This window comes from Conger conger, chromosome 10 (assembly GCF_963514075.1).
Source record: "Conger conger chromosome 10, fConCon1.1, whole genome shotgun sequence".
Lineage (NCBI taxonomy): Eukaryota > Metazoa > Chordata > Actinopteri > Anguilliformes > Congridae > Conger > Conger conger.
The window spans coordinates 49,906,171-49,968,676 of record NC_083769.1 but is presented as its reverse complement, the minus strand read 5'-3'; the positions used below and the strand labels follow the sequence as shown (position 1 = coordinate 49,968,676).

At 47.5% G+C, this 62,506-nt stretch overlaps 2 protein-coding genes across 2 annotated transcripts in view; one reads left to right on the top strand and one right to left on the bottom strand.

Annotated features, from left to right (window-relative positions):
- Positions 1-4,789: 4,789 nt before the first annotated feature.
- Positions 4,790-37,417, bottom strand: LOC133138302 (alkaline phosphatase-like). The gene is made up of 12 exons (XM_061256935.1): positions 37,279-37,417; positions 28,593-28,731; positions 24,264-24,383; positions 19,034-19,149; positions 18,153-18,327; positions 15,557-15,732; positions 14,331-14,471; positions 13,250-13,319; positions 12,956-13,090; positions 9,705-9,896; positions 8,751-8,870; positions 4,790-6,669 (listed from the first exon to the last, which is right to left on the bottom strand). Exons 2-12 carry the CDS (start codon positions 28,663-28,665, stop codon positions 6,401-6,403), a joined length of 1,587 nt encoding a protein of 528 aa, XP_061112919.1. The 5' UTR covers positions 28,666-28,731; positions 37,279-37,417; the 3' UTR covers positions 4,790-6,400.
- A 13,608-nt stretch (positions 37,418-51,025) lies between these two features.
- The window catches only part of eif4g3b (eukaryotic translation initiation factor 4 gamma, 3b), a 57,765-nt gene continuing 46,284 nt past the window's right edge, over positions 51,026-62,506 (top strand). The window contains exon 1 of the mRNA XM_061259164.1: positions 51,026-51,237. The gene's annotated coding sequence lies outside the window, so the exon portion shown is untranslated. The remainder of the gene's footprint in view (positions 51,238-62,506) is intronic.

Genomic DNA, 62,506 nt, shown 5'->3' with positions numbered 1-62,506 from the left:
GCCACAATTATGCAATTAGAGAGCTGTGTGTGACTGGTGGTGATGTGGGTGATTCAGCATTCCAAACAGGGCTGGGAATCAAAGATTGTTTTCAAGGGCTGGATTCCACCCTGCTGGTCTCCGCTGTGTGCAAGGGAGCAAGGGAGACAGGGGAGCCAAAACAGACCCCTCCTCTCATTTTCATTTTTTATTCTCCATGTACAGTTCTGCATTCAGCGGATGCTCTTATTCAGAGCACCTGTTGTTATATACACACAACTCACATTCGTTTATTTGCATTCATAAACAACACCGGAGAAAACCTGACGTCATCTTTTACTTTTTACAAAAAATTACTCCTGGGGTTTTTCTTGTTTTTGAGCATCGGCTGTGTTCAGTTTGCATGTTCTTCCCGTGTCGCGTGGAGTTCGCATGTTCTCTGTTTGGGTGAGTTTCCTCCGGGTACTCCAGTTTCCTCCCACAGTCATGCAGGTTAGGCTAAATGGAGAGTCTAAATTGCCTGTGGGTATGAATGTGTGAGTGAATGGTGTGTGTGCCCTGTGATGGACTGGCGACCTGTCCAGGGCGTATTCCTGCCTTTTGCCCAATGTATGCTGGGATAGGCTCCAGCCCCCCTGTTCAGGATAAGCGGGTTCAGATAATGGATGGATGGATGGATATCTGGTTGACCAGATAGACCAGCTCCACACTCAACATGCTTTGACCAGCTCAATTAGGTTTTGAAACAGCTGGTAGCTGGTTGAACAGATAGAACAGCTCAAGCTATGTTTTGAAACAGTTGGCAGCTGGTATTTCAAGCTGGTCATAGCTGGATTTTACACAAGGGTGAGTCTGCAGCCTGACCATTAATAACTCCTCTGTGCGCCTGTGGGATGCAAAGCTCGCTGGGCCAGAATCAATGGGCCCGTCCAATCACAGCCGTGTTTACTGAGACCACATATCCCCTGCTCACTCTGCCTCTGTCTAATGCCCAAATTACAGCACTGACTGACTGCTGCTGCTGTGTGTGTGTGTGTGTGTGTGTGGGTGGGTGTGTGTGTGTGTGTGTGTGTGTGTGTGTGAGTGTGTGTGTTTGTGATGGGCCAACACCAGCGCCTTCTGCCATCTCTGCATTCCTCTCTGTAGGAGACGCTCAGCTGTCAGGTCCTCTGCGTCCTGGCTTGTTTGTGATCTAACTCCTCCCCCCCACACACACACACACACACACACATCCATACCCCCCCCCACACACACACACACATCCATACCCCCGCCCCACACACACACATCCCCCCTCCTCCCAACCCTCTCTTTGATGAGGGGTCTTTTCTTTTCTGTAGAAGAAATTCCGGGGCAAATGACATCTGGGTCATCAGCACAAAGAGGTCTGCAAGGGTCTCCTTCCTCTCAGAGAGAGAGAAAGGGAGAGGGGAGAGAGGGAGGGAAGGAGGGAGAGAGACAGAGAGAGGGAGGGAGAGAGGGGGAGGGAAGGACAGAGCGAGGGAGGGAAGGAAGGAGATACAGGAGAGAGGGCGAAGTGGTAGTGAGAGAAAGTGATTGGTCATTTCAACGATTCATGTACATTGTCTGTAGGTTTGGTTATTTATTATTTATGTATTGGCAATATTGTTTGAACCCATCTTTATTGTGATTCTACAACAAAAATTACAGGCCAAACAAACACAACAAAAACCCAGAAACTTACAAAAATGATGACCCAGGAAAACATCAACACCCACAAAACACCAGAATCCTCCAACACCCGAAAACCCAAAACGGACTCAGAAAAAAAAGGGCGGGGCTGGGGGGGGGGAGAACATTCCAGAACATGCAGAATGGCATGTATGGTCTGCAGCTGATTCCAAACCGCACGTGTGCTCTGACCCCCATATAGCTGATATCTCTGAGGGCCTGTACACACTCCTCTGCAGGACAGCAGGACCCATGACCTTTCAAATGAAAGAAATAAAGAACCCGGAGAACATGACTGCTTGGCTGTGTCCAGGGTGAGGAAGCCAGTCGCCTTGGTATGTAAACGGTAAATGGTTGCCATTTATATAGCGCCTTTATCCAAAGCGCTGTACAATTGATGCTTCTCCATTCACCCATTCATACACACCAACGGCGATTGGCTGCCGTGCAAAGCACCAACCAGCTCGTCAGGAGCATTTAGGGGTTAGGTGTCTTGCTCAGGGACACTTCGACACAGCCCGGGTGGGGGATCGAACCGGCAACCCTCCGACTGCCAGACGACTGCTCTTACCGCCTGAGCCAATGAGACGACTGCTCTTACCGCCTGAGCCAATGAGACGGCTGCTCTTACCGCCTGAGCCAATGAGACGGCTGCTCTTACCGTCTGAGCCAATGAGACGGCTGCTCTTACCGCCTGAGCCAATGAGATGACTGCTCTTACCGCCTGAGTCAATGAGACGACCGCTCTTACCTCCCGAGCTGATGTCACTATTAAATTAAACGTGTTCGCTTGGACATGGATGTGTGCACATTTCGTCAGAGCAAGGACTTCTCGACAGCCGTGAACTTCGGTTGGATAACACGTGCTAACGTGCTAACGCGCTAACCGAGTTCCTGTCCTGCGCGATGGCCTTGGGAAGCACAGGAGCAGAACATCATCACGTTCTTTTCAGGGGCAGAAGTTATCTGCGTCCGCTCTCATCGCCGCTCACAGAAACACATTCCCTCACTTATTATTTATTATGTCACCGCAGAGCACTGTAATCTCCGTGCAGACATAACTGAGCAGGGAGATCCACAGACAGTCCCGTGTGTGTCATCGTACACATCGTACACACACACATCGTAAGTCATATAGGACAGACAGCTGTGGACAGTGTATTTTCTGCTGGGGGGGTCATATAGGACAGCTGTGGACAGTGTATTTTCTGCTGGGAGGGTCATATAGGACAGACAGCCGTGGACAGTGTATTTTCTGCTGGGGGGGTCATATAGGACAGCTGTGGACAGTCTGTGTATTTTCTGCTGGGAGGGTCATATAGGACAGCTGTGGACAGTGTATTTTCTGCTGGGAGGGTCATATAGGACAGCTGTGGACAGTGTATTTTCTGCTGGGAGGGTCATATAGGACAGACAGCCGTGGACAGTGTATTTTATGCTGGGGGGGTCATATAGGACAGCTGTGGACAGTGTATGGGGGTTATCCCTCATGTGCTGGGCATACTCGGATCGGGCAGAACCAGAACCGTAATCCTCTGTGTGCAGTTGCATCCACCGTGGTGATACTATTTGTTCTTTTGACAAAATAAACTGAATGAAAAAGACACTCAGAGAGAAAGCGTTCATGGACAAAATAAAAACACTCCGTCTTTTAAAAAACAAAACCATGGCAGAAGTCCAAACTTTAATACAAATGTTCTAAGCTTAGGTCTCGTGGAAGGCCTCAATCGCTCAATCGCCATCCGGTCAGATCACCCCGGATACTATACAACAGCAATGTAGCATCAGCGGTGCAGGATCCTGGCTCGATTCTCGGCTGCTCAAATCGCTCGGTAGCCTTTGTTATTGTTACTCTACCTCTGAGGGAGACACCAGAACACCTGACCTGCTGCATCAAAATATCCCACTACATACATTTACAGCATATAATAATGTAAGGGAGCTCTTGTCAAAAGGGCATCTACAAATAACATGTAATTATTTAAAACAAATAATACTTTAAGAAATCCTGGCAAACGGCAAGTGGACTATAGCACAGTCTTCCCCTGATTAAATTGACTTTGCTTTGAACTCAACTTGAAGCCGAGCTTGGAACCTACTCATTTATTAGAAAAATAAAATGTTTTTTTGGTTTGAAAAAGCTCCGTTTGCTTTTTCAAACCATCATTTTCATACTATAAAGGGAGCGGGAATGACGGAACCGCCGTGGGAAATTAATTGAAGAAGTAGACAATAAAAGTTAAACGGTGTTATTAAAAATTAAAAAAGTGTACTGGAACCACATTGAACCTGGACCGGCTTTTCCTGTAATTTAGCCTTTTGGGGATAGATTTCTCGCGCGCTCATTACTGGCAGCGTTGAAAACAGTTTGAGATGAGGCTCGCGGACGAGCTCTGGCTGACAGTGCGAAGGCTGATGGGAATCATAATCGCCATGACAGACGGAACTTTCTTTGTTTCTCTGCCAGTTAGCGGATTCCCGTCTACAACCGAGGGGTACAGAAGCCCAGATATCAGACGCAACTCACACATTCCACGAAAGCACGTTTGGATACACAAAGAACGTTTCATAGCTGGCACACAGGCAGAATACAAATCTGTGTCAACCCTGAAATGTCATTATTTTTAATTACGCAACAGAACTGGTTCTGTTCTGTATTATTATGTCACATATAGCGTAAAGAAAACTTTCCCTCATTTTCATGACGAAATAACTGTCAAACCAATCCATACACGCGAACTGATGAAAAGCTCTACCGACAATACGCGATACGCGTAGCAGTGCCCGTTGCTGCGGAAGCAAGTAAAAACATTTTTAAAGCCTTCTTCCACTCCTATAGCAAGTTTAGTCATGTTTCAGTCTGAGGCGTGTACAATATAACACATAAAATAATTCCACAGGCCTATCCAATTTCAGGAAAACCAAAAACACATAGTGCCGCTTTGTGTTCAGTTACGTTGGCCTCTCCTGTAAGTACATTCATAAATCTTTCATTCCACATTCATACTGATAAAATATTTCTGAATTTGAGTTTGAATTAAGGCATTATTCAACATTATTCAGTTAATGTTCTACATGATATATTATGGACCGAAAGACAATGACACCAATGCAAGGGTTTTAGGTTCTAGGTTTATTAAAAACACAGAATTAGTGCAGAGGAACTGACCCATATTACAAACCTCTACCCAGCCCTTGTGAAATGAACTAAAGGCAGTATCTGACATTAAACAGTAAAGGGAAACATACCGCCACTGACCACGGAGAATTAGGTGATGAACAGGGATTATTCATTACTCATGAATTACACTTCTATGGTGACACTGTCTATACCTCCGACGTGTTCACTTTTGATGCCTTTTGAACACAAACTTTGCTTGCTGCTCAGAATTTGCTTGTTCAAACTTTCTCCCCGCTAAATACAAAATTTCAGGTATGATTTAAGCATTTGTCAAGATGACGTTTGAGAGAAAAATAACAGTCAATCTCTTGAAGTGGTTCTTCGGGCATGTGAGGTAGATCATTCTTTGTTGAAAACCTTTGATAATTAGCAAGGGCAAAACAATACATTTGTGTTTCATTACTAAGGGATCAGAAATACCATTTGAACATCAAAGTGCTCCGTTTCTGTCCAACCGAGGGCCCATAACTCCACTAAATGGCAGACACCAAAATATCAGTAAGGGTGAACATTGCTCACTTTAAAATGATGTGTATGACAGATTACACATTTAAAATTCTAATTTTCAAAAATATTATGTTATGTCGTTCTTACAAATCAATGTGTTTTTTCTCTCTCCAGGAAACGACCTACAAATACACTACACTACTTTGTTTCACCGCCTGAGTGGCCACGTGATTACGCCCGTCAGTGGGGAAATTAAAACATTTAAAATTTAAAAGTAGAATTCCATTTAATGGACAACTCCTTCTGGCGTTCCACACAGCACACGTCCTCTTCCTCTTCCGTGTCACTCTGCGCTCCTCTTCCTCTTCCGTGTCACTCTGCGCTCCTCTTCCTCTTCCGTGTCACTCTGCGCTCCTCTTCCTCTTCCTGTCACCCTGCCCTCCTCCTCCTCCTCTCTCTGTTGCAGTGCCTTCTGATCGCCCCCCTGGCGGATCCCGTACACGGCGCTTGGCGACAGTTCCCTTGGTTTCCTTAGCTGATGATTCCATAGTCTGGTGCATGGTTATGATTATGATTATTATTATTATTATTTTGTAAAAATTATCCAAAAATAAAAAGCCCATTTGTGGTTATAATCTTAGTGGAAAGAGTGTGAAGCCTCCACTGCCCACAGTAACGGGGCAGCCTACAGGCTCGGGGCTAAGGTGCCTGTAGCCTAGTGGCTAAGGTGCCTGTAGCCTAGTGGCTAAGGTGCCTGTAGCCTAGTGGCTAAGGTGCCTGTAGCCTAGTGGCTAAGGTGCCTGTAGCCTAGTGGCTAAGGTGCTTGACTGGGACCTGGAAGGTTGGTGGTTCAAGCCCCAGTGTAGCCACAATAAATAAATAAAAATACATGCAGCTGTTGGGCGGTTGAGCAAGGCCCTTAATCCCACATTGCTCCAGGGGACATTGGCCCCTGCGTGGTCAAATCAATGTAAGTCGCTTTGGATAAAAGCGTCAGCTGAAATAACTAATCTAATGTAACAACAGTCCATACCTGATGGGATCCTCTAAGCAGGTTTTTTATTTATTTATTGTTTTGGGGGCGTGGGGGGGGGGGGGGGGTCAGCAGAGCAGCTGGGTCAGTATCAGGAGTGCCCCCAGACTGGACAGCACTGGGAGGGCGCTGGGGGGGGCACTGTTCGCAGACCGGCAGTGGCGGGTGTTCTGGCCGATGCAGGCAGCGTAGGCCATGGCGTGGGGGATGTAGTTCTGCTCCCGCACCCCGTGCAGCAGGTGGGCCATGGGGCCCTTGGAGAAGACCGCCACGTCCTCCCCCCCGTGAGTCTCCATGCTCAGGGGCACCGCAGCCTGCGCCCGGTAGTTATTCTCACCTGGGGGGGGGGGGGGGGAACAGAAACCGAGAGAGGCAAGAAGCAGAGATGGGGAGAGAGGGTGAGGGAGAGAGAGAAACAGAGGCAAGAAACAGACACAGAGATGGGGAGAGGGAGAGAGAAACAGAAAGTTTATTTGGAGGTTCTACAGTTTCACATGGATATACTGGAAACAAAACTAAAAACTAAAAACAAGACTTGTATGAACAAATTTGTTAAAACACTCAATCACTCCAATTCTTGCGTGATTGAAGACAGCTTGGCACATTCACCAACGCTTTTGTTTTTACAATGTTTTCTTAGTTGGGAACAAAATTCAGTACGACAGGTCCCGACATGCACTAATCATGGAAACAACGCATTCCATTAATCTTCTCTGGAATGGGCTGCATTTCATGACAGGCGTGATTCAGACAACTTGAATCAAACTTTCACACTGGGCGTTGCAGATCAAATATGAGTCAAGATTCAGCAACCACGTTCCAGTGTTCCCCGGTAGACTACGTCCCTGACTCTAGTTAATCCCATTGGCCATCTCACCTACAGTACTGACCAATAAACAGACAGATGCAATTTTTATGAATGAGTATTCCGGAAATGCCTCGCCCAATATGGCATTTCTGGGGCTAATTCAAAATTCTCACAAATACACGCTCGTAGGAGTCCATTATATGAAATAAAGTAAGACAAAATTACTGGACTAACTTCATTGCAAATTATCACGGTCATTTATTAATTACTACTGGTCATTAAATCCAGTTTATAATGCAATATCATTAACTGCAGTCTTGCCATAATTTCTATTATGTGTTTATTTTAATATGTGACATTATTTCGTTTTGTAATGATGGCTGTAGCTGACTGGGTTTTGGAGTAGCGCTGTAACTCTCAGAGAGTAAAGTGATTGGGTTTTGGAGTAGCGTTGTGTGGGTAAAAGCGTTTAAGGACACAGTGGGCGTTGTGTGGGTAAAAGCGTTTAAGGACACAGTGGGCGTTTAAGGACACAGCGGGCGTTGTGTGGGTAAAAGCGTTTAAGGACACAGCGGGCGTTTAAGGACACAGCGGGCGTTGTGTGGGTAAAAGCGTTTAAGGACACAGTGGGCGTTTAAGGACACAGCGGGCGTTGTGTGGGTAAAAGCGTTTAAGGACACAGTGGGCGTTGTGTGGGTAAAAGCGTTTAAGGACACAGCGGGCGTTGTGGTAAAAGCGTTTAAGGACACAGCGGGCGTTGTGTGGGTAAAAGCGTTTAAGGACACAGTGGGCGTTGTGTGGGTAAAAGCGTTTAAGGACACAGCAGGCGTTGTGTGGGTAAAAGCGTTTAAGGACACAGCGGGCGTTGTGTGGGTAAAAGCGTTTAAGGACACAGTGGGCGTTGTGTGGGTAAAAGCGTTTAAGGACACAGCGGGCGTTGTGTGGGTAAAAGCGTTTAAGGACACAGTGGGCGTTGTGTGGGTAAAAGCGTTTAAGGACACAGCGGGCGTTGTGTGGGTAAAAGCGTTTAAGGACACAGTGGGCGTTGTGGTAAAGGCGTTTAAGGACACAGTGGGCGTTGTGTGGGTAAAAGCGTTTAAGGACACAGCGGGCGTTGTGTGGGTAAAAGCGTTTAAGGACACAGCGGGCGTTGTGGTAAAGGCGTTTAAGGACACAGTGGGCGTTGTGTGGGTAAAGGCGTTTAAGGACACAGCGGGCATTGTGGTAAAGGCGTTTAAGGACACAGCGGGCGTTTAAGGACACAGCGGGCGTTGCGGTAAAAGCGTTTAAGGACACAGCGGGCGTTGCGGTAAAGGCGTTTAAGGACACAGCGGGCCTTGCGGTAAAAGCGTTTAAGGACACAGCGGGCCTTGCGGTAAAAGCGTTTAAGGACACAGTGGGCGTTGTGGTAAAGGCGTTTAAGGACACAGCGGGCGTTGTGGTAAAGGCGTTTAAGGACACAGCGGGCGTTTAAGGACACAGTGGGCGTTGCGGTAAAAGCGTTTAAGGACACAGTGGGCGTTTAAGGACACAGCGGGCGTTGTGGTAAAGGCGTTTAAGGACACAGCGGGCCTTGCGGACAGCGTGTGGCAGAGAGCAGCGCTGCTTACTGTAGTCGATGGTGGAGACGTTCTCTCTCACGCCGTTCACCATCTTGAAGCCCGGTCCGTTTCCGTACAGGATGGCGGTGAAGGGCTTCTGGTCCACGTCACTCACCATGGGGGCCAGTCCTGCGGAATTACGGGAACACGCAATTTCAGAACACGCACCCTGGACGCAATCTCACACTACGGGGGAAACCATGGCAACAGCATCCGGTGCGGCATCCCGGCTGAAGGCGGGGATGTGGGACATGGGCTGTGTGCAAAACAGCGCACTCTGCATACTGCCCGCACTACACACCTTTCAATAAAATCAGCCTGAAGTCCATCACGAGTAGCATGGAAGTATGTGGTTTCGAGCACAGCCATACTAAGGACAGGGCATTGGTGTTGTGGGTATGAGCTGGTCAACCAGCATGGCCAAGCTGGTCATAAGCAAGTCTAGCTGGGTATGAGCTGGTCAACTAGCATGACCAAGCTAGTTATAAGCAAGTCTAGCTGGGTATGAGCTGGTCAACCAGCATGGCCAAGCTGGTCATAAGCAAGTCTAGCTGGGTATGAGCTGGTCAACTAGCTAGTGCTGGTAACTTGTCTGAGCTGGTAGCAGCTTGGAAACATAGCTTAAACTGGTTAAACCATGTCGAGCTGGGAGCTGGTCTGAACTGGTCAACCAGCTAAACCATGTCGAGCTGGGAGCTGGTCTGACCTGGTCAACCAGCTGAACCATGTCGAGCTGGGAGCTGGTCTGAACTGGTCAACCAGCTAAACCATGTCAAGCTGGGAGCTGGTCTGAACTGGTCAACCAGCTAAACCATGTCGAGCCGGGAGCTGGTCTGAACTGGTCAACCAGCAACCAGCCATTTCAAAACCTTGCTTGAGCGGTTTTGTTCAGCGGGAGGGGGGGGGGGGGCTCTGAACATGGAACACGGTATGAGGTGATTTTGGCGTTCGGGCCCAACGCACCGAAGATGGAGTTCCCGCGCGTGGTGTAGCCGCCGAAGTTGAAGACGTGGGAGTGGTCGGCGGTGACGACGGTCAGCGTGTCGTGGATGCTGGTCATGAGCCCCGCCCGGCCGATGGCCCGGTCCATCTCCACCGCCTCGTGCAGCGCCTGCTTGGCTTTGCCATCGTGATGGCCGTGGTCGATCCGGCCCCCTGCGAGCAACACACGGGTTACATCACATCACATCACATCACATCACATCACATCACATCACATCACATCACATCACATCACATCACATCACATCACATCACATTATTGGTATTTGGCAGACGCTCTTATCCAGAGCAACGTACACTTGATTAGACTAAGCAGGAGACAGTCCTCCCCTGGAGCAATGCAGGGTTAAGGGCCTTGCTCAAGGGCCCAACGGCTGTGCGGATCTTATTGTGGCTACACCGGGATTAGAACCACCGACCATGCGTGTCCCAGTCATTTACCTTAACCACTACGCTACAGGCTACACACAGACATGAGACACAACGTGCTCGCCACGGTTACTCCCGCCAGCGTGTAGCCTGCTGAAGGGTAGGGGTTTTTTTTTTGGAATGTTCTCTCTGTCAAAATTCCAAGTCAGTGTTCAAGAACTCAATTCACCACCCAGTAGTGATTGTTACATCAGCGGCATTAAAATGACGTTAGTGACCTTGCGCTGTTCTTCATAACCCTATGAACACGTCTTAAAGTACATATTCCTTTAAATTAAGTTGTGATACTTGTTTACATCACATTGTGGAAGCTGGTGCTGCTCTAACATCTGTTCCAGCTCGTCTTTAAGGGGTTAAAGCGCTGGCTTTAATGGAGGCTCCTAATTGGGAGGTTCTGGCTGATTCCCAGCGGGAGTTCTGAACTTGTGTCCTTCAGCATTTCCGTAGTTACAGGGTCTCTCCTCAGCAAACAGCAGGTGTTACTCATTATTATTAAACAGCCTAAGACAACTCCTGACTAACAGCTACACAAAGCCTTCATACGCAAAAGTGCCCAAAAATGTACAAATGCTCGTTGCCAGGGTGGTACCCTTGAGCACATAAAATTGCTCCCCAAGCCAACATATATCATTAATTAGTACTGGTAGTATTGCTTGGAAGACAGTGTTGACAAGAGTGCAGGGTTGGGGTCAGGGTGCAGGGTTGGGGTCAGAGTGCAGGGTTGGGGTCAGGGTTGGGGTCAGGGTGCAGGGTTGGGGTCAGGGGTCAGGGTTGGGGTCAGGGTGCAGGGTGCAGGGTTGGGGTCAGAGTGCAGGGTTGGGGTCAGGGTGCAGGGTTGGGGTCAGGGTGCAGGGTTGGGGTCAGGGTTGGGGTCAGGGTGCAGGGGTCAGGGTGCAGGGTTGGGGTCAGGGTGCAGGGTTGGGGTCAGGGTGCAGGGTTGGGGTCAGAGTGCAGGGTTGGGGTCAGAGTGCAGGGTTGGGGTCAGAGTGCAGGGTTGGGGTCAGGGTGCAGGGTTGGGGTCAGGGTGCAGGGTTGGGGTCAGGGTGCAGGGTTGGGGTCAGAGTGCAGGGTTGGGGTCAGGGTGCAGGGTTGGGGTCAGGGTTGGGGTCAGAGTGCAGGGTTGGGGTCAGGGTTGGGGTCAGAGTGCAGGGTTGGGGTCAGAGTGCAGGGTTGGGGTCAGAGTGCAGGGTTGGGGTCAGGGTGCAGGGTTGGGGTGCAGGGTTGGGGTCAGGGTGCAGGGTTGGGGTCAGGGTTGGGGTCAGAGTGCAGGGTTGGGGTCAGGGTTGGGGTCAGAGTGCAGGGTTGGGGTCAGAGTGCAGGGTTGGGGTCAGGGTGCAGGGTTGGGGTCAGGGTGCAGGGTTGGGGTCAGGGTGCAGGGTTGGGGTCAGGGTGCAGGGTTGGGATCAGGGCCATATGCACATGGCCTTAAATGTTCCAGAAGGAGTGATGTGTGGCACGGACAAATTCAGGATTAACATTTTGCACTGACATTCATTTTCTCGTGGAGCAGTTATGAACCGCAGTCTGGACACAGCCACAGTGTATATCTTTATGGTCACGCAAACCTGCTGAGTTTAGAATCCTGTTCTGGCGGTTTACGGATTACAACACGGGATGGACGTGGATCTCAACGTCACGCCGTGTGTGCGTAATTCTGAGCCCTGCTGTAATGCACTGGATCACCTGCTGAATTTAGACCGGCTGCATCTCAGATCCCGACACAACACTAATTCTGTTTATCCAGCATCGCAGGAGAATGAGCTCAACTGTTTCTCCAGAGCCACTGGGCTCGTGTTATTTCATTTTACTGATGGTGACGCAGCCCACTGTTATGACCCGGTCTAGGGTCAGGCCATAACAGGGTAGATGATGGGGAGATGGTGTAGAATGGTGGGTGGGAAGGAAACGAACCCTGCAGACCGACAAGCAACTCCGGTCCTGTCTGCCTAAACAAATCTAAATATACCTTGGCTGGTCTTCGAAGGCTTACCGGGCTCAAAGTGGCTCGTAGCCAACCCCCAACGGCGATCATAACATGATAACAGATTATAACAGTCTATGTCAGTTGGGCAAATGTACAAATGCTTATGTAGCCCTTATGAGGGATTAAGCCGTGCTTACAGTATTAAGGCATTATGTGTCTCATATGCTGGAATCATCACAGAAAGGCCTACTCAAACCCTGCGACCCTGTACTGGTGCTGTAGTGGAGGGGCTTTAGGTACTTCAGGTTGCTGAAGAATAGGGAAGATATCACGCTGTCAGGTCCTATCGCTGGATAGCGGGGTTGGGGCGGTCTGTTAAAATCCCTGCACGTCAGACCCACAACACCCATCATTACGGCTGCCCGTGACAGATCGAAGACACTCGAACCCGTGTTAAAAACGAAGTATGACACATCCCGCCGCTTAGCGTTTAAAAGACAGCAATCGGTCTGCGCTCAGGGCTAACGAGGCCCTTCAGAACTGCTGTTTCACCGACTCTCAGGCGCTGTCATCCCCCTTAAACGCACATTCGGTTCCGTGTAATGATAGGCTTTTAGCGAGCTCACTGCGCTGCTAACCGGTGTGCGCGGTGCCGGATCTAAATGTGCACCGGGCCAATTACAGTCTGTACGAACGCTCTCGCACACCAAGTGCAGGGGCCTGTCACGTTCGATCGTAAACAGTCTTTAAAATGGGGTTTTAAAGACTCGTCACAGTGAGGGCTGAGGTTTGCCGTTCGGTTCTCGGTCACCCTAACCCCTCCCATGGTCCGCAGACGGGCGGTGACGGGCGTACTCACCCTCCACCAGCAGGTAGAACCCGTTCTTGTTCTTCCGTAGGATCTTGATGGCCACTTCCACCATCTCGGTCAGGGAGGGCTCCGTCTCAGTGTTCCTGTCCAGGTCGTAGGGCAGGTCGCCCGGCTCGAATAGACCTGCCAGGAGGGGGAATGTGTGAATGGTAAATGGTTGCCATTTATATAGCGCCTTTATCAAAAGCGCTGTACAACTGACGCTTCTCATTCACCCATTCATACACACACTCACACACCAACAGCGATTAGCTGATTGGCTGATAACCACTAGATACTCACCCAGTAAGTAGTCCACTTTGTGGGGATTTAGAGCCAAGAGATCTTTCCGGTTCCACACGTAATGGCCTCTCTGAAGCAGGAAGGAAGGACCGTGTAAAATCACTGGGCGGTGACTGATTCAACGATATTAGTTTATTTATTTCTTGAACAGCAACTTGAAGATACTCGCTCTATATTTTATGGGCAACAACACAAAAAAAATCAAGTAGCATGGCCATGTCAAAATGTTTTAAATACAAGGACTTTGGTTTAACTCACTGAACGAATACTTTAACTAGCAGATCACCATCCTCATGACCTGTGCAGCTCAAAGCTAATGTTGGTTAATGTTAATGTTAACTATGTTCTCTGGAAAAAAGTGAATAACTTTTGCAAGTGAAATGCAGGAAGGGCCTCGGTAAGGTCGACTGAAATCCTTCGTGTATCCGACTGATCTCTCTCCTGCTTTTAAGTGCTTCAGAGAGAGGACAGCCTCAGGGGCTCAGACTTTTATCGGGGTGGTTGGAAGACCGCCCAGCCAGATCCAGCCCTCCGGGTTTGGGTGGGATAGGACCCCCCCCCCCCCCCTCTGTATTGGGGGGTCAGTGAGGACACCCAGGGTTTGGCTCAGAGGCTTCTTGGCTGTATTAATGGGGCAGCCTGTAGCCTGGTGGCTAAGCTGCTTGACTGGGACCTGGAAGGTTGGTGGTTTGAGCCCCAGCGTAGCCCAGTGTATGAACAGTCCAGCTGTTGGGCACTAGTAAGTTGTTTCGGATAAAAGGTCAGATTACTGACTGTCACTCATAAATGGAGCTGTAGGTCTCCAAAACGCACTCTGGGGTTTGGTTGCCCCTCCCTGAGTGGCTACTTGTCCCAGTTTATACACCCCCCCCCCCCAAACACAGACTAGACACTGCACAGCACAGCACTTCAATATGCCAATCAGTGTAATGCAATGTAAGACTGTCTGATTATTGGACGTAATGTAAAGAATGATGTAATGAGTGATGTATGATGTGATGTTTGGTGTAATGGGTGATGTAATGGTGTCATTTGTGATGTATGATGTATTGGTGTAATGTGTGATGTAACGGTGTCATACCTGTCCCTTCATTCGCTCTCTCCACTCCTTCACCAGGTTCCTGCCATCCTTGCGGGTGCCCATGTGTTTGCGCTCTCCGGGGTACTCCACGTCCGACGTGTTTTTGGGGTACATGTACTTCCTCCCTCCCCCCATGATTACCTGCGCAGGTGTGGAGGGACAGGTGTGAGCGGGGAGGTGGCAACACCCTCCACGGTCCAACCCTAAATGTGTGGGCAAGCTAACTGGAGGAGGCTAGTCTGGGGTTAACAGTACAGTACAGTCAGGCTGATTGGCTGGGCTGGTGTTAGCATAGCGGTACAGTCCGGCTGATAGGCTGGGCTGGGGTTAGCTTAGCGGTACAGTCCGGCTGATTGGCTGGGCTGGGGTTAGCTTAGCGGTACAGTCCGGCTGATTGGCTGGGCTGGGGTTAGCGTAGCGGTACAGTCAGGCTGATAGGCTGGGCTGGGGTTAGTGTAGCGGTACAGTCAGGCTGATTGGCTGGGCTTGGGTTAGCGTAGCGGTACAGTCAGGCTGATTGGCTGGGCTTGGGTTAGCGTAGTGGTATAGTCAGGCTGATTGGCTGGGCTGGGGTTAGCGTAGCGGTACAGTCAGGCTGATTGGCTGGGCTTGGGTTAGCGTAGCGGTACAGTCAGGCTGATTGGCTGGGCTTGGGTTAGCGTAGTGGTATAGTCAGGCTGATTGGCTGGGCTGGGGTTAGCGGGGGTTAGCGTAGCAAGACCATTAACATTCAGACGATGGAGATCAAACGCGTCAGGACATCATGACGTTGTGATGATGTACCACACTCGTTTAGTTACAGCCTCACTGTCGGACTAAATCAGCCAACGAGCAAACAAAGGCCTGGGATTCAATAACTTCGATTCACACATAAAATCTGCACTCAGAACAAACTGTTTACACTGGAATGAGTCATTCAGACTGTTTGTGAAGAGGGACGCTAACACTTGTGTTTAACTGCTTTGAATGTGTTGCAGAGGGATTCCTAAGAACTTAAAGGGGTTTGACCAAGGGGGCGACATTGCCTCAGGCGGTAAGTGCAGTTGTCTGGCAGTTGGGATGTTTTTTGGGGACTCACGTCTATGTTTGGGATGTTTTTGGGGACTCATGTCTATATTTGGGATGTTTCTGTGTTTTTGGGGACTCACGTCTATGTTTGGGATGTTTCTGTGTTTTTGGGGACTCACGTCTATGTTTGGGATGTTTCTGTGTTTTTGGGGACTCACGTCTATGTTTGGGATGTTCTCCATCAGTTGCCGGGCGATGTCCTTGCAGCCTGCCTCGAGCGCCTCGGTGGGCATCTCGCCGTCGGAGAACCAATCACGATCGACGCAGTGGGCGTAGGCCGCGCTGGGGGTGGCGTGGTTCACACGCGTGGTGGTGACGATGCCCACAGACTTCCCTGTCAGGCAAGAACAGTGGAGATGTCAGTGAGTACTGCAGCACTCAAAGCAGTGATGTCACTGCAGTCACACAGTGAGTTTATCTCCAGAGCTGACAGGACCCAGTGATGTCACTGCAGTCACACAGTGAGTTTATCCACAGAGCTGACAGGACCCAGTGATGTCACTGCAGTCACACAGTGAGTTTATCCACAGAGCTGACAGGACCCAGTGATGTCACTGCAGAGTCACACAGTGAGTTTATCTACAGAGCTGACAGGACCCAGTGATGTCACTGCAGTCACACAGTGAGTTTACCTACAGAGCTGACAGGACCCAGTGATGTCACTGCAGTCACACAGTGAGTTCACCTACAGAGCTGACAGGACCCAGTGATGTCACTGCAGTCACACAGTGAGTTTATCTACAGAGCTGACAGGACCCAGTGATGTCACTGCAGTCACACAGTGAGTTTATCTCCAGAGCTGACAGGACCCAGTGATGTCACTGCAGTCACACAGTGAGTTTACCTACAGAGCTGACAGGACCCAGTGATGTCACTGCAGTCACACAGTGAGTTTATCTACAGAGCTGACAGGACCCAGTGATGTCACTGCAGTCACACAGTGAGTTTATCTACAGAGCTGACAGGACCCAGTGATGTCACTGCAGTCACACAGTGAGTTTACCTACAGAGCTGACAGGACCCAGTGATGTCACTGCAGTCACACAGTGAGTTTACCTACAGAGTGTATGTGTGTGTGTGTGTGTGTGTGTGTGTGTGTATGTGTGTGAGTGTGTGTGTGTGTGTGTATGTGTGTGTGTGTGTGTGTGTGTGTGTGTGTGTGTGTATGTGTGTGAGTGTGTGTGTGTATATGTGTGTGTTAAAACTCAGAACTAGCTGTTCCCCTACAGAGGCCTCTATACACCATTACTACATGTAGGTGTAATTTGTGTACTAGACACATGAGGAAAGGGGTGATTGCCAACTGTGTAATTTATGTTTTGTTAGAATAGTCAGATAGGCTTTTGTTTATTGCTCAATAAGTCAGTCAGCTTATCTTTGGTTCTAGCTTGGTTTGGTTTTGTTTGTTTCAGTTCTTTGCCAACATCCGTTTCCCTTGGCCTTGTGACCTAAATGTGTTTGTTGTACTGTAAATACTTTTGTAAACAGCACTTGCACTTTGTATAATATACACCTTTTTGCACTTTAATTGTTGTCTGGTCCTCATTTACACTAAACGTGCAGATCTTATTGTGGCTACACCATTGAACCACCGGCCTTGCATGTCCCAGTCATGTACCTTAACCACTACACTACAGGCCGCCCTGGACACCTCACACCCAAATGCTCCTGATGAGCTGGTTGGTGCCTTACATGGCATGTGTGTGTGTGAATGAGAAGCATCAATTGTACAGCGCTTTGGATAAAGGCGCAATATAAATGCCAGCCATTTACCATTTACATTTCCCACTGGGTACAGAGTAACTTTGACTGTAATGGTCCTTTGCTTTTAAAAAGGAAAGAATGATGAAAAGTTGAATAATTTGACTGCCTCACATATACATCCTGTTTGCCCAGAATTTAGAGTCAGTTATGTATGATTTATGATAGTCTGTGTGCAATTATCTGAGTGGCTCTGGATAAGATCACCTGATACAGTAAATTGGCTTCAGAAAGACGTGTTGTGGTATTGGCTATAGAAAGAGGTGTTGTGGTATTGGCTGTAGAAAGAGGTGTTGTGGTATTGGCTGTAGAAAGAGGTGTTGGGGTCAGTGGTAAATCAGGGTTTTTCAGGGTGTGTGTATGTGTGTGTGTGTGTGTGTGTGTGTGTGTGTGTGTGTGTGTGTGTGTGTATGTGTGTGTGTGTGTGTGTGTGTGTGTATGTGTGTGTGTGTGTGTATGTGTGTGTGTGTGTATGTGTGTGTATGTGTGTGTGTGTATGTGTGTGTGTGTGTGTATGTGTGTGTGTATGTATGTGTGTGTGTGTGTGTGTGTGTGTGTGTGTGTGTGTATGTGTGTGTGTGTATGTGGGTCTGTGTGTGTGTGTGTGTGTGTGTGTGTGTGTATGTGTGTGTGTGTGTGTGTATGTGTGTGTGTGTGTGTGTGTGTGTGTGTATGTGTGTGTATGTGTGTATGTGCGTGTGTGTGTATGTGTGCGTATGTGTGCGTGTGTGTGCGTGTGTATGTGTGTGTGTGTGTGTGTGTGTATGTGTGTGTGTGTGTGTGAGTGTGTGTGTGTGTGTGTGTGTGTGTGTATGTGTGTGTGTGTGTGTGTGTGTGTGTGTGTGTGTGTGTGTGTGTGTGTGTATGTGTATGTGTGTGTATGTGTGTGTGTGTATGTGTGTATGTGTGTGTATGTGTGTGTGTGTATGTGTGTATGTGTGTGTATGTGTGTGTGTGTGTGTACGTGTGTCGGGGTGGTGGTTTCTCAGTTACCTGCGTCCTTGGCCCACTTGAGGATGGAGGTGACCTCGTTCCCGGCGGTGGTGTTGCACTGGGAGCGCATGGCGGCGGCGCTCACGCCCACGGTGCCCTCGTTGGCCTTCACCCCGCACAGGTACGCCGTGGCGGTGCCAGCGCTGTCTGCCACCTGGGCGTCCGTGTTGTACGTCTGCACAGGAAGTCAGGAGCGCAGGGAACACAGTCTAGTGTCACCAGCCTTCTGGGTCCCAGTCGTGCACCTCAGCCACTCGTAAGACACTCGGGCTCGTGAGTCGAAGGTTAAGAGAGTCATTCGCAGTGAAGCTGCTCTTCTTTTCAGGAAGACACGCAACCTGAATCTACCCAATAATTATTTTTATTCCTGTACATTTGGCTACTAAAGCGTGAAAGGACATTTAATATGGCGGATCTCGCGGCGGAGCTTGGACTGAAATAACCCTGACATTTACCGGCCTGTCCGCTGACGGGGCTGTAAATCTGCGGCTGAACGGCCTCTCGCAAAACACGCCGGCCTCACGCCGCGGGGGAGCGGGTCGCAGAGACGGGAGAAAAATGTGACCCGCGCCTCTACCTGAATGCCAATGCCACCGCAACTCCATTTAACACTTTGAAGAGTCGGTTTTACACGCATTCACACAGTGCTTTTCTTCACCAGCTGGTGACTCACAGCGCTTTACAGTGACGAGGGGGAGAAGCCCACCTCAACCGCCACCAGTGTGCAGCACCCACCTGGGTGATGCAATGGCAGCCATTTTGCACCAGAACGCTCACCACACACACCAGCTGAGGTGACACAGGAGGCACTGCATTCTCACACTGACTGCATAGTGAGCGCTACATAGAGCATACTTTAGAGTGCACTAAATAGGACATACCTTAGAGAGCGCTAGGTAGGGGAACTTGTCCATCTCCAGCTCTGTCTCTTCCCCGCTGTGTCCGCTGAGCTGGCCTTTCAGGATTCGAGCTGCGGTGACAGTGGGAATTCCCATTCCTGTGGGGGGGGGGGGGGGGGGGGGGGTGAAGAAGGACCATCAGCCACTCCTCACTCTGCTCACTGTGTCCTGAATTTAATAAACTTCTGTCCTTAACTGTGTCCTGAATTTAATAAACTTCTGTCCTTAACTGTGGCCTGAATTTAATGAACTTCTGTCCTTAACTGTGTCCTGAATTTAATAACTTCTGTCCTTAACTGTGGCCTGAATTTAATAACTTCTGTCCTTAACTGTGGCCTGAATTTAATGAACTTCTGTCCTTAACTGTGGCCTGAATTGAATAAACTTGTCCTTAACTGTGGCCTGAATTTAATAAACCTCTGTCCTTAAATTTCACTATTAATACTGTAACAACGTAAGGTGCCGGCACTCACCAAACACAACTAGAGGCTGATAGGTGCGTAAGTATTACGCACAATTATCCACAAACAACAGATACTCGCAGAAACTAGAAAAAGTTCCTTAAACTCGAGACGACATGATGCCACCAGTGGAGGTGGGAACAGGCGCACAAAGCCGCCGTCAGCGCGGAGGGAACAGCCAATGAGGCTCACCCAGTCTTTACCGGCAGAATAGTTCATTGGTAACAATAGGCTTCCTATGTCCCGTTAAGTAAATATTAAATGACAGAGCATGCCAGCAGAAAAATTACAAATATGCACATAATAAATAATGAGTAATTGAAGACTGGTAATTGGATGATAGGAGAGTAGTGTGCATGCACAATTGCCATTTATTAACCACACACAGCGAGCCCATTGTTAATAATGAACTCATTGCTAATTGCCCACCCCTGAGTGAAAGAGCACATGGCGATGGGGTCTCATTCCTGCCAGCAGCAGTGTATCGTCTCCAGCTCACGGACCCGTTTCTAGTTGTGCAGAGCAACAAACAATCTCTTCACAACCACAATTTGGTGAGCCCGCAATCACTTAAAGCCAACGTTTTGGGGAAACGGGGTAAACGTCTCCATTTATCTGTAAGTTAAGACAGATGTCGATTGACTCCGGAGGCCTCGTGCACGGAACTGGCGTAGATTCCATCCTGACCAGTTAATTACTTCATTTTTTAAGTCTTTCAAATGGCAGTAAAACTGCAAAATAATGTCATTGTAAAACATGGCAATGGCAGCAGCAAGTACAAAAATTATTCTCTGAACGCGACAGTGAAGTGTTGTTGACGGAGGTGCAGGCCAGAGCAAAACTATTGTTTGGTCCCATCGATAGTATTGTATCCGGCAAAAGGAAATATCTTGCTTTGCGAACTTTGACTTTTGACAGGCTCTGGACAATGGCGTGGACTCGTCCTGATGTGCAAGGAAATGTCTGATTCCTCAAAACGCACAAATCGCTCCTTTTTGCAAAGTCTTATAATGGTGCTATGAATGCAAATAGCTCACACAGGTTTTTTATAGTTATGTGTACAACTGTAAAGCGAGTTAGATAGATCTTTGCATTTATACAGCGCTTTTATAGACACTCAAAGGGCTTTACAGTGTTGAGGGGGAAACTCACCTCAACCACCACCAATGTGCAGCTCCTACCTGGGTGAAGCACAGCAGCCATTTTGAGGCAGAACTCTCACCGCACACACCAGGTGAGGTGGTAGGTTGAAAGAGCCAGGTTTGGGAATGTAGCCAGGACACCAGAGAACCCCCCGCTCTTTGTGAGGAGTGTGATGGGATCTTTAATGACCACAGAGAGTCAGGTCCCTGGTTTAACGTCTCGTCTGAAAGACGGCGTCTCCTACAGCACAGTGTCCCCATCACTGCACTGGGGCGTTGTGGATAATCTGTCCAGAGGGAAGATCGCCCCCTACTGGCCCACCAACATGACTTCCAGCAGCAACTTAGTTTTCCCAGGAGGTCTCCCATCCAAGTACTAACCAAGCCCACACCTGCTTAGCTTCAGCCATTTACTAACCAAGCCCACACCTGCTTAGCTTCAGCCATTTGGCAGGAGCTGGGTGCATGATGGTATGGCTGTTGACTAAAGTTGCATATTATCTCTACTATTTGTTAGTGCCATCACGTAGCAGTTATTTAGAAAATGAATCATGACTTTTATTAGAGGCTATGGACTAGAAATGTGTCATATAGGGAAAAGAGGTTCATAGAGGTACAGAGAGAGTAGTGGTCAACCCAACTGAATCAGTCCACTCCCTTTGCGATTTCTGCCGCACCACTGTTTCAAACACGTTTCTAACTTTGTCGTGCAGTGTAGCTATTCACATTGAGCTTTTTTTCCATCGGTTTAGCACATTGTAACGTCTCGGCTCAGCTGTCTATGTGAACGCCTTTTTTTCAGGACCTTCTTTTGAACTATTGTGCAATATCGCGGATGTTAACACGAACCACACTAAGCGCAGTAGGGAGGCTATTCATGAAATTGTTTCAATATACTTCTCATATTCCTGTCCCTTTTAAACAACAAAACGGATACAGTTACATTTACAAAGGGCCTGTGTCTCTCCAAGCCTTTCCCTGGAAACGCTTCTCCATGGTGTCTGCATCAGTCTCACGTTCTCTTTCGCTCCCAAACTCAACTGTCTCCAGAGCAGAACAAGTTAATTACAGACAAACCCTTAATAAGGACCTTCCTTTTCAAGAAGACGTTCATTTTATCTACAGTTCAACACTGCCTGGAAGGTGAAAGGTGAAAGGTCACAGAGAATTTCTGCGTTAGATGCTCCTCCTAGCATTCATAAGTCGGGCCTGTAAATGCCGTGAGCCTGGGGCTGTCTGATACACACAACTACACTCTTTATAAACTCACTGCACCCACTTTACAGCAGCAACTCATGGCATTTCACTTCTGAAGATTTACACCCGGTCTTAATGAGAAAGGCTTAGTCCAGAGCCCGTCTTTGTGAAAAAACCGTCGTTGAGAGATGCGTTTAATTTCCTCCACAATACAGTATGTCCCTCAATCTTATTAACGAAACACAGATTTGGCGTTGAACTAAATTCTCCACAAATGTTTGAGTAATTTCAACTGTCAAGACATTAATTGAATACATTAAAAATGTAGCCTCCTTCTGAGTGTGGAACCATTAGTTGAACAAATGTTCTTGGATGTTATAATGGAACATTATTTCTAACAAGAGACGTAAGAGACATTTGTCCTTAATGGAGGACGCTTAACGGCGTAATTCAGGGGCTGAAACAGTGGCCGGAATGGAAACCAGCGCCTGTGTCAGGGCAGGGGGGGGGGGGGGGGGCGCTGGACTGGGCCTGAGGAACCGTGACGTTCACACTGGGGTCCCTGCAGATTGCCCCCCGAAATTTACACTGGGGTCCCTGCAGTTTGCCCCCCGAAATTCACACTGGGGTCCCTGCAGTTTGCCCCCCGAAATTCACACTGGGGTCCCTGCAGTTTGCCCCCCGAAATTTACACTGGGGTCCCTGCAGTTTGCCCCCCGAAATTCACACTGGGGTCCCTGCAGTTTGCCCCCCGAAATTCACACTGGGGTCCCTGCAGTTTGCCCCCCGAAATTCACACTGGGGTCCCTACAGATTGCCCCCTGACGTTCACACAGGGGGACCTGCAGTTTGCGTTGTGCCCTTTGAATGAAAGGAGATGCAGGTCTGTGTGCCGTTGGCCTCTTGTGAGCCCATAATAATTGGTGGGGCACAAAGCCTTCCTTTAAACTAATCACTGCTCTCAATTTTTCATTGATTAACAATCCTGCCAGTGATCTGACTAATCAATGGGATTAACATGTGGCTTCTTCACATCGTGTTAAATGATTAATAGAATTGCTAAAAATCTGGTTTAATCACTAAGCAGTGGTGGAGGCCCCTGATTTTCCTTCAGTATCCATACGACAATTAATTCACAGAATACTCAGAAAGTACCATCAGATATAGCCACTTCTCCCCATTTAGGCAGTTTAGTAGCCTGTGCCTTATACATTTATTTTTATTACATTACTAATTTGTGCTAATTTTATCAACGACTTATTGTAGACTTATTTATCTGCACTCACACTCTGAAAATAGCCTGGCGTGCAGGTTTTGTTTTTGCTAGTTATTCTGAGAGCTAAGACGATACATAACAGAGTGGTGTATCTTTTTTGATAAGTGTAGGCTAGGCTACTTACTGATTACAACGGATGAGCACTGTGACAAAGTAAGGTGCCCTTTTTCATTTATTTGTAACGGATAAATGAATGTATGATCTAAGACGAATAAGCTGTGCATTACTTGCCAATTGATTAGTCCTATCATTGGCGCACTTGTTAATCACGAGAAATGAGTGAAAACACCGATTAGTTTAAAGGAAGGTTTTGCGGGCCACCAGTCCTGAGCAGAGGACACGCCGGTGTCCGTTGGGGTTTCTGGAGGCTTCGCTCCCTGCAGGTTTGATACAGACTGGACACCGTCTGTCTGACTGGATTAGAGAAATCTTCCATTTTCCCCACCATCAGAGTTCATCAAGATGGCCGCCTCACAACTGCGGGCATTGTGTGTTCTGGTTATATTTTGGACCGTTGCCATATTTTAATTGAACGAAGACACAGACGGAACTATGGCGCCTACTAAGAGGCCCAGAGACGGTGCTGCCCCCGCCCCCCGTGACCCCTGATGACCTCTGATGACCCCTGATGACCCCTGACACCTCCCCCCCCCCCCCCCCCCCTCCCCTGCACCCCCCTGTCAGCCATCTTCTTTAAAGCCAGGAAAGGGCTGCCTTGTTCGGCCTGCCTTCTTATGCTTCCATTTCTTTCTTTGGTTTATAAACACATTCCCACACGCAACGTACACTAGGGTAGGACACAAAGCCTTCAATTTCTCGCGTACACTGTAGCAGGTCCAGCTTTAGGTTCCGGCTAGGTGATAGGTCAGGGTTGTTTGTTCCTGTAACACACCTTACATGCTTACGGGAGCACAGATGCTAACCGCAGTAACAGAGATTTGAGGATACTCTGGGAGATGAGCAGTTATGATTGGCCCAGGTATGCTCTCAGTCTTACGTGAATCCTGACTGCCAGCCCTGCAGCCTAACTGGGTGCAGCATGAGCAGGTCCAGGATAAAAAACAAATATATAAACAGCTCAAAATATATAAATGAAAACAAACCATGTCTTGGGGGGGGGGTTTTCGTTTACTTACCGTCTCCGAGAAAGAGGATGAGGTTATTGGCGACGTTTCGGTTGAGATGCTCTAGGGCCAGCGCGTTCTTCAGGGTGTTCTGGGCCATGCTGTTCCAGTAGGCCGGATCCATCTCCTGCTCTGTACGGAGAGAAATCAGATTTCAGTTTAAACAGGCTTTCAGAAAACAGGCCGGCTACAGTGAAACAAACACATTACAACGGGAGTCACACGTTATTGCAGGGAGTCACACGTTTATTGCAGAGAGTCACACGTTATTGCAGGGAGTCACACGTTTATTGCAGAGTCTGTTCCACGTGTCAAAACAGAGATGACGCTAAATCCGACTAATTATGATTGACGTGTTATGATGATTGACATGATCCGAAAGTGTAAGCCTCGCAGAGAGGGATTCCTGGTGAGCGTTTGCCGATTACACACGCGCCTGGAAGAAGCAGCCAAAGACAAAAAATAATCTGCTTAAAAAATAAATTACACGGTCCTAAGGAACTATGCATGTGCAATGATGAAAAAGACTTCAAATATGTCGTCTTGGGGTGACATTGGCTCAGGAGATAAGAGCTGTCTTCTGGCAGTTGGAGGGTTACAGGTTCGATCCCACCCTGGGCGTGTCGAAGTGTCCCTGAGCAAGACACCTAACCCCCAAATGCTCCTGATGAGCCGGTCGTTGTCTTGCATGGCAGCCAGTCACAGTTGGTGTGTTGCGTGTGTGTATGAATGGGTGAATGAGAGGCAGCAATTGTGAAGTGCTTTGGATGAAAGCACTATGTAAACACAGTCCATTTACCATTGTCGGACGTATATAATTGGAAAAGGTACAAAACTAAGAGCGGTCAGATGAATGAACAGATTCAGATATCACAAGGTGCCTTCGCATAAGGCACGGTTTTATAGAGTGGATGGGGTCTCAGAAGAGCGGCTCTTTGTGTCCGGGTGTTTGTGAGTGATGTGGAGGCTAGCGGACCGCCTCTTCCGTAGCGGGACGAGAGCAGGGTGCAGATGGCCGCCTCTGGGAAGCAAATGAGATCTAACAAATCTTCTGGCTGGCCGTGCATAAACAAGGAGAGCCCTGTGCCTTTCTCTACGAGGCCGGGGGCTGAATACAAAACTCTGCTGCATCGCACACATGCAGGCCGAGCAGATGGGAGCTCAGGGCCAAAACCTTTTCACACCAGCAGGCAACTCACAGCACTTTACAGTGATGAGGGGGCAACTCACCTCAACCACCACCAACCACCTCAACTCACCTCAACCACAACTCACCTCAACCACCACCAACCACCTCAACTCACCTCAACCACCACCAACTCACCTCAACCACCACCAACCACCTCAACTCACCTCAACCACCACCACCAACCACCTCAACTCACCTCAACCACCACCAACCACCTCAACTCACCTCAACCACCACCACCAACCACCTCAACTCACCTCAACCACCACCACCAACTCACCTCAACTCACCTCAACCACCACCATCATATCACCTCAACTCACCTCAACCACCACCATCATATCACCTCAACTCACCTCAACCACCACCAACCACCTCAACTCACCTCAACTCACCTCAACCACCACCAACTCACCTCAACCACCACCAACCACCACCAACTCACCTCAGCTCACCTCAACCACCACCACCAACCACCTCAACTCACCTCAACCACCACCATCATATCACCTCAACTCACCTCAACCACCACCAACTCACCTCAACTCACCTCAACCACCACCACCATATCACCTCAACTCACCTCAACCACCACCAACCACCTCAACTCACCTCAACCACCACCAACCACCTCAACTCACCTCAACCACCACCACCATATCACCTCAACTCACCTCAACCACCACCAACCACCTCAACTCACCTCAACAACCACAAACAACTCACCTCAACAACCACAAACAACTCACCTCAACCACCACCAACTCACCTCAACCACCACCAACCACCTCAACTCACCTCAACCACCACCACCAACTCACCTCAACTCACCTCAACCACCACCAACTCACCTCAACTCAGCTCAACAACCACCTACAACTCACCTGAACTACCACAAACAACTCACCTCAACTCACCTCAACAACCACAAACAACTCACCTCAACTCACCTCAACCACCACCAACTCACCTCAACTCACCTCAACAACCACAAACAACTCACCTCAACTCACCTCAACAACCACAAACAACTCACCTCAACTCACCTCAACAACCACCAACCACCATCAACAACCACAAACAACTCACCTCAACAACCACCATCTCACCTCAATTCAACTCAACAACCACCAATCACCGCCAACTCACCTCAACAACCACCACCAACAACTTTTCTGGATGATCTTTTTGAAGCAGGGGAGGTTTGTCAGGCTCAGAAATGACTTAAGTGAGCAGTCCATGGCCTTTCCTTTGGCAGTGAGAGTTATTATACAAACTTTACTTGTTGCATGAAAGGTGCCATGTTACATTACATTACATTATTGGCATTTGGCAAACGCTCTTATCCAGAGTGACGTACAGTTGATTAGACTAAGCAGGAGACAATCCTGCCCTGGAGCAATGCAGGGTTAAGGGCCTTGCTCAAGGGCCGACCTTGCGTGTCCCGAACAACCAACCTTGCGTGTCCCAGTCATGTACCTTAACCGCTACGCTACAGGCCACAGTAAATAAAGTTTATTATTATAAATATTATTATTATTATTAGAATAAGGAGGCCTGGCATACTCTGGCCACAGGATGATGTTGCGGTTAAAGAGCTGGGCTGAACAAATCTGTTAAAAATCAACCAGGGAAAGCCAGCTGCCTCTGTAAACGCCGAACCACATAAACAACTACCACCCGAGGGAGGGGCTCCCATCCCCCGGGCAGATGGTCGGGCAAAAGGGTAATCTCACGTTGTGTTCTTACCCCTGCGTGTCTGCTAATCAATTATGGTAAAAAATAATTTAAAAGACAGCAGCCTCGTTTACCAAAAAGTCAGTTCTGGTTCACAGCAGATTTGGTGTTGTGATACGGTGATTGTCAATCCTGCAGATTAAGTGTTGTGATTAGTGTGATTGTCTCTCATGCAGATTGGGTGTTGTGGGCGGTGTGATTGTCTCTCATGCAGATTGGGTGTTGTAGTTGTGTGATTGTCTCTCATGCAGATTTAGAGTTGTGATTAGTGTGATTGTCTCTCATGCCGGAGACCAGGGTTCAAATCCTACCTCTTCCCCCTTTTTTCTTCCCTCTGCTTCGCTCACTTAAAAAAACAAATTATATTTTTTTGCCTTTTTGGGCATTTTTAACTGAAATAGGTGCATTGGAACAGCTCTCAGTGCAGAGGGTAGAGCGGAGTTCTCTGTGGTCGTGACATCAAGCAGAACAGGGCCATCTGCCCCAGGGAGCCGCAGAGAGAGGGACTTAACACCCAATAGGTGATGTAATAATAACGCCGGTCCTCTCTCCGCGACTCTCCCTAACGAATCGACCCGCCAGGATAAAGATACCCTCCACCCCCCCGTACACTATCCCCTCTACTTTCAGCCCGATATTTCCACACCACACTCTTAATCACACCCTGTGTACTGTGCATAATATCAGCCCTGATTTGAGTTTAAAAAAAGCTAAAGGCTCGATAGTATCTCGCACCGTATTAAGTCTCGCAAACCCCCTGTGTTTCAGCCTAGACTACATGAACGGGCAAGCTATTCAACACCCCTCTCTGCATACATACACACACACACACATACACACACACACAGGCACAAACACAACCACACACACACACACAACCACACACGCACGAACACAACCATACACATGCACAAACACAGCCACACGCACAAACACAACCACACACATGCACAAACACACAACCACACACACACACACCACACATACACACACACACACAAACACACACACACACAAACACACACCCAAACACAGCCACATACACACACACAAACACAACCACACATACATACACACACACAAACACAACCACACATACATACACACACACACACACACACAACCACAAACACAAACATGCTCGCATGGCTGGAACACATGCTTCTTTAACTGTCAGGCACATGCACAGATAGACATCAATGAGTCTTTATCTGATGGATCATCTGATGCCCTCATTCAAACCAAATGTCAAAATCAATTCATTTTATCACGTTCACATCAGCTGCCACGAGCATTTTACCGCCTCATCCAACCAGTTATGTAACCGTGTCCACTCCAGTCCATGCGGGAGTTTACTGGCATGGAGAAAAGAGTGAGGAAGATGAAGATGAAGAGGTGAGGAAGCAGTGGCTCACCGGGAAAGGAGGGCTTCGCCTGGCACAGCCAGGCCAGGCAGGAGGAGAGCGCCAGCACTGTCACCTTCATCATGTCCTTCAAGGTCACAGGGTCACGGGGTCACAGGGTCACGGGGTCACCTCTAGTGGGCTGCACGTCCTGTGGAACGGATACAATCAATCTCACCGCAGCGCAGAACAGAACACACTCAAAACGTAAACATGTGGAATTCAAAAATGAATAAATAAATGGTAACCCCTTACAATAAGGTTCCACGAATTGGCACAACTAATGCAGCTGTTAAATAATCACGACTGAAAAGTGAATCTGTACAGCTCTGTTAATGTATGTGTCCATCAATTATTCATGTTAACAACTCCAGCAGTCAATGCCAATTCATGAACCTTACTGTAAAGTGTTACCACATGAATAAGCAAATAAATACGGGTAGCATTTAACTGAAAAGGCCACAGAACACAATTCAGAAATTAGAAAATATTTTTTATACACTGAAAGGAAGAATTGAAACTATTCAAATTAAATGAAGATTTGTGGAGTGCAGCCAGTGAGTAGGCGAAGACAGTAAAAAAGTTAGGCGGTAAAAAGAAAGCTCTGGAGCCATTTCGGGCATCCAGCTCAACGCGTCCCGGGTCGTGTCGCCCGCTCATTAGCAGCACTTAATAATTCATACGCCGTGCCACCTGCACCGTGCTGTCAGTCAGACTGTTGTCATGGTGACAGACACTGCTTATGACAGCCCCAGGGCGGGACACACGGTAAGAGCACAGCGGGGCGGCCCAGTCAGCGTGTCGCCTGGCAACGACTGCGGACAGCCAATCACAGCGCAGCTCTCCAGCTGTCGCGTTTCACACCTGCCGATTATGTCATTAGATGAGATGACGTCATCAGCCGGGAACTCATTCTTCCTCCCCAGACGATGTTACGTTACAGTTATTTAGCCGACGCTTCCATACAAAGCAACTTACAGTTGATTAGACCAAGCAGGGGCCAGGAGCAAACCCTGGAGCAATGTGGGGTTAAGGGACCAACAGCTGAACAGATCTTGTTGTGGCTACACTGGGGTTTGAACCACCAACTTTCCAGGTCCCAGTCAAGCACCTTAGCCACCAGGCTACAGGCACCTTAGCCACCAGGCTACAGGCACCTTAGCCACCAGGCTACAGGCACCTTAGCCACCAGGCTACAGGCACCTTAGCCACCAGGCTACAGGCACCTTAGCCACCAGGCTCCAGGCAACTTAGCCACCAGGCTACAGGCAACTTAGCCACCAGACTACAGGCAACTTAGTCACCAGGCTACAGGCAACTCAGTCACCAGGCTACAGGGAACTTAGCCACCAGGCTACAGGCACCTTAGCCACCAGGCTACAGGCACCTTAGCCACCAGGCTACAGGCACCTTAGCCACCAGGCTATTAGCCCCCGCTAGCCCCCGCTAACTCGCATTGGGCTTTCATGAATGGTAAGTCCAATGCAGTTTGAAAGCTAGCAAACATGGTGCACTCTCAGAAATAAAGGTACAAAAAGCTAAAAAAATGCTTGTCGCTGGAGTGGTACTCTATAGGTGCATAAAACTGTAGCCCTAGCCAGTAACTAATTTGTTATTTTTTTTGTTTGGAGAATGTCCTCATTTGTACCCAAAGACAATATTACTGTACTTGCAGTGTACATTTGGGAAATTTGATCCTTGAACAAAAATGTACCAACACTCCCATGACCAGCAGGCCCTGCTGGGCTTCACTCGGGACAGGAGAAGGGGCCACACCAACACTCCCAGGACTCCCAAAACACGATGATAATGTTCTTAGAGGCGAGATACTGAGCCAGTGACCTCGCCTTTAACATCAACCATCCAACAAGCAGGACTTAAGCGCGGATGTTGACTCAGGGTCTGCGCCTGGGTTTGCATAAACATTCGCCCCCTATCACCCTGAAGACTCAACATTCAGCCAATTCACAAGTCAAGGAGAACGCAGGCAACACAGGACCACCTACAAAAACACTGTTGTACTGGGAGTCAAACAGTTCACACGCTAATAAAACAAATATAATCGCGTCAGATCAAGTTACCTTTTCAAAAACGCAACTGACATTTATCCTGTGGAGGTGTTTAATTTCGCTGTGAAATGACCCACGAACACCCATCTGCAACCGATCTGTGGGGAGCCCCAGGGCAACGTTGGTGAACCCCCACCTCTCCCACAGATGCTTATCTAAGGCTGGTACCATCACACACGTGTTTCAGCACAGCATTACGGTACATTACAGTTATTTAGCTAGCGCTTTTATCCAAAACTACTTAGAGTCGATTAAACTAAGCAGGGGCCTGGAGCAACGTGGGGTTCAGGGCCTTAGTTAAGGGCCCTGCTCAAGGGCCCAACAGCCCACCAGGGCTATTAACATTTATTTACCTACAGGGCAGGTGGACTGAGCAGGCGTGCTCTTTTGCAGCAACGTCCTGTGAATGCCCTCCCCAGCCCCAAATAGCCTAATCTGCATGTTTTGGTATGGATCTTAATGTGGCTACACTGGGGCTTGATGGTCCCTGTGCCACACCCCGGCCACTGCCCTACAGGCTGTTCCACCGTTACCCCCATGCACTGCCAAACAAACTAAACACAACTCAGTCTCAGCAAGTATTTTAGTCTTATATTGAGACTTACAGTCATATTTCTTTAACTTTTTTGCTAAATAAGACAAACGTATCGCCATTGAGTTGAAGATGTGCCGACGGGGTAAGAAGGCTTCAGTCGTTAAGCAACAGTAACTTAAATGAGATCTGCGGGAGGAACTGGCTTCATCTGCCACCGAGCAGCTCCTATAGAAACTGACAGAACTGGTGAAGTGGACGTGGAAGTTGTCTCCAGGTCTCATACTGAAGATCTCTGGATGGAGGTCGAGCAACAGTCACACCAGAGCCATCTCCTCCTTTTGGGAGAGAAATGAAAGATAGAGCGGGTGTTCTTTTTGGGATGGGGCCACGCTAATATGTCCTTGAGGAAACAATGTCCGGAACCCAAAATGCTTCCAGCTCCCAGCGCTTTCGTGGAACGCCAGAAAAACGAAAACCCATGGAAGCAGCCTTGGGAGAATCGGGGCGGATAAACAGTGTGATGAGACCACAGTGCGTGAGCAGCACTTCACACGAAACAACAGAACCTCGGTCTTCATTACAGCGTACATCTTGATCCGATCCACGTTTGTTTGTTTTTTTATTTTTCAGTGTTTACTCTGGGACTGAAATGGAGAGTTCTGATGAAGCACCCCTGTTTTCCTTTGGGCAGAGAAATCTGGACCTCTGATACTATCTCAGTTCCTTTCTCAAGTCTTTTCATATTTACAGCTGGGAAAATATCAATTTCCATAATTATACTTTCTCATGCAATTACTCGACCATCACGAAAAGAGGTCTGTCATTTTAATGTTTTCTTTACATTTTAATGTCTTGACATATGATGCTATCGAAGTTTAAATAAAGTATATTATTATTATTATTATTATTGTTATTAATGCTTTATGTATTCTGAGTGCAATGGTGGCTCCTGCTGCCTCTCGTTTACTCATACGCAAGTATCTGAAACGTGCGGTGCGAGCCTTTACGTACAAAAATATATACGTAAACAGCTTTCTGTCCTGTCAAGTCAAAATACTTTGGATTGTCAGAGATGGCTCCTATTGGCCGCCTGGCTGTTTGGCACTGTGCTCTCATTGGCCCCAGAAAGTTTCCGCAAGAAATGTGTTCCCTGGGCTGGAGTTTTTAAGTGAATTGCCAATCAGGATCAAAATTAATCAGTGGAATGCTGAGCTTGAAATCAAGACAAGGATTTTTTTATTTTGCATTTGTGTTTTTTTACATTTTCATTAATGAACTGATTTTGGTCCTCCAGTGGGCTGAGTTTGGGCAAACTTCTCCTCTGATGGAAGTACAATCTCAACTTTCAGCGAAAGATACTGAGAAAATTAAAACTGTCATTAACCTCCCTCTGGCCAATGAACAAGTGCTAATGGACCGTACCATGGGCCTAGGGGGGGGGGGGGGGTTCAAACACCTTCATGCAGGAAGCAACCACTGTCAGAGACAGGGACAGGGGCAAACAGAGAGGAGTCACTTTTCCCAATGTAAAGGCAGTGCCTGTCTTTATCTAAACAGCGCAAAGTCATGTCTGTTTTTGAGTATAATTTGGGGGAACGTGTTGCTAGGAAACATGTGCCTGTGTAGGTCCTCTCATTCAAACTCTTGCTCTGAATTAGTCCAGGTCAGAGTAAAATGGAGTGAAGACCAGGATCATAGTACACCAACTTGTCACAGCGGTCACATTTCTATTGACCCATTTACACGTGCTTACAAAATTAACAAAGGCTTTTGCATATTCACATTTGCATGGCAAATGGCCGTACAACTGACCACTTTGGACAAAGGTGCATTCACCCATTCACCCAGCAATGCCATGCAAGGCACCGCCCCGCTCATCAGGCCCTCCCCGGGGATAAGCGTCACGCTCAGGGACACCTTGACACTCCCAGGGCGGGATCGGGATCGGACCAGCAACCCTCCGACTGCCAGACGACCGCTCTTATCTCCCGATCCAATGTCACACATGAGTCAATGCCAACCAACGTAACTCAGTCATTCAGAGTCGGGCAGGAAATATGAATTAGTCACGCAGATTCTGTGTTACCAGGAACTGTCAAATAATGGAAACCCTCCCCCAACCGCATTTCTGTGGAAGTCCCCACCACGCTACAGAAAGTCCACACCACGTTACAGGAAGTCCCCACCACGCTACAGGAAGTCCACAGCTGTCTGGCCTGGAAAAGCACTCCTCCCCCACACACTCCCACCTTTCACATCCTTACAGGTGCATTTCTATTTCAGGCAAGACGAGGTAAACTAAGCCCCACATGCACTTACACACATCCTTAATGCCAGAACAGACCACAGAGGCATTTTGTACTGAACCCCACATAACAACAGTCAATTACCTTACGTTCTGTCACAGTTGTTTTGGGGGGGTTTGTTTTTTGTTAGACTTGTGTAACTGCTGGTTGGCCTGAGTTTGAAGCTATACGTCCAGATAGCTTACAGGCTATAACCACAAACCATAAGATAGTATGGGTAATTTGAGGTTAGGCTGAATCACAGCAGTTTCCAATTAAAACAAGTTAAAAATTCCACAACACAAAGTCCACTAGTGGAGTGCCCAGATTGAGCTGGTTCTAGTTTAGTTTCCATAGACGCCAAAATGGGAAATTTATAAACACAAGTATGAACAAATATTTAGCCCAGTGAGACCGCAGACAGGCAGGTCCATCTCCACTGTGGACACAACCAGGCCCTGCGTCTCCTCTGGATGCAAAGGAACACGCAGCGTGGCACTGCTAAAAATTTACGTCAGAAAATCATATACAAAATTTTTTTTTTTTTTTAAATCACTTGAATTAAGCAGAATTCAGCAGAATTAACTGAGAACATTTTACTTGATGAGACTACTTGAAACAATACAGATTGTTAAAACAAGCTAAACAATCTTACACAGACAGTACTTGCTGAATTTATCTCATCTGAAAAAGTGTAAGATTTATAGCCTGAATACAAGCTATTCACTTGTTCAGATGACATCTTTTGCAGTGTGGCAGGAACATCCATCCAGCCAACGGCAGCCTACTGGAGACCAGGCGTCTCTTTCCTGTTCAGAATGAGAGCCCCAGCTCAGGCACAAAAACTACCCAACACCCTCACTTTCTCCCGCTCCGTACACATCGAGTTTGAGACCCGTATTTTTCCTAATCCTGTCCTTTGTGCAACACAATTATACAATGTCATACCCACGTGAAAAAATAGTATGCTGAAGTACCTCTGAAGTGTATACTTAAGAATTTATACTTGAAGTATAATTAAAGTTTCTATCAAGTATGCTTAGTACACATTTTTTCCGCATGGGTAGTTCACCGCCTTGTGACGCTAAGCTGTCCATGTTTCTGTTCCAGCAGAAAAGTTTCAAGTATTATCGCAAGTATGATTGGACATAATACAAGTTTCTTGGATGACAAAAGCATCCCTTGTCGCGCAGGTTTCAGCAGAGTAGACTACGCCTGTAGTTCTTGTTATTAAGACTAGCGATGCATGTCCCCTATAGGGAACGAACACTAATTTGCCGGTCTTCAGAGGTTACGTGTGGAGGCTTCAGGATGGGCTGAAGCCGGCCCTCCGGGCGCGAGGAGTCCCGAGACCCCTCCCGACTCGTGATCACCCGCATCAGACTCACTGCGTGCCAGAGCCCTGGACAGGTTCCCAACCTGGCTCTCTCAATCTGCCAATCTGCCCATCAGCACTGTGTAATATCCCAAATAATCCCTTCCTCTCCAACTCAGCTGATATGCGCTAATCTTTCTGGCACAAGATGGCTGCCGTGCATCGCCCGTATTCGCGCTACACACCGATGCTGCTTGAAGTGGGCTTAACCCCCGTCACTGCTAAGCGCTTTTGAGATTGTAAAAGGTGCGACATAAATGCTGTCCTTTATTCATAGGACACTGCTGTAACATATCTGTACTGTTGAACATACTATTATGTTTTGTCATGTTCTCTTAATTATACACTTAAGCAGACTCTTCTTAAAAAAAAAAAATAATAAAAAAAACTGGCTGAGGAATGAAAGAACTTTGAAAGTATAGCGAGGCCAGAGAACTGCCAACCAGGTGACAAGCTTAGTCTTAACTGCAGCAATGAAGTTCTGGAAGAGACTACAATCTGAGCTATTGCTTCTGCAGGATTATGGTCAATCAAAAGCCTTCTCTCTCGGCCAATGACCCTGCAGTGCCCAGGCTCTGCCCAATCAAAGGCATTCTCCCTCTATATCTATGCTAGGGGTGGTCGACTCTTGCCCCTGGACCCAAAGTTTTGACTACCACACCCAACCCTCATTGGTGATGGCCAAAGCAAGGCCAAAACAACGAACCGTTTCAATAGACAAGATGTTCTGTTACAATTGCGACCATATGTTAAACATTGCAATCCATCTGAAGTGTAAGTTGTGGCAGAGTTTGGCATTGGCCACAGTATAGACTGCTACTGTTCCCCTCTCAACAGACATGCAAGTGACATTCTGCACTTGGATCCCCACCGTTTTATAATGCTCGTTTAATAGTTTGGTGCTCTCAAATATGCCCAAGATCTGCCCAATCAAAGACGGATATAACACTGAACTGGGTGAAGCCATGTCCCAATAGAACACTGTTAGCAAACCACCTATTTACAGAGTGAGACAGATTTTGACGCAACGTCGCCTTTGATTGACAAATACAAGAGGCCAACGTTGCTTTCTAAATCTTTTGTTTCGTTTGCCGTTTATCGAAAGAAAATCTATGCATATGTTTGGCCCAGACAGAATGTGACATTTTATCAAACTGCCACACGAAAGATCAGCACATACAGATTATGTGAAGACTATACAGTCGAGATATACTTGGTTGGAATGCCCCGCAAAGTGAGTTGAATCGGCTGAGCAGGCGATTTAAAAAAGAATCTGCACAAAGGTTACTGAGAAGGTTATCGAGCAAGGATGATTACAGGAATGTGTAATCGTGTACTCCGGCAGTGCATAATCTGCTCCAAACCAGAATATAGGCACAGATGTGAAGCACATAGTTCTAAAAAAAACGCGAAAAAAATAAATAAAAAGTTTACAGCGTTTATGCCGTTTCTGCGCCGAGCCACCAGATTATATTGCACGTGTCTGTTGTGATGTCCCCAAAGCGGCGGAAGAGTTACTCATGCAGCAACGGGATCCGCATGCCGAGACTAACAATGCGAGGGGTAGGATCAAAGACACGCTGCCTGCAGCACTCTGAAAACAAACTAGCATTCCGTTGATAGTTATCGTGCAATGCTATGGGTTTTCTTCGCGGTTATTTACACTTCGATTTGATATTAATGAGTTGATCGATGACTGGAAACGCTTTGTCGACACTCGGCACACGGTAAAATGTCCAGTGGGTGTGTTAATTCAACTCTCACAGCGAACATGCGAGTCCAGTTGGGACCATATGTACTCTGTAGTAGATTTAACACCGAACAGTTCGCAGAAACAGCCTGCGCAAAAATGCGAGGGGGCAATTAAAGTGCAGGACATTCATTCGGCACGACGGCAAGTTAGCGGCGCCTTTTCGAATTCAAAAAGTGACTATGAGCACGCCATAGGTCCTGCTCTGGTCTTACAGGGCGCCTCAGCCGCACGAATAGTTTTATTTCAGATGCATGACGAGCAAAGTTGCCTAATTTGACTATTCCCATCGGTAGTATTTATGAAGCTGCGAAACAAAAGTGAACAATGCGTAAATAATGAAAGGACATATCAAGCGTGTCGTGCATATGGCTAATCTTTGTGCCCAAGCTAAAATAAAAAAGATAAGAAATTAGTTATTTGACTTCATCCATATGCGTTTCTTCTGCAGTATTAGTGATATTCCTTGATATGTTTGTATTTATTTATTTTTTATACCAATTTGGTAGGCAAGGACAATCATGCACCGTTAGATACTAGACCGTAATGCCTTTTCAACACTGAGATTATTCGCACTCCCATTTATGATCCGATATATGAAATCAGAGTGTGCTATACTCGGGATCAGGAACTGAACAGACGCACACAAACAATTAGAGGCTATACAAAGGACACGAAACTTACTGATAGTTCGCCTTCTCTTTCAGCAGTGAAGGGCGCACAGGAAAGCGCAGATACGTCCCACTCTCGAGTCTGTGTCAGTCCGTGCACAAGCTTTTATAAGGCCTGCGTGTGGCCGTGCACTGACCGGGGCTGAAGTCAGAGTCCCGCGGGCTCCACCTAGCGGAACATACCGCTTTTAGCCTGGAGTCAGCCGAAACTACCTCTCATTGCACAACGATTTACACCTTTGCGTCCCTAAATTGCACAGTGGTCTCGTTGGAGCGCACGGAATAAAACTTAAATAATACATTTGGGATATGCATGGCTAGGGACAGTGACGATGGGGAGTCTGTGGCGTGACGTATGCTGGATGTGGTGGCACGGGGACGGCCAGTCCAGTCATTTAAAGTCTCTTGCCGAGATCTGACAGTTCGCTATAATTCCTCCCTGCGACTCGAAAAACGCCCTGCACACAACCCATACTTTTTATTCATTTCCAGAGATTACCATTCAGGTCATGTCGCAGTATCGGTATCATTATTATCATAAAGACAAAGCGGCGGCATGGATGGTGCAGTGGGTAGCAAGGAGGTCCTGGGTTCGAATCCCCGTCGGCTGGGGCCTCTCTGTGTGGAATATGAATGTTCTCCCCGTGTCTGCGTGGGTTTCCTCCGGGTACTCCGGTTTCCTCTGCAAGACATGCAGGTTACGCTGATTGGAGAGTCTAAAGTGTGTGTGTGTGTGTGTGGTGACCTGTCCAGGGTGTATTCCTGCCTTTTGCCCAATGTATGCTGGCATAGGCTCCAGCAACCCTGTTCAGGATAAGCGGGTTAGGATAATGAATGAATGAATGATAAAGACAAAGCGCAATTCAAAAACATGAGCTATTGTCAGAATATGACTCCAACACAGAAGGTCCAATTTAATCCGTGGTCAGTTGGAACATTTCCCAAATTTTTTGGTAAAGGAGCCAAATGCTCGAAAGCTTTGACACGAAAAGCTCCGTTTGTCTATTAACTATACACACCGCTCAAACATACTTACCCCGTTCTCATCTAAAGACATTTGAACCCTTTCATGCATTCCTTATTAAAACAATAGATTTTATTAGATAGATTATTAGAGCAATAGTTCAATTTTTGATTAGTTTGGAACAAGTTTAAAATGTAAAAAAAATGCATCTTGTATTTTGTAGAAGTTACATATCTGTCCACTGTAGCATAGAACAGCATTAAACATATCCTTTTAAAGTATTAGCTTGCAATAAATTTAACAAAAAACATAATTAGGTCCTAAAACATTTCAGATATCAAAAATTGGTTATACACACACAAGCACTTTTATAGGAACATTTTTACTTCATTACACCTACTTATTCATGCGATTATCTAATCAGCCAATTGTGTGTCAGCAGTGCAATGCATAGTCATGTACATATGGGTCAGGAGCTTCAGTTAATGTTCACATCAACCATCAGCATGGGGAAAAATGTGATCTAAGTGACTTTGGCCATGGAATGATAGTTGGTGGCAGACAAGGTGGTTTGAGTATCTCAGAAACTGCTGATCTCCTGAGATTTTCACACACACTAGTGTCTTGAAAGTTGAAAGCAAACCAAAAAAATCCTGTGAGCAGCAGTTCTGCAGACAGGAACGCATTATTAATGAGGGACGTCAGAGGAGAATTGCCAGACTGGTCAAAGCTCATAGGAAGGTGACAGTAACCCTAATAACCACACATTACAAAAGTGGTATGCAGAAGTGGTATGAACACAGAGGCTACAGCAGTAGAAATCTAAAAAATAAGTCTAATAAATGGCTAATAAAGTGCTCACTGAGTGTTTACACACGCAAACCCCATCCTCCTCAACCTCACACAAGCCTATGTAAGATATGATCACTTTATAACTGTACAGTTGAACCCAATCAAATGACAAACACAGTGTATATTTGTTTAAATAAAACATTCAAGTGAAGAACTATCACTATTTTGAGTAAAACCTGCAAAATATTGATGCTCGTACATATAGACCCAATTTGCAGAATATAGCCTTTAGCGCACGGCATATATAATAATAATATATATATATAATATACACTACAGTGGACAGATGCTTTTTCAGTCACAGAAAAAAGACAACAGGAATAATATTATTGTTTCTCCGCTTTCCTGCGCTATTTTGAATGCATGATGTCATAGCTCAGACAGACAATGATGCATAAGGACAGGAATCATATCATATTGTAGGCGAGACTCGAGAGAGTGCAGCCACTGGTGGTTTGGGCATGTAAACACATTAAATTATAAGAAATGGCTTCTAAATATCGGTCTGGTGTAGGGGCCACCATGCATAAAAGGGTTAAATTAAATCAATGGATCGAAATTGTGACATTTAACAAGGTCGGTTTCAACAAGGTGTGAGATCTCAATTCTCCAAGCCTGCGAGACAGATAGGCATATATTGTTTTCCATTATTTCCCATGATGCAGTAGAGGAGACTTATGTAACTACATAATGTTTGTACCAGAACAATGACTTTATCTGCTCAACAGCGTTTAGGAGTGGGCGGAAGGACACTGCACAGCTCATGTGAGACAGAAATATCACTGGACCATCCTTTCTAAAGGAAGCTCCAAGACAGCATAGACTCCTTTGTGCGTCATTCCCGAGGCATATATAGGAAATGGCAGTTGAAATGGGAACAGACTTTCATCAGAAAGCTTGTTCTGATAAGTTCCCAAGTGTTGCAATGGGAAATGCTCTTTTTTCATTCTGGTAAAGAACATTGCTTAACACATTGAACAAAATATTATATTTCATTAATACATGTTCAACTTTGAAACAATAGGCAGTAGAGTTTGTTAAGGCTATCATGTAAACATTATTTATTTCATACATGTTAGACCAGGGGTCGGCAACCCTGGTCCTGGAGAGCCACAGGGTGTGCTGGATTTCGTCTCCACCTTAAAATAAGCAACCGATTCAGACCCAAGAAACCAGGTGAGGTGAGTTAACTGTGCAATCAACGGCTTTCATTGATCAATTAATGCCAAGTAACAACGAAAGCCAGCACACCCTGCGGCTCTCCAGGACCAGGGTTGCCGACCCCTGGTCTAACATGTATGAAATAAATAATGTTTACATGATAGCCTTAACAAACTCTACTGCCAGGGTTGCCGACCCCTGTGTTAGACAATGAATGAGTAAGCAGGAGAGTGTAGCCTTTAATGTAAACAGTTTCATCAGAAAGCTTGTTCTGAGAAGTTCCAGAGTGTTGCAATGGGCAATGTACTTTTCAATCTGGGTAAGCATGTTGCTTAACACATTGATCATTACATTATATTTAATTAACACATGTTCAACTATGAAACAATAGGCAGTATAGTTTGTTAAGGCTATCGTGTAAACATTGTAGCCTATGATAGCCTATATCACAGGTATCAAACTCCAGTCCTGGAGGGCCGCAGTGTCTGCTGGTTTTCGGGTTTTTCCCGGTACCTGTGGTTCATTTAAGTCTTTGAATGGCAAAAGAATCCACACACCTTGTTCTCGAGGCCTTAAGTGACAGCTGATTGAAAGGCAACCACAAAAACCTGCAGACACTGTGAATTTAGTTTGACACCCCTGGCCTATATGAACCAAGAACAAAGAACTGTTCAGGCTACCATGGGCAGATTATCGCACATTACTGTCACCAATAAGATTCTGCTGTTCATACACTATGTGATTTCTTTGAACAATCTGGCATGGTTGAGAGAGTGTGGTCAACTGGGGTGCCAGTATTACAACAGACCCCGCAGTGTCAACCATGATGAAATCTGATATGCCAGAAAAGACACTTTAGCATTGAGATGTCATACAAACTGATACTCAAGGTATTGATCAAAAGTATCTTATTTTGGGTTAATTAGCAAAAGAATATGTTTCAATTTTGTTAAATGTTTTATTTTTGTTCATTATATTTCCAAAGATGTCAGGATGCGGTTCTTATTTTGGATGTGGGCGGGGCCAGTCTGACCATGTCCACAGTGTGTCATCACTGTAGCTTGTTGTTGATTGGAGCAATTTGCAGTGTCACAACCAAACCCTGTTACAACCGACCCCAGTCTCCTCTATCAGTCACTCAACCTTTGTTAATTCTCAGAGGACACACGAGAACGAACCCTCATTTAAAATGGTGCCGGGATTACAAATTACATTTACAACAGTAATAATAAAAAGTTACATTATTATTTTAAATTAAGAACAGTACAAATTAAAATAATATATAATAATTTACTAAATTAAAATACTCAATTAAATAATTAAAAAAATAAATACAAATAAAAAAATTAAAAAAAATTCTAAAAACAATTACACTCCATAGTAATTAAGGTTCAGATCAGAGACTTAACATGTCATAACATAACATAACATAAAGTAATGTCATGTTTGACAATGACATTTTAAGTTATGTCCAACGTGTCAATGTTAAAACTGTCAAGTTTCAGATCCTTGTGTTACGCATTCAGGGTTTGAGGGGTATGAATTCTAGAAGCACTTTCACCACCTCAGAACAAATTTGAGGAACTTGAACAATAGACAGCCTTGGTCGCGTGCGCTGTAAGACATACAAACCGGAGGTGAACTGGGGTATAAGGGCAGTTCGTAAAGGAGAGCTTCATAAATAAACAGATACCAGGGATCTCGTCTTACACAGAGCGAGGGCCACCCAACTTTTTTTATACAAGACACAGTGATGAGTGCTGTAATTGCAACCAGTAATTCATCTAAGTGCTGAATGAAAATCCAGCATCCAGAGAATGCAGAGTATGTTTGTAAATAACATCCCCATAATCAAGGACAGAAAGAAAAATATATTTAATTAACTTCCGTCTGATAAACATAGGGAAGCGAGATCTATCCCTGTAAGAAGCCAAACTTCACTCACTGCATTTTCATTGTTTGTGTGGAACATAAATTTCTCATCAATCCAAATGCCCAAGTATTTACAGTACAGTGATTTAATTCCAGTTCTTTTGGCTCTGTACTCCAGTACATTGGATTTGAGATTAAACGATGTATATCAGGTTTAACTGCAGACCGTCACTAATTTGAGGGTATTTAAATGCATACTGGGTGATCCGTGTAGGAATTACATCTTTTTTATACCTAGTCCCCCAATTTTAGCAGACCAAAAGTAATTGGACAGTTGGCTTCTCAGCTGTTTCAATCGCTCTCTTAGTGCAGATATAAGAATGCTTTCAGTATCTAGTCTTGATTCTAGGCTTTTCATGGCATTTGGAGTCTGTTATTGGCGTTTGTCAACATGAGGACCAGATTTGTGCCACTGACTCAACAAGGAGTGGTCTGCTATATCGTGGGCCTGAGGAAGTTCAACACAAAGTGCAGCAGGATGAAGTCTCCTCTCTGAAGCAGACACAGATTAATGTATGACTAAGGTCATGGCAGTTATAGTGCTGTGCCTCGCCCTGAACCCAGACTGATAGGGGCTAAGCAAAGAATATGCTCCAAATAAACACATTTAGCTGGACATTAACCAGAGACTCAAAAATTGTAGCCAGGCATGACAAGTTGGAAGTTGGCCAGTAATTGAAAGTGTAACAGGGTTTAAAAGTGTTTTTGGCACATAGTCAAACACTGAATAGTTAATATGGTAGTACACACTTGTAACATTTCTTATGCAATAAGGTTCTGGTTAATTGTTAACAACTATAGCCTACACTGACAATATCCCTGAAAACTGACCCACTATCTTAAACTAGAAATATTCACTTTTGAAAGTGTACTTTCAATCTGAAAATATCATATAATATCTACATTATAATATCTTTTGTTAAATCAAATTATTATTTAATTTTCTAATAATTGATGATGCATGCTGTATTAATCCAGTAGTTTAGCCTGGGAAACCACAATGCTGGATTACAGAGTTAGCTGGATAACTGCACTGAGTAAGACCCGGAACAGAAGACTGTTTCACAAAGATGATTACTGAGTTAGCTGGGTAACTGCACTGGGGTTTTACTCTTGGTGAAACATCACCCTGGTCCATTTTAAAGACAGGAAAGTCACAGCTCAGAATTATGATACTTCCTTGACACCGCCTTGACCTCAGTCTTGCATTTAAATTGACATAATTAGTCCATCCATCCATCCATCCATTATCTGAACCCGCTTATCCTGATCAGGGTCGCAGGGGGGCTGGAGCCTATCCCAGCATACATTGGGCGAAAGGCAGGAATACACCCTGGACAGGTCGCCAGTCCATCGCAGGGCACACGCATCATTCACTCACACACTCACACCTATGGGCAATTTAGACTCTCCAATCAGCCTAATCTGCATGTCTTTGGACTGTGGGAGGAAACCGGAGTACCCGGAGGAAACCCACGCAGACACGGGGAGAACATGCAAACTCCGCACAGAGAGGCCCCGGCCAACGGGGATTCGAACCCAGGACCTCCTTGCTGTGAGGCGGCAGTGCTACCCACTGCACCATCCGTGCCGCCGACATAATTAGTGATCATTAGAAAAGATCTTTTTTTCATGTTCGTCTCCACCTCACAGGTTGCAAAGCAAATTGCACACCCACAAGATTTCACATTATTGGCCTGTACGACTGTGAATCATCACCACATTTCAAGGGAAAAGGAAACATGGTTAATACAACTTAAGCCGCGGTTGAAAATGAAATTTCACCAGAGAGCTTGTTCTGAGAAGAGTGTTGCAATGGGAAATTCACTTTTCATTCCGGGTAAGAATGACTAAACACATTAATCCACGTCAGTACTGTCAAAGCAGATTACATATCCATAAGATTTCACATCATTGGCTTACATCACCCCATTTCAAAACAGAACTTTGTTCGATGAAGTTCATATTTGCATTGAAAAGCAATCTCTCCTTATTTAATATTGTGGCTTTTAGACATCTAGGCCCAAGGTACCAGTTACCTGTTATTTGCACATTTTATTTATGCTCTGAACTTGATCATTAAAGTCAAACACGGTAACCATGGCATGACACGCTAAGTTGCAAATTAAACAGAACCATGCAAATTTGCATTGGTAGTTTTTGTTGTCATGGTTGCAGATGTTCTCATTGTACAGGCTTTCTTCTGCGGGACGAACCGTACCCCTGTACCCTGACCAGGGGCCCACCATGGCTCAGTGGAGTTTCAATGGGGCCCTCTGCTGGATGAGGGGAGTATTGAAATGGCTTTTGGACAGGTGTGTGAAATCCCTGCTTCATTGCTGGGATTGTGCTATGCTGTGCTGGTCTCTCAGTACCACGGAGGGCTGTGTGTGTGTGTGCTGGTCTCTCAGGACCATGGAGGGCTGTGTGTGTGCTGGTCTCTCAGTGCCACGGAGGGCTGTGTGTGTGTGTGCTGGTCTCTCAGTACCACGGAGGGCTGTGTGTGTGTGTGCTGGTCTCTCAGTACCATGGAGGGCTGTGTGTGTGCTGGTCTCTCAGTGCCACGGAGGGCTGTGTGTGTGTGTGCTGGTCTCTCAGTACCACGGAGGGCTGTGTGTGTGTGTGCTGGTCTCTCAGTACCATGGAGGGCTGTGTGTGTGCTGGTCTCTCAGTGCCACGGAGGGCTGTGTGTGTGTGTGCTGGTCTCTCAGTACCATGGAGGGCTGTGTGTGTGCTGGTCTCTCAGTACCACGGAGGGCTGTGTGTGTGTGTGTGCTGGTCTCTCAGTACCATGGAGGGCTGTGTGTGTGCTGGTCTCTCAGTGCCACGGAGGGCTGTGTGTGTGTGTGCTGGTCTCTCAGTACCACGGAGGGCTGTGTGTGTGTGTGCTGGTCTCTCAGTACCATGGAGGGCTGTGTGTGTGTGTGCTGGTCTCTCAGTGCCATGGAGGGCTGTGTGTGTGTGTGCTGGTCTCTCAGTACCATGGAGGGCTGTGTGTGTGTGTGTGCTGGTCTCTCAGTACCATGGAGGGCTGTGTGTGTGTGTGCTGGTCTCTCAGTACCACGGAGGGTTGTGTGTGTGTGTGTGCTGGTCTCAGACTCGGTGCCATGGAGGGCCTAATGTAAATAAAGTGACTGGAAATAGTTTAAATAACCATAAATTCAAATATAGGGATGTATCGACTACACATCCACCAAATATCTATTCAAAGTAATGTCAAGAACTATAAAAATGCACATGTCAAGTCAGACATAAAATCTGCACTGAAAACATCAGGATTATATGGGTGTGATCTGGGCTGCCTCACGGGACCCAAACTCGGTCCTGGGCCCGTGTCCTGGCCCTTGTGTCCTGGGCCCCTGTGTGTGTCCTGGGCCCTTGTGTCCTGGCCCCTGTGTGTGTCCTGGGCCCCTGTGTGTGTCCTGCCTGTGTCCTGGGCCCTTGTGTCCTGGCCCCTGTGTGTGTCCTGCCTGTGTCCCGGCTCCTGTGTCCTGGCCCCTGTGTCCTGGGCCCTGTGTCCTGGGCCCCTGTGTCCTGGGCCCTGTGTCCTGGGCCCTGTGTGTCCTGGCCCCTGTGTGTCCTGCCTGTGTCCTGGGCCCCTGTGTCCTGGCCCCTGTGTCCTGGGCCCTCTGTCCTGGCCCCTGTGTCCTGGCACCTGTGTCCTGGGCCCTGCGTCCTGGGCCCTGCGTCCTGGCCCCTGTGTCCTGGCCCCTGTGTCCTGGCCCCTGTGTATGCTGGTGTAAGCTGCAATCCCAGAACTTTAAGAAGATGTTATTTATGTTATTGTGTGCTATTGGGGGCAGCCTGTAGCGTAGTGGTTAAGGTAAATGACTGGGACACACAAGGTCAGTGGCTCTAATCCCGCTGTAGCCACAATAAGATCCGTACAGCCATTGGGCCCTTGAGCAAGGCCCTTAACCCTGCACTGCTCCAGGGGAGGATTGTCTCCTGCTTAGTCTAATCAACTGTACGTCGCTCTGGATAAGAGCGTCTACCAAATGCCAATAATGTAAAGACATTAAACATGTGTTCAGCACTCTAATTTGGAGCCATTTCATTTCATGAAAAAAATGTACCTCTTTTGATTTTTTGGTTTGTAATACAGCATAGTATGAACATGGGAGTTGTATTCTTCATGGTATGCATACAGTAGGTAGGTCTGACAAAATGGGGCTTAAGAGGGTAAATAATCCTTCTGAACATGACAAGCACATAATTAAGAAAAATCAACAGCTTCTTAACAGTTCTGGGATTGCAGTTATGGTTGGAAGGTAAACCAGCAAACACAGCATACCAGTGCCCTACTGTACCTACACACCTCATGAAGCTATGGGAGGAGATGTGCAATGAAAAAACCTTCAAGTAGTTTTATTTTAAAATGGGGGCCCAGAGCAATATTCTTTCATTTTACATTTACATTGTAGTCATTTGGCAGAAGCTTTTAATCCAAAGTGATTTACAAGTGCATACAGTGGGAGCAATAATTATTTGATCCCTTGCTGATTTTGTAGGTTTGCCCGCTTACAAAGAATGGAACTGTGTAGAATTTTAATCATAGGTACATTTTAACATTGAGAGACAGAATATCACAAAATAATCCACAATAACAACACCATATTTTTGCATGAAATAAGTATTTGATCCCCTACCAATCAGCAATAATTCTGGCTCCCACAGACCAGTTAGTTTTCCATTAAGAAGCACTCCTAATCTCAAGTCATTACCCAAAACACCTGTGTCAACTCGTTACATCGTTATGTAGCTGTATAAAAGACACCTGTCCACACAATCAATCAGATTCCAACGTTTCCACCATGGGCAAGACAAAGGAGCTGTCTAAGGATATCAGGGACAAAATTGTAGACCTGCACAAGGCTGGGATGGGCTACAAGAAAATAAGCAAGCAGCTTGGTGAGAAGTTAACAACTGTTGGAGCAATTATTAGAAAATGGAAGAAACACAAAGTCACCGCCAATCTCCCTCGGTCTGGGGCTCCATGCAAGATCTCGCTTCGTGGGATATCAATGATCATGAGAAAGGTCAGGGATCAGCCCAGTACTACACAGGAGGAGCTTGTTAATGACCTGAAGGCAGTTGGGACCACAGTCATGAAGAGAACCATCAGTAACACACTACACCGTGAAGGATTAAAATCCTGCTGCGTGCGCAAGGTTCCTCTGCTGAAGAAGGCACATGTACAGGCCCGTCTGAAGTTTGCCAAAGAACACCTGGATGATCCAGAGGAGACTTGGGAGAAGGTGATGTGGTCAGATGAGACCAAAATAGAGCTATTTGGCATCAACTCGACTCGCTGTGTTTGGAGGAAGAGAAATGCTGAGTACAACCCCAAGAACACCATCCCCACTGTGAAGCACGGAGGTGGAAACCTTATGCTTTGGGGGTGTTTCTCAGCTAAGGGGACAGGACGACTTCACCGTATCGAGGGGAGGCTGAATGGGGCCATGTACCAGGACATTTTGGGCAACAACCTCCTTCCCTCAGTGAGAGCACTGAAAATGGGTCGTGGATGGGTCTTCTGTTCCAACATGACAATGACCAAAACATACGGCCAAGGCAACAAAGGAGTGGCTCCAAAAGAAGCATATTAAGGTCCTGGAGTGGCCTAGCCAGTCTCCAGACCTAAATCCCATCGAAGATCTGTGGAGGGAGCTGAAGCTTCGAGTTGCCAAGCGACAGCCTCGGAACCTTAAGGATTTGGAGAGGATCCGCAAAGGAGTGGACCAAAATCCCTCCCAAGATCTGTGCAAACCTGGTGAAAAACTACAACAAACGTCTGCCCTCTGTGCTTGCCAACAAAGGTTTCTCCACCAAGTATTAAGTCCTATTGTTCTATGGATCAAATACTTATTTCATGTGAAAATATGATATTAAATTTATAAAATTTATATGATGTTGTTATTGTGGATTATTTTGTGATATTCTGTCTCTCAATGTTAAAATGTACCTATGTTTAAAATTCTACACAGTTCCAATCTTTGTAAGTGGGCAAACCTACAACATCAGCAAGGGATCAAATAATTATTGCTCCCACTGTAGGTTCTTCCACAAGTCAAAGCATCACATCCATAACTCATAAAATACACATGAAGTGCTGTTCTAAACATATAGTCATCATAAGTGCAAATTCTTTTTTTTGGGGGGGGTTAGACAAGAGGGATAGGGATATCAGAAAGGGGGGCGGAGGAGAGAGGACTAAGGTAGAGTTTGAATAGGTGTGTTTTTAGTCTGCGTCGAAATAGGGGGAGGGATTCTGCTGTCCTGACAGTGTTAGGCAAGTCATTCCACCACTGAGGAACCAGAACGGAAAACAGGCGTGAACGTGCAGCTCGACCGCCAAGTGCTCGTAGAGAGGGAACCATAAGGCGACCAGAGCTGGCAGACCGGAGTGGTCTAGCTGGGGAGTAGGGAGTGATCAAGGATTGTATGTAAGGTGGGGCAGTCCCCTAAGCAGCCTGAAATGCCAACACTAGGGCCTTGAATCGGATGCGTGCGGCAATATGAAGCCAGTGGAGGCCAATGAGAAGCGGGGTGACATGAGCCAACCTGGGCTAACATGAGCCGACCTGGGCTGACTGGTGATCAGGCGGGCTGCAGCATTCTGGACCAGCTGGAAGGGCTTGATGGCACACGCTGGGAGACCGGCTAGGAGGGAGTTGCAGTAATCCAGGCGGGAAATGACAAGCGCCTGGACTAGGAGCTGGGTGGCTTTCTCTGTTAGGAGATGACAGATACAGCGTATATTGTAGAGGAAGAACCTGCAGGTTCTTGCAGTGGAGGATACTTGTGGAGCCAGGGTGAGGCAGTTATCAAGAGTCACCCCAAGATTCTTAGCCGTACGGGAGGAGGAAACTACAAAGTCCTCAACAGTCAGTGAGAGGTCGATTGACGGAGAGGACTTAGCAGGGATGTAGAGAAGCTCAGTTTTGGCAAGGTTAAGTTTCAGGTGGTGGGAAGTCATCCACGCAGAGATGTCAGCCAAGCAGGCAGAGATCTATGTGGTAACCTGGGTATCGGGGGGGAAGGAAAATAAAGAGTTGGGTGTCATCGGCGTAAGAGTGATAAGAAAAGCCATGTGAAGAGATAACAGAAGCAAGAGACATGGTGTATAGCGAGAAGAGGAGAGGACCAAAACTGAGCCCTGTGGCACTCCAGTTTGTAGGGGGTGAGGGTCAGAGACTGAGCCCCTCCAAGTCACCTGGTAGGAGCGACCAGAGAGGTAGGAGGAAAACAAAGCGAGTGCAGACCCTGTGACACCCATCCCAGACAGCGATGAGAGCAGAATCTCATGGTTGACTGTATCAAAGGCAGCCGGCAGGTCGAGGAAGATGAGGACAGAGGAGAGGGATTTGGCTTTAGCAGAGTGGAGTGCCTCAGTGACTGCGAGCAGGGCGGTTTCAGTGGAGTGGCCACTCTTGAAGCCGGACTGGTTGGGGTTATGGATATTGTTGTGAAGAAGATAAGTGAAAATGCTTTGTAATAAGTGGACAGTTGGGAGCAGACCGCCCGTTCCAGAGTCTTGGCGAGAAAGGGAAGAAGAGGGACAGGCTGGTAGTTGAAATGAAAAGGGACCACTTTCTGCCATGAGGAACACGTGACAGGTTGAGTTTTGCGCCTGTCCGAAAATGTGAACTGATAGCTGGAAATCTACCTGGTTATTTCCTGATCAACTGGAATTGTGCAACGTTTCCTTTTTCCTAATATTGTCCGTGACGGATACCATTCATATAAAGTGGGTAGCGCTGTGCTTCATCCTAGCCTACGCTAGATGTCGCTGTGGAATTACTTGACTTGCAATGTATAAAAGGCGACTTCAGGACACTGATTTACCACAAAAAAGATAAGGGGATTATCTAAGAAAATGAAAATACCCATTGCTATATGGAATTACAGTATCTGTGTTGTGAGTTTTTCCTTAATGGTCTTGTAATTATATTTTAATTAATCATCTATGTACGTGTAGACGACACACTGGCAATTTAGTCGATACCTTCCGTAACCTCATTGGTTTTTGCGGTCTCACTTTGTATGTTAACGAGCGAAGTCGGAGATACCCGAACGTTGAAGTCACTCCCTTCGCCGGCGACAGTCCGAGTATTTCCGGAATTGTACGATGTTCTCCGAATCGTCCGTCCTGCCGGACTGCTGGAGGCGGCCGCAGCGCCATGTTGAGCGAAATCTCCCTTCTTAGTGAAAAAGGACTTTTAAAAAACAACATTTACTGAAGACCAAGATTAAATAAGTGAAGTTGGAGAAGCCGGCGACATTCCTCCGGGAAGCAGAACCGAACCGGATCCACGGACACCCCGGCCGGGGAGGGGGATACAACCCCCCCACCGTCCCCCATGAAGATAAAATCCCAATAAAACACAGCTAGCTAGCTAACGAGCTAACGTTACTCTTTCCATTAAAAAGGCATTTTTGAGTTAGCTAGCTGGCTAAGGCCTGGTGTGGGTGGAATTAGTTGCTGTATTTTAAAAATATAGCTAGATAGCCAGCTATGTATTCTTTTTTTACATCAGTGCATTGATAGCTAGATAGCTATTTATTATTGTACATATTTTCTATTTTTTTGGTTAAATTTTTGCGATGAGTTTGCCGCCGATAGCGGTACCGAAATCAGCCGCTGCCGCAGGAACTGGACCCGGACCTGGGCCATCTCCATCCAGCCAACTGCGGGCTACTCTGACCTCCGTAGCGCTACCCGGAGCCCCGGTCACCCCGCAGGCGCCCGCCGCGCCACCGCCGCAGTATCCTTCAGTCGAAATGCTTCCCCACCATTGCATCGGGGTTTCCCTTAAGAGAAAAAAATCTCCTTGTTTTGGGAAGGAGGGGGGGGGTTTAAGGGGGGTAAGTTAGCTTGCCTGCTACCGAGCCAGGGGTTAAGTATACCGGCTCAGGGAAAATGTAATGTAAACTTGGCTTTCAGTGTCAGTTTACAGAGTAACTTTAACGGTCATTTATTTTATTTATTTGTGAACTCGTGTCATAGAATCGCGATCAAGACGGCAGTTCAGTGGACGCTCTGAAGTGCGGAGCATCGAGGTATCCGCAAGTCGCCTTTGTTCGGTGAACTTGGCAGTTTCGTTTTCCTCAGTGTGTGTGATTGAGTGCAGCTAGCTAGCTCTCTAACTAGCATTATTCAGCTAGCCTTAGCTGACGAGCATTAGCTGGCTAATCTGCTCGGCTAGTAACGTTACCCGGATTTAAACCTCTGGAGAACAGCAATGCATGTGAGCTTTCATTGTGTATGTTAACGTTATGTATCTATGTTTCAGTTCACTATTCGATATTAGCATTTTATTTTAAACAGTCCAACGTCAGTTAAGTTGGCTTCACTGTTACAGAGGGCCTGCCACGGTGTCGGATGGTTTCGTTTACTGCAGGGTGCTGTAGCTTAGCTTTGGCCTTTACACAGTGCTGACTAGCCTTTGTGAGCCGACTTTCGCAACATTAGCATACCGGTCTTTTAGCCACGGCTGTGGGCACATACGTGCCATGTCATTATTCGCATTATAATGGCAAACGATTTTGGGTCATTGTAATTATGTTACCAGAATACACGTTCGACTATTTTTGACCATGTTTTCTGAAAAACCGTGTGATTATTGACGGGATTCACTTTGCCTTTGTTTACGTTGCTAACGTTAGCAAGGTGCTAGGCAGTCTCACCCACTACCACTGTGACGGCTAGCGAGAATAATCTTAAGTTATATTTGACAAGTGCGGAAAGGCATAGCCAATTTGTATTTTATGACAGTGTTTAGAAATTGGGATTTATAGTTTCTGTGTTGTCGCCGGCAATGGTAGCCGTAGTTCCCCTGCATTGTGCGTTATTGTGCAAGCGACGTGCTGATGGCATTCGAGCATGGCTTCGGGGAGCCTGGCTGCGCAGGTGTGATCGCATTTAATGCTGCGTCAAGAGGTTCAAGGTGTACGCAAGGTGCGTGCAATCCTGCTTCTCATAAACCTGACTTTCTGGACCATGACGACCAACGTGACGAAATTAGGCGAGAAATGCCCAATACAGGGGAGGACAGCCTGGAGCATTTCGGGTTGAGAGAATTCTTCAGAGAGGGGAGAACAGTTGTTGTCTTTCGGCTAATTTCCAGACACTGGTTTGGCCTGCTGCCAATGAAAATATATGAGGTGAATGACTGTATCCAATAAACTGCAATGGTGCATTAAGTCGTCAAGAAACTAGCTACAATCACAGCTGTATAACCTCATAATGAACACTCCATAAACTCAAACTCAAGAACCTCTGGTTTGGGATTTGGCTGGTCTTAATTTAATCTGACAAGTGGAGCAATAACAACTGGTACTGGTTTCTTGCTGTCAATGCGCAGCACTGTTTGTGTAGCAGCCTGATGGCAACACTTGCTGACACTAAAGGTTGGAAACTCACCGCCAGGTGTAGTTGGGTTTGCCACCATGGCTGTGTATAGCAGCAGGTTGACATCGGGAAGTGACGGCCCTTTTCCCGTCCTCGCAGTGTGTTCCTCTTGTACAGCGGAATTATGCCGGTTCTGCTTGCAGGCGCGTTGTGTACAATGTCCTGCCTTTACCGGGAAGGTCTGCAGTCTACATGTGCCTTATAATCGAGCATTATTCCTGTGGCGCAGGGTAGCATAGTTTCTATTTTATTTTTGTATGGTAACCAGATATGGGTCAAGTATAGACTCGTTTTGGATTATAATACTTTTCTACGCTTTAATGAACTTCTCTGGTGTTTGGGTACCTACGAAATGCTCTCAAAAAGTGCCAGCCAAGATTGATCAAGTACAGACAAATATTTGAATGAAAAACAATTGCCTATTTGACCCTGGTCATGATGTGATAACGTGTGAAAAAGGAATGAAATGATGTCAAAGTTAATTTCATTCTTTTTGGGAAGTTTTAAACGGAGCATACCTGGTGAATATGCAGCACGCTGAGGTTTATTTCCACTGGAGAGTAGTCATGGACAGGTCGGGTTCCTGACTCGCTCTCTCAAGCCTTGTTAGCCACGGTGCTAATTCAGCGTTAATGTACCTCCCCTCAGACAGAGGTGACATTAACTTCAGCTCAGTCTTTTAGTCGTGTTTTACCTTCATCCACCATCAGAGACTCCAGTTTGTCCACATTACATTACATTAGATTACATTACTGGCATGTGGCAGACGCTCTTATCCAGAGCAACGTACAGTTGATTAGACTAAGCAGGAGACAATCCTCCCCTGGAGCAATGCAGGGTTAAGGGCCTTGCTCAAGGGCCCAACGGCTGTGTGGATCTTATTGTGGCTACACCGGGGATCGAACCGCCAACCTTGCAGGTCCCAGTCATTTACATTAACCACTACGCTACAGGCCGCCCTGCTGTGTAGACATGCATGCACTCGGGGTGTCCTAGTGCTGCTGCCTCTTGATGGAGCGTGTTGTAGTGCATCCAGAGTTTAGGCTGCCTAATCGCGGCTCGCTGACTGTGAACATGCCAGCCTGCAGGGTGTCGGTTTCATGGCCCGTCGTGTCTCTAGGGGAGGTTGTACCAGTTGGGAATCGTGCCTTCCAGACTGTGTCAAAAGGTAGCTGCTCCTAGTCAGTCACAGGCCTGAAATAAATGGGGATCGCTTGTGATGATGATGATGATGATGAAGATGATGATAATGATAATGTTGATGATGGTGATGGTGATGATGATGATGATGATGATGGGGGATCATGTTTATGCTGTAACTTTCACAGTGTCAGAATGACAGGTGAGGAGCTAGCCGCAACAACCACCAATAGGTAAGGCAGCCCCTGGAGTCGTCTCTTATGAAATTCAGAAAGATTCTCAACACTACAAGGGGTCACCAAAAGTGTGTATCAACTGTCAAGAAACCCATAGAAAGGCCAAGGAGTCACAATGCATTTCAACGGTCATGTGTCGTGAAAAACGGTCGTATGAACAAATACAATGCTGGCGTCGTATCTGCCTGATAAGGGAGATCCACAGGTCACATCTGTCTGTTAAGGGAGATGTAATGTGCAGGTCACATCCGTCTGTTAAGGGAGATGTAACACACAGGTCACATCCGTCTGTTAAGGGAGATGTAACGCACAGGTCACATCTGTCTGTTAAGGGAGATGTAATGTGCAGGTCACATCCGTCTGTTAAGGGAGATGTAACGCACAGATCACATCCGTCTGTTAAGGGAGATGTAACACGCAGGTCACATCCGTCTGTTAAGGGAGATGTAACACGCAGGTCACATCCGTCTGTTAAGGGCGATGTAACACGCAGGTCACATCCGTCTGTTAAGGGAGATGTAATGCGCAGGTTGCATCCGGACATAAGCATTGCGGCTTTATTTCTGAAAGGCCACCAATGGACACTTGATTCTATCATAAGCAGTATGAATCAAAATTAAATTGAAATGCTCTCTAAATCTCTTAAACTTGCTCATTTTTCGTTACAATTTCATATCTGTGATATTTAATTTAACTTAACCTCTTTTTCATCCCTAAAGTCAGAATGAATTCATTATTAATGCAATAAACTCCTTGAATGATTCAAGCACCTCCAGTTTCTCTGGTTTTAGTATTCATTTTAGTAAATGACGCCTCCAGTTTTTGTGCTGGTTTAATCGTATTATGAATCAATTTAAAAAATCAAAATTCCCTTCCCACTATCAACGCTCTCTGGAACCGACACCAGTTTTCAAATGTGATCTTCCCACCAACCTCTTTCAAATTGCAGATTCTGCCAGTAATGTCCAAATTCTTAGAGAAAATGGTAAAGTAATCAATCAGTGGAACATCAAAAAATGAATAAATAAATCACCTAAGTGAATTCTGGTTTGGCTTCCATCCAAAAATATCTACGATTGCAGCTTCTCCAGTTGTTACAAAAGATGTCCGTCTCTCTTTCCGTAATGGCAACCTCACTGGAGCAATTTTTATTGACTTCAGGCGGGCTTTTGCAGTCAGCTAGTCTGTTTCTACTGCTTTTATATAGGCATCTTGTTTAAAAAAACGATCTGAACTTCCGATTATACTTAAAAAGTATGCCTTCTCCCTGTATAATCCTGGCGTCCCTCAAGGATATATTTTAGGGCCACACCCATTTATGTGTGAATAAACCTTCTCATTTGAGACATTCCAGTTGTCTCCTTCATGATGACTGATGACACTGTGATGTTTCTGTCTGACTCAGATTTAGAAAATTGGTCCACGTAAATCATCCCTCCAGGAATAAACACAATGAATGCATTTCAGAACTGCACTAAAATGGTACTTCTAAGTCTCCTCTGTCACATTGACCCGAGAGCCCCTCTGTCATCTGTAAACGCCTGGCCCTTACCTGGTGTCTGCCACTCACCTACAAACATCACTTCAGGAAATTAACAAAACAACTGTTGCGGCACCGTAAGATTCAGTTTCTCAGTTTCAAACTCATACCTTGGTGCCTAATTTTGTCAACTCGCTATTTGGATTGCACAAAAACGGGCTTTTATTGCACCTTCACTTCTACCTTTCACGTTCCCGCATAGAGAGCTCTGAGTGGGCCGCCTCCACGGGGTTCTGGCCATGGAATGTTGCATCTTGGGATGCAGCATTCCACCAATACCCAATACCTTATACCCCAATACCCTATAATTACTATTTTTGCCAATGCCAACTTGCATTAACACAGCACATTTGTCGTTCATTATTTTAATGTGAAACTTGTAACGGATGCAAGATGAAATATTCACAGGATTTAATAACGTGCAAATAATACTTTGAAATTGTGATCAAAACACTTAAAAAAAAAAAAAAAAAAAAAATCAGAACACTAATTGATAGCTTTCCGTTTTAATGTACTCCTATTGAGCAAGCTAGCTAGAGTGTGGCGTCTTGTTTTCGACTTTTCATAGAAGTTATGTGCTTTCTCTGCAGTGTAAATATTTAGACTAATTAACAGCACTGCCTGTCTCTGTGAGATGATTGGCTCTAAGAAACGGGAGTCATTATTTTGTTGTGGTTCAAGTCTGGGTCATCGCCTTTTATAATCTTTAAGAAAAAAAAAAAAAAAAAAAAAGGATCTGGGAATCTCTGCTTTTATAGATCGCAGTGTGTGTGTTTTCAGCGTTCTGGCTTGTTTTTCTGTGTAAAAAATGCGGAACCACGGTCAACTTGGCAGATATGCCCTGTAGAATAACCTGTTTTTTTTATTTTTTATAAAGAGAGTTTGAGAGGAGGAGTGCAGTCACCTGCACATTACTGCTTGTTGAAAAGTATCATTTGTATTACTTAATAGATATGGCATGGTTGATCATGTAATCATGATTGAAGGACAATCTCTGCCTCATTTTGAGCCAGGAGAAACCCAGTTGTATTAAATTTTATGTTCAGTTTGGGAACAATGGTATGCCATCAGTAATCTCTGCGTTCCGTTCCCTGAACCCCCCCCCCCCACAGGAAACTCCCATCATGCAGCTCTCAGCTTCCTGTTCTGTGCTGCAACAATCGCTGCTCTCTGTCTTCACGTCTTTCTTCTGCACGTTTCGCATTTGGATCACGACTCCCTCGGAAGTAACATCACGCGCCCCGTCCCTTTAAACGCTCTTACAAATACTGCTGACCAGGCCGTCCCAACTCTCTCTCATTGTGCCTTTCTGTCCCTGTGATCCTTTCATCCATCAAACGTCCCTGTTTCCCCCCCTTCCTGAGTCTTTGTCACACAAACCCTGTTTCTCTCACGCACACACGCACGCACGCACACACGCACACACACACACAGACACAGGCACACACATACACACACAGGTGCACACACACATACACATGCACACACACTCACACACACACACACACACACGCACGGGCACACACATACACACACACACACACACACACACACACACACTGGCACACACACTCACGCACACACACACACACACACACACACACACGCACACATACACGCACACACACATACACACACACAGGCACACACATACACACACAGGCACACACATACACACACACACACATGCACACACACACACACACTCACGGGCACACACATACACACACTCACGCACGCACGCACACACACATTTTTACTGCGCGGTGTTGTAGAAGTTGTGTTCCTGCAGTCCCCCCCTCAGACAGGGACCCTGCCCCCTGCGGTTTCTCACGGTTTAATGGCTGATTACACGCTAATCTAGCTGTTGAATATCGGTGCTGCGGAGCGCAGCGTCTGCTGCACGGGCAGGTCAATATTGCAGTCTCCGTCGGCACAAAGCGCAACCAGATGCTTCTCTGTTGCTATGGAGATTTTCCCACCGGGGCTAGGTGCCTGTGTCCTGGTTAGTCTGGCTGGTGCAGCTCATGTGGCTACGGTTGTGTTTGACTGCAGCGCTGGTTCTCAAACCCTGTCCGGGCCTGGGAACCCCTGTGTGTGCTCTCTCTCAAACCCCTGTTTGTGTGTGTGCTCTCAAACCCCTGTGTGTGTGTGTGAGCTCTCTCTCAAACCCCTGTTTGTGTGTGTGCTCTCAAACCCCTGTGTGTGTGTGTGTGCTCTCTCTCAAACCCCTGTGTGTGTGTGTGTGCTCTCTCTCAAACCCCTGTGTGTGTGTGTGCTCTCTCTCAAACCCCTGTGTGTGTGTGCTCTCAAACCCCTGTGTGTGTGTGAGCTCTCTCTCAAACCCCTGTGTGTGTGTGAGCTCTCTCTCAAACCCCTGTGTGTGTGTGTGTGTGTGTGTGTGTGTGTGTGTGTGTGTGTGTGTGTGTGTGTGTGTGTGTGTGTGAGAGCTCTCTCTCAAACCCCTGTGTGTGTGTGTGTGTGTGTGTGTGTGCTCTCTCCCAAACCCCTGTGTGTGTGTGTGCGCTCTCTCTCAAACCCCTGTGTGTGTGTGTGCTCTCTCTCAAACCCCTGTGTGTGTGTGAGCTCTCTCTCAAACCCCTGTGTGTGTGTGTGCGCTCTCAAACCCCTGTGTGCTCTCTCTCAAACCCCTGTGTGTGTGTGTGTGTGTGTGTGTGTGTGTGTGTGCTCTCAAACCCCTGTGTGTGTGTTCAAACCCCGTCCGGCCTGGGAACCCCTGTGTGTGTTACCCTTTGTTGCAACCAACCTCTTGCTCAATTAAGGCTATTGAACACATGACTATTTAAACTTATTTCCACAATGCAGGTTTGGCTTGTTATCATTTGCTTTCTCTTTGAATTCTTCAGTATACCAGATGTTTGTTTAGGTGGCCACACTTTCATCAATTTTGGAGCTTAAGTCCCACCTTGGTCTTTAATTTGATCAATGACATTTGCAGTCATTTGCAAAAGAACACAATAAGCACTTGTGAAATATTCTTCACGGTGTGCATTCTGACAAAACGTGGCAAAAGAGGGTAAATAATCCCTTGAAATATGAAAGGCATTGAATTAAGGCAGTTTGAAGGCTTGTTAAAATCTTGGTATTTCACCTGTGGTTGGGACGAAAACCCACGTGCACAGGGGTTTGAGAAGCACTGGCCTATGGGCTGGTTTGCTGTGGCAGGTGTTGTCTTCTGTACCCGCTGGTAAATCCACTGTTGTAGACCTGCACATGCTTAACGCTGTGCGCCCTTAACGCTGTACGCCCTTAACACTAGCGCTGTTCGTGCTTAACGCTCTACGCGAAGGCACGTTCCTATGTTTATCCGTCAGTGTTCGCTTGGAACTGGGGAGTTTTCTGTCCTTTTGGCAACGTGTTTCCTGACCTGTCCCAAGGAAAATAAAAGAATCTCCCCCATTTATGGTGATGCCTACGCTGTTGTGTCGATATGGTAACGTTGCCACTACGTTGCAGTGCGGTTGTGAGAAGGTTTTAGCTGGGTTGGTCCTGCGTCATGCCGAGGAAACCAGCTTTGGAGTCAAGGGAAGAACCTCTGTCTGTCTGTCTCCCCGCTTCAACATTTTGGAAGTCGTTTTGAATAAGTGTCAGCTAAATAAGAAAAATAAGTTCCCATTTTCAGCCTTCTATCCCGGCAAATTTGAATTTCATTCGTCATGGAAACCCCCCCAGAATGAATATGGCTGTAACCTTCGGTCAGGACTGATTACACCTGTGAGTTAAATCTGTGGCCCATTGGTGGCATTGATTGATCAGTGAAGTCTCGGGTAGAGAAAGCAGCAGCAGCGCAGACCTGCAGTCTCTGCAGGAGGACCCAGCCCTGCGTACAGTCTCTGCAGGAGGCCCCAGCCCTGCGTACAGTCTGCAGGAGGACCCAGCCCTGCGTACAGTCTCTGCAGGAGGACCCAGCCCTGCGTACAGTCTGCAGGAGGACCCAGCCCTGCGTACAGTCTGCAGGAGGACCCAGCCCTGCGTACAGTCTCTGCAGGAGGACCCAGCCCTGCGTACAGTCTGCAGGAGGACCCAGCCCTGCGTACAGTCTGCAGGAGGACCCAGCCCTGCGTACAGTCTGCAGGAGGACCCAGCCCTGCGTACAGTCTGCAGGAGGACCCAGCCCTGCGTACAGTCTGCAGGAGGACCCAGCCCTGCGTACAGTCTGCAGGAGGACCCAGCCCTGCGTACAGTCTGCAGGAGGACCCAGCCCTGCGTACAGTCTGCAGGAGGACCCAGCCCTGCGTACAGTCTGCAGGAGGACCCAGCCCTGCGTACAGTCTGCAGGAGGACCCAGCCCTGCGTACAGTCTGCAGGAGGACCCAGCCCTGCGTACAGTCTGCAGGAGGACCCAGCCCTGCGTACAGTCTCTGCAGGAGGACCCAGCCCTGCGTACAGTCTCTGCAGGAGGACCCAGCCCTGCGTACAGTCTGCAGGAGGACCCAGCCCTGCGTACAGTCTGCAGGAGGACCCAGCCCTGCGTACAGTCTGCAGGAGGACCCAGCCCTGCGTACAGTCTGCAGGAGGACCCAGCCCTGCGTACAGTCTCTGCAGGAGGACCCAGCCCTGCGTACAGTCTCTGCAGGAGGACCCAGCCCTGCGTACAGTCTCTGCAGGAGGACCCAGCCCTGCGTACAGTCTCTGCAGGAGGCCCCAGCCCTGTGCACAGTCTGCAGGAGGACCCAGCCCTGCGTACAGTCTGCAGGAGGCCCCAGCCCTGCGTACAGTCTCTGCAGGAGGACCCAGCCCTGCGTACAGTCTCTGCAGGAGGACCCAGCCCTGCGTACAGTCTCTGCAGGAGGACCCAGCCCTGCGTACAGTCTCTGCAGGAGGACCCAGCCCTGCGTACAGTCTCTGCAGGAGGCCCCAGCCCTGCGTACAGTCTCTGCAGGAGGCCCCAGCCCTGTGCACAGTCTCTGCAGGAGGACCCAGCCCTGCGTACAGAGCGCGCTGTGGGGCTGCGTCCCTGGGGAGTGCTGAGGTTTCATTTCTGTCGAGTCACGGTCTGCGTTCCGCCGTACGGTAGCTGTCCTATCAGTAACCTTTGCCACACTGGAGGATTAGCTTCTGCCCCAGTGCTGTGCTGGAGCAGGTGAGCACAGGTCAGAGGTGTGTGTTCTGTGCCCTGTATTCTCCGCTCCTGCCAGCGTTTCCCGTCTCGCACGTGACCAGCGTGACACTGCTGGCCTCCGTCCGACAGACCATAAGATTTCAGGGGAGCTTGATGTACAAAGTCCACCCTACATCTTTTTACGACTTCCCTTCTCTCTCTCCCTCCCTCTCTCCCTTCTCTCTCCCTTCTCTCTCCCTTCTCTCTCTCCCTCTCCCTCCCTCTCTCTCTCTCCCCCTCCCCCTCCCTCCCTTCCTTCCGGTTATTTCCTCATTGTTCTTCCTGCCCTGCTCCTTTAATCCTTCCTCTCAGCCATGCTCTTCGGGCCTGTGCCCCCCCCCCCCCTCAGTGGACTGGAGTGACCTGTCCCACATGGGACTCTCCTCAGTCCCGCTGTAACAGAATTACCGCCGTCTGCTCTCCGGCCAGTCCTCTGCTGCCTTCGGTATTCTGCCCGCTTTTTCTCCCGGTGCTTGGTCTCTGGCCTGGTCTCTGGCCTGGTCTGTGGCCTGGTCTGTGGCCTGGTCTCTGGCCTGGTCTCTGGCCTGGTCTCGGGCTCCTGCCTCTTGCGTCAAACAGGGCTGCAGTGGTTTCCCCTCTCCTTTAGTTTGGACAGGTGTACTGAGCTGCGGTGGGTTTATTTATACTTTTGGAGGTTTTCTGTCACATTTGTTGGCGAGTTGTCTGGTCTGGCCACACCTGAGACGCGCTGAGACTCGCGTGCGGCTCGTAAATTCTGCTCGGAGGTGCGATCGTCCCGCCTGAGGCTGTGGTCCCTCTGCGCCGTTTCTGTTATGGTAACCCCTGCGGCTAACGCGCTAACCCTGCGGCTCATTCACCTCACAGGCCCCACCGTGCAGGCTAACGCGCTAACCCTGCGGCTCATTCACCCCACAGGCCCCACAGTGCAGGCTAACGGTGCTAACGCGCTAACCCTGCGGCTCATTCACCTCACAGGCCCCACCGTGCAGGCTAACGGTGCTAACGCGCTAACCCTGCGGCTCATTCACCTCACAGGCCCCACAGTGCAGGCTAACGGTGCTAACGTGCTAACCCTGCGGCTCATTCACCTCACAGGCCCCACAGTGCAGGCTAACGCGCTAACCCTGCGGCTCATTCACCTCACAGGCCCCACAGTGCAGGCTAACGGTGCTAACGCGCTAACCCTACAGCTCATTCACCTCACAGGCCCCACCGTGCAGGCTAACGCGCTAACCCTGCGGCTCATTCACCTCACAGGCCCCACCGTGCAGGCTAACGCGCTAACCCTGCGGCTCATTCACCCCACAGGCCCCACAGTGCAGGCTAACGGTGCTAACGCGCTAACCCTGCGGCTCATTCACCCCACAGGCCCCACCGTGCAGGCTAACGGTGCTAACGCGCTAACCCTGCAGCTCATTCACCTCACAGGCCCCACCGTGCAGGCTAACGGTGCTAACGCGCTAACCCTGCGGCTCATTCACCTCACAGGCCCCACCGTGCAGGCTAATGGTGCTAACGCGCTAACCCTGCGGCTCATTCACCTCACAGGCCCCACAGTGCAGGCTAACGGTGCTAACGCGCTAGCCCTGCGGCTCATTCACCCACAGGCCCCACAGTGCAGGCTAATGGTGCTAACGCGCTAACCCTGCGGCTCATTCACCTCACAGGCCCCACAGTGCAGGCTAACGTGCTAACGCGCTAACCCTGCGGCTCATTCACCTCACAGGCCCCACAGTGCAGGCTAACGGTGCTAACACACTAGCCCTCTGGCTCATTCACCCACAGGCCCCACAGTGCAGGCTAATGGTGCTAACGCGCTAACCCTGCGGCTCATTCACCTCACAGGCCCCACCGTGCAGGCTAACGGTGCTAACGCGCTAACCCTGCGGCTCATTCAC

Coding starts and splice junctions, on each gene's coding strand:
- LOC133138302 (XM_061256935.1), bottom strand. CDS start 28,665: ATGATGAAGGTGACAGTGCTGGCGCTCTCCTCCTGCCTGGCCTGGCTG. Junction 14,472..15,556: donor AGAACATCCCAAACATAGAC/GTGAGTCCCCAA, acceptor ACACCTGCGCAG/GTAATCATGGGGGGAGGGAG. Junction 13,091..13,249: donor CAAAGTGGACTACTTACTGG/GTGAGTATCTAG, acceptor CCCTCCTGGCAG/GTCTATTCGAGCCGGGCGAC.